Source organism: Mustela nivalis (genome assembly GCF_964662115.1).
Source record: "Mustela nivalis genome assembly, chromosome: 6".
NCBI classification, from domain to species: domain Eukaryota; kingdom Metazoa; phylum Chordata; class Mammalia; order Carnivora; family Mustelidae; genus Mustela; species Mustela nivalis.
Genome location: NC_139025.1, coordinates 58,140,729 through 58,212,817, shown reverse-complemented (window position 1 = coordinate 58,212,817; position 72,089 = coordinate 58,140,729). Strand labels below are relative to the sequence as shown.

General features: G+C 37.9%; 1 long non-coding RNA gene across 1 annotated transcript; it reads left to right on the top strand.

Moving 5' to 3' along the window:
- Positions 1–40,428: 40,428 nt before the first annotated feature.
- On the top strand, positions 40,429–62,814 carry LOC309868218. The gene is made up of 4 exons (XR_014313579.1): positions 40,429–40,588; positions 48,111–48,223; positions 59,362–59,503; positions 62,699–62,814. It is a non-coding gene; the product is annotated as an uncharacterized lncRNA (long non-coding RNA).
- The last annotated feature ends 9,275 nt before the right edge of the window (positions 62,815–72,089 follow it).

Here is a 72,089-nt window from a genome sequence, read left to right as displayed (position 1 = left end):
TTCTCTGGAACATCTGGATAGAGATGATCATTAAGCAGTTGATAAAGTAAGCATGAAGTTCAAGAAGGGATCCAGTTTGGAGATAATAGATTTTGGAGTCATTAAGGTGTAGATGTTTTTGGAGATTTGAATGTGAATAAGATTACTTGTGACCAAGTGTGTCAAATCAGAGGAGAGGACAAAGGTCAGCCTAGGGACTCCTACCACCTAAGGAGAGGAGTCAGTAGATAGAGCCGAGAAGGAGTTATGGGAGTAGTAAAACAAAATTTTGGAGGAAGTGTTATCAGGGGAAGAAGAGAGTTGATAATTCCAAGAAGAAGGTACTGGTTAACAGTGTCAAATGTTGTTGTTGAGTGACAAAGCTTGAAAATAACCCTGGGTTAGGCCATCATAAGAAAGAGCCAAACAAGAATAGTTTTATTGGAATGGTGAAAGGATAAGGTAACAGAGTTGAGGATTGAATAGGAAGTAAGGAAAATAAAGCCTTCAAAGGCTTATGATAATAACCTTCCTCTGAAGGCAAGAAAAAAGAAATATTTGTAGCTTGAGGGTGCTGAAGGGTCTCAGAACTATGCTTTTAAAAATAAGAGAAGAAAGTTGGGGTGCCTGGGTGGCTCAGTGGGTTAAACCTCTGCCTTCAGCTCAGTTCAAGATCTCAGGGTTCTGGGATCGAGCCCTGCATCTCAGGGTTCTGGGATTGAGCCCTGCATCGAGTCATGCATCGGGCTCTCTGCAGGGAGCCTAGCTTCCTGCCCCCCCCCCCCGCCTGCTTCTCTGCCTACTTGTGATCTCTCTCTCTGTTAAATAAATAAATAAAATCTTTAAAAAAAATAATAGAAGAAAGTAGCTAATGAACAAGGTTAAAAAGACACAGCTTTTTTGCTTCTATTTTGGATGTTAATATAAGGGTGTTTTAAAACTAGCTGTGACTTTGAAATGTCTAAACTTGCCTAGAAGTGCTTTGAGAAACACTTGAGACAAAGGACAGTTGAAGAAAGAATCCCCACTGCTGCTGCATGCAGTCTGGCTACATGACTTAAGATGATGAAGTTCAAATAATGGCAGAAAAAGCTGAGAATCTTTCAGCATCTTTGCTGACTCCAAGAAGCAAAAAACAACATGTCCTTTGGCAAACACGTTTTCCCTTCTGAAATTCTGTCAAATGAATTCAAAGGGACACGAACAAAATGGATATATATCTTGTAACATGTGCTGATCTGGTTGCACAGCCCTTATTTCGTAGATTGTACGTGATGAGTTTCAGCACTGCATCTGATTTCCCTGGCATGTATATTGTGTAGAGGAACTTGAGAGGTATAACTTTATATCCATTCTAGAGAACTTGAGAAGGCACTGCGCCAAAATGATACCAAAGGTACTATATAAGCAAGAAGAAATCTTCCCGTCAAAAGTCAAGACACTCCATAATAACATTCAAGGAAAACTGCATTCTTCGAGGCACTTTATACATTCATTCTTGCCGATGACAAGAAATGCAGCCTAGGTTTAGCATTTCCTTTGGGGTATCACAGGCTTAGCTGGCTTTGAATGGGCTGATTTTTCAAGAACTGAAATAGTAGCTCGTCATCTTTCCCAGCTTCTGAAATGATTGGTATTCCTCTCCTATCCAGCAGCTGTTAGAGGGTTTTTTATTTAACCCATAAAGAGTTCCAAAATAGAAGTGTTGTCCTGGATATATTTTAAAAACACACATTTCAGGCCTTTCCTTCTTAACTTGAAGTAGTAGATAAAAATCCCAAAGTGAAAATGACAAGATAACATTGTGACATTGGCTCACAAAGGCATAAGGAATCTATAGATGGCCTTGAGTGTCAGCTCCCAAGGCAAACACTGCAATTGTTGTACCTAACTTCCAAGAGCTAAGTAAATTCGATTAAAACCTTGATTCACTGCAGTGCTTATGGAATCAAGTGTTCTGGGTAACTAATTCTTTGGTTATTAGATTACTAAATAGAATACTCCTTTTAATTGAATTTTTGTTGCCACAGAGTTTTAGAAATGTGTTGCCATATTGTATTAATTTAGTGGTTTTCCTATTGGTATAAAAGCTGAGTTTGATTATGTATTCTATTTCTGTTGAAGGTGGGGAGGTAGTTGTTTTCTTGATATTTTCCTAGAGGTCTGTGCATAGGAGAGAGATTGTAGTTGGTAGTTGCTGGCTGTTTCCTATTCTAGATCTTGTGATTAGTCTGTTTTCCAAAAAATTTTAATTTTTTTTTTTTTTGAGAGAGAGAGAGAGAGTGAGGAGGGTGGGGTTGGAGAGAGAGAATCATAAGCTCATGGAACCTGATTCCGGGCTTGATCTCACAACCCTGAGATCATAACCTGAACCAAAATCAAGTGTCATTAGTTAACCAACTGAGCCACCCAGGGTGCCCCTAGTCTGTTTAACATGTTTTCAGACACCCTTCCTCCACACCCTGTCAAATTTATATGTTTTTTTAACTCGCAATCTGTTTTTTAATCCTCAGGTATTTGATATGGATTGAGTACTGAAACTGCTAAAATGATACAGAATTTCTAAGTGATTTATAACTTAATGAGAGAAAAAACATCTGTACTGCTTGAGAGCTACCTGCCTGGGTGAATCCTGGCTCTGCTGCTTGCTAGCTGTTGGACCTAAATGTGTTTGTATCTCTTATCCCATGTGAAAGGAAGATAACATTCATACCTACCTCATAGGGTTCCTCATCATATCCCTTCAGTGCTAGGCATGTGTTAGTTGTGATTGTTACTACCCTTTACTTTTCTTATTCATGGGTAGGCCCCAGAGTATACTTCTAAACCCTGTGTAGCCAAAAATGTCTTAATTTTGGCTGTTGTAACAGAATACCACAGACTAGCTGGCCTTAATAACAAATTTATTTCTCAAAATGGAGGATGGAAGCCCAAGATCAGGGTGTCAGCATGGTCTAGTAAAGATTCTCTTCTTGGTTTGGCACTTTCTTGCTATGTCCTCACATGGTGGAGAGAAAGAGAGGGTTCTAGACTCTTCTTTCTATTAGGACACAGATACCCATCATGGGGCTCTCGATGTGACCTCATCTAAACCTAATTACCTCCCAAGGACCAAAGCTTCTAACACTATCACGTGGGGGTTGGGTTTTTTGCATATGTTTGGGTTTATAGCAGGAAAGGATGGAGATTTCCCGTGGAGAGCATAATCCTCAGTCTTTAGAACTTGGAAAGAGCTATCGACTATAAATTATATAAATTATAATAAATTTGGTGCTGCGGAGCCTTTTATATATGAATATTCTTAGATTGGGTTTGTATGTTCTATTGTAAGGGATTGTGTGCAAGTAAATAAATAAAAGAAGAAAAAGAAAAAGAAAAGCCACAAAAGCATCCTGATACAGGTTGTAATGTTCTCATTTGCTTCTGTGTAGCCTTAACACTTAGAAAGTAATTTCTGGGTACTAATTTATAGTAAATTGAGGGTTTCAATGGATTAATCAAGGTTTTCTATAATATGCTTCAATAGGAGACAATGAATAATTATATGAATTACAAAACATAAAAGTAAACCAAAATATAATGAGAAAAGGCAATTTATCGGTGCTCTCCCCATGCTTCTGTGTATAGTTTGATGTATGCAGAGAATAGCAATCCGATTAGCTTTCCCCTCCTCCAGGGGTAGGCAGCAACTGGAGGATTCTTTTGATCATTTTATTCATTTTGTGTTAAAACTATAGCACTTCTAATTTATAGACATATTGTGAATGTCAAGGAAATGTCACCCAAATCATTGAAATACAGTGAAATTCATACATTATATTTAAGTAACAGGTTGCCCTAGGCTCCAAGGGATGCAAGCTTAAATAGAACTGGGATTTTTACCGTTCAATTTCAGCACTTTAAAGAGACAGAATAATCAAGGTGAATTTCTTAAAGGAAGCAACTCTGAGGATAGAAAGATAACTGTGAAGTATTTCTGGATAAGCCATTAAGTGGCAGATTGGCGTACTGCTACATTTCACATCCCGATTTGTTTGGTTTAATGTGAATCACTTTTCCCCCCTTTAAATTGAAGCTCAAATCCTATAATGGAGATACTTAAATGAACCCTCTGGGTCACTTAGGCATCTTTTTCAGCATCTGTCTGAGAAATTCAATAGTCTGTTATAAAAATTGAGTTTTATATGTTTCTGTCAATGCCTGAGGAAAAATTTGATTATCCTCCAGATTTTCCCCAATCCTTTAACTAAATTGGATTATTTGCTGATTTACCCTTTACTTCCCAGGGCCATGGATGTGTTTCAGTTGCAAACACTTTAGTATAAGCTGACAAGATTATAAGATGTTTATCTTCCTAGGGAAGCAATATGGTAAGCTTTGCCATTGGTCTTATGTGGATCCACATAGGAGTCCTACTTTCATTGCCTGTGAATCGGGTGATCTTAGGCAAATGACATGATTTCTGTTGATTTTAGTCCCTTTGTAAGTAGAGCAGGGATACTCAAGATAACCTTTCACGGAGTTTGGTCGAATGTGTAGCGGGAATGCATGTGAAAATACTGGGTTCTAAGTAGGTTCTCAGTAAATGTAAATCTTCTATCTCGCCATTCCCCAAACCATGTTTTATATACTGAGGAAACATACGACCAAGGCTGTGTTTAGGTCCAGGATCTTTTATGATGGGAGTCCAAAATAATGCATCCTAAGTCAATCTGTCTTGGTCAGAGTTCAACCAGAGATGTAGACCAGTAGGAGATATACATCAAAGAGATTTATCACAAGGAATTGGCTTGTGCAGTGTTTTAGCTGGCATAGCCAAATATGAAATTCACAGGATAGGCTGTCAAGAAAGGCAGGGGCTGAGGCTGCTGTCCATAAGTAAAATTTATTCTTCTTTAGGGAAGCCTCAGCTCTACTGTGAAGGCCTTTAAACTGATTCAGTCAGGTGCACTCAAATTATCTCAAATAATCTCCCTCACTTAAAGCCAACTGCTTATGAACTTTAATTACATATATTAATACTTTTGCAGAAACACCTACATTAGTGTTTTGTTGAATAACTGGAGACCATAGCCTAGTAGAACTGACATACCAAAAGTCCATCATACCATCCATCTGTCTTTTCTGGATTCTTTTGTTCATAGAAAGTAGGAGCTTTAGAAGAAATCACTTTTATTATAGTAAAGTATGAGGCTCAGTATTTTTTAAATCAAATGACAGAAGAATCCTAAGGAAAAATTTGTAGTTTCATTAGCTGAAGTCAAATGTGAAGATCTACTATAAGATAATAATTATTTCCTGTATACTATCAGAAATTTTCTAATTTTTTTCTTGTTTATGGATTTATATTTGGTCTCATCCACTAAGATATAAGCTCCGTGAGGACAGGGATTTGTTGTGTTCACTTCTAAGTCCCCAACATCTTGAATAGCACTTGGTCTAAGACAGATAGTCAATAAATGTTAATGGGGATAAGTGAATAAATGATTTCTTACAGAGAAGAGTTGAGTTATATTTCCTTGTCTGAATTAAGAGTTTTCTGTAATGTTTATTTGATTCACTTTTGGCTTCAGCTGTATACTGTACCAAGGCTTATGGCTAACAGTAGACCGAGGAATGAAATCCAATCTGCCCTTTGCTCACCAAGACAGGTGCAGTTTGGGCTGTGTCAGAAAGAAGAGGTGCTTTTTCTTCCAGTAAAGGGACCTTATGCACACATCCAGCTGTGTTCCTGGGGTGGAGGGTGAGGAGTGTGTTATCCTGTAGTTCTTGCATAGGTCCATGGTAACCCCAGCATTCTTTCATTAGAACTTCCTATTGCATATTGGAGATCTGTGAGAACAACAAGCAAAAGGACTAAAATGTCCCACCTGCTCTTCTTGGGAGGCAATTTCCTCCACAAGATCATGATCCTGCTTCTTCATAGGGAACAAACCCCAGTGTTAAGACAGTGGAAGATCAGAGTACCAATCTGTTTGTGACTTTAAGACTTAGTACTTAACTGCCTTATCACCAACATTTTCTGAGAAAAATACACATACTCTTCACAAATGTATGAATTATTTGAAACATAAAAAAGCATGTACGGGGGTGCCTGGGTGGTTCAGTGGATAGAGCCGCTGCCTTCAGCTCAGGTCATGATCTCAGTGTCCTGGGATTAAGCCCCGCATCGGGCTCTATGCTCAGCAGGGAGCCTGCTTCCCCTTCTCTCTCTGCCTGACTCTTTGCCTACTTGTGATCTCTCTCTCTCTCTCTGTCAAATAAATAAATAAAATCTTAAAAAAAAAAGCATGTACGACATGCTATAAGTTATGAAGTATAACCGTACAGACACGCATGAATCCACAAATAGGAAATAGAACATTACTAATACTGTTAAAAGTTCTGTTCTGTTCCACATCTTTCCTCATCACCCTGCCTCCCTCCAGAAATCACCAGTGCCCTGGATTTTGCATTTGTCATTTGGTATTCTTTACAGTTCTACCCTGTATGTATGAATCCCAAAACAACATGTTATTTCATTTGCTTTTTTTAAAAAAAATTTATATCAGTGGTATAATATATATAATTTTTCACTAATCTGCTTTCCCTATTTAATATAGTTTTAAGGGCTACCTATGTATGTATAACCATAATTCATAACTTTATTCCCATGGAATATTTCTGTGTATAAGTTATACCACAGTTTACTTATCCATCACTTAACACAGGAGTGTGAGCAGACATTTTCCACCCTTCTTTTTTCCTATATGAACAGTGTTACTATGACTATTCTTGTATATGTCTTCTGAAGCATATATATGAGAAAATGTATTCTAGAGGTTTTCTAGTTGAAACCCTTCATTTATGGACAAATAAACTGGGGTCAGAGACTCCAGGCAGTTGGCAATAAGATTACAGGTGAGATCCCTAACTTTCATGTTTTCTTCATTCTGTGCCACCTCCGTATGAATATGTTGGAACTAATTTTCAAGAAATAAGTTTGCCTTTATAATGGTTAGTATTTGGCTTAGGTAGTTACTAAGGTTTTTCTGTTTTTGTTTGTTTGTTTTTGGTAACTTCAAGAGGAAAGGAAGCAGACACGTCTCTTGCGCCTGTGAAAGGGAGGGAAGGGGTAATTAGGGAGCTGGTCCCCACTCTGGGACTCCTGGTAAGGCCAACCATCTCCCTTCCCCATTTATAAACTTAAAAAAAATTATTTATTTGAGAGAGAGGAAGAGCAAGAGAGAGAGAGAGAGAGAGAGCGCGAGTGCGGGAGCATGTGAGCATGAGCAGGGGGAGGGGGAGGAGCAGGGGGAGAGGGACAAGAGACTCCTTCCAGAGCAGGGAACCTGATGCAGGGCTTGGTCCCAGGACCCTGGATTCACCACCTGAGCCAAGGGCAGCTGCGTAACCGCCTGAGCCACCCAGGTGTTCCTTATAAACTTTTTCTTTAAGTATAACTTGCATGTATAGCTTGATGAATTTGTGCAAGGTGAACACACTCATGTAACCAGCACACAGGTCCAGGCCGAGAATATAATCAAGAATATAATCAACACCCCAGGAGCCCCCCACCCTATTTCCCTCTCAGTCACAGTGGCACTGCTCCTCTGCCTCTGCCCCCATTCTTTCTCTCTTCCCCTGGGGAAGGCCCTTTGTATATCCTGATATTTTGAAGTGATGATTCTGTGGTACTGTGGGTATAATATTGCTTGTGGAGGTGTAAGATCAGAGTTAAATCCTAGCTCTAATATTTCCTCACCGTATGGCTTTGGGTCCCTGTATCTCTCTGGTTCTCAAATGCTTTATCTATAACATGGAGATAATAAGGAATTTTTAGTTTGACAAGAAATTTAAATGAGCTAAGAGAATTGGAATGTTCTAATCAAGATCCTGGCAGAGTAGGCACTCAGTAAATGTTGGACCCTGAGAGCTGCGTGTCTCTTTGTGAGTTGGAGGTTATGAACTCATGGAATGTCATTTCTAGATTGTACAGTCTTTTTACACTGATCCATGAACGTGTTTTCTCAGCCATTTTCCTATTCCAGGGATAGGATTTCCCGAGGCATCCTTCATCCTGAATGAAGTGAAACTGGAGTTCCAATATGTTGTCTGTTCTTACCTTACAAGTCCTAGTTTCCTGGGCTCATTATTAGTTGGATATGAGCTTTGATAAAATTCTTATTATGGAGTTGAAGAAAGCAGCACTGTACATCGACGTCTTCTCTCATATTTATGGTCTAGACGTAAAGCTTGTTTTAAGTCACACTTGACATCTTTGGAATGCAATGCCACTCTCTGAATAACTGCAATTTTGGGCTCGGCTTTTCAGTACTGAATGAAGGTCATTATTTCTGTCTTTATTAAGTGCTAATGGTAGATACTCACTGGAGAATAAATATAATGTCCTTAACTTTTGGAATTGGATATAGGTAATAAAGTCTACGTATTTTATCATTTCCCTATTTAAAATAATGAACTATTCATTTTGTATACTCTTGTCATACAGTTTTTATCTTTTCCCTTATTTACTGAAATCATTAGAGTGGCTAGATGTGCACTAAATGTATATTTTATATATTTCTATTTTCTGGAGAAGAGGAGGAAACTTTTTTTCTACTGCCATGATTTTATTTTCTATGCAGTATAAGCACATTTTAATTGTATCATGAATTTCAGTGCCCATTAATTTGAAGCGATAGACCATATTTGTGATTTGAAATGAGACTGTGAAAATTTCATCAGTTTGCACAGCTTCACCTGTAAATAAAAATGAGGGCAGTAGTAATAAAGTATAAAAAATGTGCATGGAGAGGGAAAGGTAAAACTTGTATTTATTGTTTGTATGCTATGTATGTGTGTATTATTGTATATTTACCTACACTATCTCCTTTAATGTTACCATGACAAAGTAAGGATACAATAAAAATCAAACATCTATTTCATGGCATCAAGGTGATAATGGTGCCCTTCTATTAGGAATCTTTTTTTTTCAGAGTTTAAAACAAAAATTTAATATTTAGACCACAAGTTTACTATTATAATTTGAGTCAGTGCACTGAGTAGAAGTTCACAAAATGGTCCCCAGAGGAAGAGTTATCTGATGAAGAATATGCATTCTTTTTCTGTGTCTTAACCACCTTGGCTCTGGAGGAGATGCCCTCCCTCCCCAGAGCATACCAAGTCAGCTCAAAGGCAAAAGTCCTTTTTATCTAATATGGGAATTAGAAGACCCTTGTAACTGATGTTACAAGGTATTCCTTTGTTTCCTGGAAACTAGATCCACCTCATGTGGATATTACTCCTTTTAATATCCAATGAGTTCTGTGAGAGGTTAAAGTGAAGATGTCTAATGCTTCACCCTAAATATACTCTAGGGAGGAATCCAGACTGCTGGGTTATTGCTTGGTCGTCTTGTATCTCCGTGGCAGTCATCACTGGTTGCAGAGGAAGAGGTGAGTTTGACAATCAGTCTTGCAATCTGGCATTCTCCCCCAGCTACATTACTGATAGCTCTTATCTCTCTTTTTTATTCTTAATTTAAAACTAATTCCAGTATAGTTAAAATACAGTGTTATGTTAGTTTCAGGTGTACAATATAGTGATTCAACAATTAGTGTACATGACTCGGTGCTCATCATGATAAGTGCACTCTTTAATCCCCAACATCTATTTCACCCACCCCCCACCCACCTCCCCCTGGTAATCATCAGTTTTTTCTCTATTGTTTGGAGTCTTTTTCTCCATTTGTCTCACTCACTATTTCTTTTTTTTCCGTCACTCATGTGTTTCGTTTCTTAAATTCCACATATGAGTAAAATCATATGATACTTTTCTTTGTCTGACTTATTTTACTTGCATTATACCCTCTAGATCCATCTATATTGTTGCACATGGCAAGATTTCTCTCTCTCTTTTTTTAAAGATTTTATTTATTTATTTGACAGAGAGAAATCACAAGTAGGCAGAGAGGCAGGCAGAGAGAGAGGAGGAAGCAGGCTCCCTGCTGAGCAGAGAGCCCGATGCGGGACTCGATCCCAGGACTCTGAGATCATGACCTGAGCCGAAGGCAGCGGCTTAACCCACTGAGCCACCCAGGTGCCCCAATATTTCTCTTTTTATGGCTAAATAATATTCCATCTCTATTTATCTATATATCTATATCTATATCTGTGTTTTATATCTTCTTTATCCATTCATCAATTGATGAACGCTTGGGCTTCTTTCATATCTTAGCTACTGTAAATAATGCTGCAGTAGGAGCACCTGGGTGGCTCAGTGGGTTAAGCCGCTGCCTTCAGCTCAGGTCATGATCTCAGAGTCCTGGGATCGAGTCCCGCATCGGGCTCTCTGCTCAGCGGAGAGCCTGCTTCCCTCTCTCTCTCTCTCTGGCTGCCTCTCTGTCTACTTGTGATTTCTCTCTGTCAAATTAATAAATAAAAAATCTTTAAAAAAAATAATGCTGCAGTAAACATAGGGGTGCATGTATCCTTTTGAATTCGTGTTTTCATTCTTTGGGTAAATATCCCAGTAGTGCAATTACTGGATCATAGGGAAATTGACCATATAGTTGTAGGTTTATTTCCAGGCTTTCTATTCTGTTCCATTGATCTATGTCCCTATTTTTGTACTGGTATTATATTGTTTTGATGACTATAACTTTGTAATATAACTTGAAGTACAGAATTGTAATGCCTCCAGCTTTGCTTTTCAAGATTGCTTTGGCTATTCAGGGTCTTTTGGGGTTCCATACAAGTTTTAGGATTGTTTATTCTAGCTCTGTGAATAATGTTTTTGGTATTTCTATAGGGATGTTGCATTAAATGTGTAGACTGCTTTGGGTAGTATAGACATTTTAACAATATTTTTTCTTGCCATCCATGAGCGTGGAATATTTTTTCCATTTCTTTGTGTCTTCTTCGATTTCTTTCATCAGTGTTTTATAGTTTTCAGCATACAGGTTTTTACCTCTTTGATTAGGTTTGTTCCTAGGTATCTTATTATTTTTGGTGCGATTGTAAAATGGGATTTTCTTAACTTCTCTTTCTGCTGCTTCATTGTTGGTATATGGAAATGCAACGTAATTCTGTACATTGAATTTACATCTTGCAACTTTTTGTATTTGTTTATAAAATCTAGCAGTTTTCTTGATGGAGTCAGATTTTTTATATACAGTATCATTTCATCTGCAAATAGTGAAAGTTTTACTTCTTCTTTACTGATCTGGATGCCTTTTATTTCTTTGTGTTGAATGATTACTGCAGCTAGAACTTCCAGTACTATGTTAGATAACAGTAGTGAGAGTGGACATCCTTGTCTTGTTCCTAACCTTAGGAAAAAAGCTCTCATTTTTTCCCCATTAACAATGATGCTAGGAGTGCCTTTAGTGTCTGCCTCCTGCTCAGGTCATGATTCCAGGGTCCTGGGATGGAATCCCACTTCGGACTCCCCGTTCAGCAGGAGTCTGCTTCTCCCTCTACCCGTCCTCCGCGCTCATGATCTCTCTCACTCTGTCTCTCAAATAAATAAGAAATCTTAAAAAAAAAAAAAGATGGTATTAGGTGTGATTTGTCATAGATGACCTTATTATGATAAGGTATGTTCCCTCTAAACCTAGTTTGTTGAAGGTTTTTATCATGAATGGGTGTTGTACTTTGTCAAAGAAAATTTTTCTTGCATCTATTGAAATGATTATATGGTGCCTGTCTCTTTTTTTGACGTGATGTGTCATATTGATTGATTTATGAATACTGGGCCATCCTTGCATTCATAGATAAATCCCATTTGATTTTAGTGTAATTTCTTTATTGTTGGATTCCATATGCTAATATTTTATTGAGAATGTTTCCATCTATCTTCATCACAGATATTGGCCTCTCTTTTTTTGTGGAGTCTTTATCTGGTTTTGCTATCAGGGTAATGCTGGTTTCATAGAATGAATTAGGAAGTTTTTCTTCCTTTACTATTTTTTGGAATAGTTTGAGAAGAGTAGGTATCAACTCTTCTTTAAATATTTGGTAGAATTCACATGTGAATTCATCTGGCTGTGGACTTTTGTTTGCTGGAAGTTTTTAAAATTGCTGATTCAATTTAATTGCTGGTAATTGGTCTGTTCCAATCTTCTATTTTTTTCCTGATTCAGGTTTGGGAGGTTATATATTTCTGGGAATTCATCTGTTTCTTAAAGGTTGTCCACTTTGTTTGCATATAATTTTTGATAATATGCTCTTACAATCTTTTGTATTTCTGTGGTGTTGGTTGTTATCTCTCTCCTTTCTGATTTTATATTTGATCTTTTTTAAAAAGAATCTGGCTACAGTTATGTAGATCTTTTTGAACAACCAGCTCTTGGTTTCACTGATCTGTTCTATTGTTTTTTAGTTTCTATTTCATTTATTTTTGCTCTAATCTTAATTATTTCCTTCCTTCTACAGGGGTTTGGATTTTGATTATTGTTCTTTATCTAGTTCTTTATCTAGTTCTTCCTTTAGATGTGGTTAGGTTGTTTATTTGGTATTTTTCTTGGTTCTTGAACCATGTTGCCTTGCTATGAACTGCCCTTTTAAAACCACTTTTGCTGTGTCTCAAAGATTTTGGATCATTGTATTTTCATTTTCATTTGTCACCATGTATTTTTTAAATTTCCTCTTTGATTTTGTGCTTGGCCCACTCATTTTTTAGTAGGATGTTATTTAACTTCTATGTTTTTGTTTTTCTTGTGGTTTATTTCTAGTTTCATAGCACTGTGGTTGGGAAAGATGCATGGCATGATCTCAGTCTTTTTGAATTTGTTGAGACTTGTTTTGTGGCCCCATATGTGATCTATTCTGAAGCATGTTCTATGTGCACTTGGAAAGAATGTTTAGAATGGAATGTTCTGAATATATCTGTTCAGTCCATCTGTTCCAGTGTATCATTCAAAGCTCTTGTTTCCTTGTTGATTTTCTGTTTAGATGATATGTCCATTGATGTAAGTGGGGTGTTAAAGTATCCTACTATTTGTGTAATATTGATTAGTTTCTTTATGCTTCTTATTAAGTGCCTTATGTTTTCAGGTGTTTCCATTTTGGGAGCATAAATATTTACAATTATGATATCTTCTTGTTGGAGTGTGCCCTTTATGATTGTATAGTGTCCTTTCTTTGTCCCTTATTACAACCTTTGTTTTAAGGTCATTTCGTTTGATATGAGTATTGCTACCCTGGCTTTCTATCCACTTCCATTTGCATGGTAGGTATTTCTCCATCCTCTCCCTTTCTTTGTTTTTGTTTTCATCACTCTCTCTCTTTTTTTTTTTTCATAAACCTTTGTGTTGAGGGCTGACTTTCGACCAATCACAGCGAGAGAGCTGCCCTGCTATGTATGAAACCCTGACCCAGAACTACAAATGGTTTAGCACCAGGTTCCCCATGAATGTGAGTTGCATGATGGGCAAGGGGCAGCCCCCTTTCTGGCTGTGCCCCATTTTCCAGGAGGAGGGGCTCTCCCATCCTCTCACTTTCAATCTGCACCTTTTTTTAAAGATTTTTTTTAAAAATTTTTAAAGATTTTTATTTATTTATTTGACACACAGAGATCACAAGTAGGCAGAGAAGCAGGAAGGGAAGCCAGCTCCCTGCTGAGCAGAGAGCCTGATGTAGGGCTCGATCCCAGGACCCTGGGATCATGACCTGAGTTGAAGGCAGAGGCTTTAACCCACTGAGCCACCTGGGTGGCTGCATCTGTCTTTAGGTCTGAAATGAGCCTCCTGTAGGCAACATATAGATGACTCTTGTGTTTTTATCCATTCTGTCACCTGGCGTCTTTTGACTGGAGCACTTACTCCATTTACATTCAAAGAGATTATTGATTTGTTATTATTTGTTATTTGTCATTTTGTTACATGTGTTGTTGTTTTTGTATTTCCTCTCTGTTCTTTTCTAATGTTGTTCTCTTCTGCTTGGTTGGCCTTCTTTAGCAAAATACTTGGATTCCTTTCTCTTTATTTCTTGAATATCTGTCACTGTTTTCTTGATTTGTGATTATCATTTGCTTTATAATTGATGGTCTCTTAATTTTGAATCCATTCTTTACTCTTCTCCCCTCCACATTTCAGGTATTTGGTATCGTATTTTATATCCTTTTATTTTGTGCTTCTCTTGATTTTTACAGATATACTTTTTTTTTTTTTTTTTTTGCTTTTGTGCTTCCTGTATTTCTTATCTTACTTATGGTTTTTGCTTTCCACTCAGAGTCCTTCTTAACATTTCTTGTAGGGTAGATTTAGTGGCTGTGAATTTTCTTAACTTTTGTTTGTCTAGAAAATTTCTTATTTCTCCATCTGTCCTGAATTGTAGCCTTACTAGATGAGAGTATTCTTGGCTGCAGAGTTTTCCTTTCCAAACTGTGAATACATCATGCTACTCTCTTCTGTCCTATAGAGTTTCTGCTGGAATATCAGCTGATAGTATTATGGGGTTTCCTTCATATGTAACTGTCTGTCCCCTTTGCATTTGCAAACTTTAAGATTCTTTCTTTTTCACTATTTTTTTGCCATTGTAATTTTTAGGTGTCTTGGTGTGGATCTCCTTGAATTAAAATTTTTGGGGGCTCTCTGTGCCTCCTGAATCTGGATCTCTTGTTTCCCACCTCAGATTTGGAAAGCTTTGCTATTATTAAATGTATTCAAATACATTTTTGCCCCCCACCCCACTTCCTTCTGGGATCCCTGTAATACAAATGTTATTATGCTTGGTGTCACGGTGTTCTCTGTCTGTTCTCATTATGCAGTATTTGTTTTTGTCTCTCCTGTTCAGCTTGATTGCTTTCCATTATTCTGTTTTCCAGGTCAATGATGGATTCCTCTCATTCCTGTAGCCTAGTATTTATTTCATTTATTGTATTTTTAATTTATTGAGTTTTTCATCTCTGATATGGCATTTTTTATCTGTTAATGGTCTCATTGATGTTCTCCTAATGTTTTTTTTTTTTTAAGTCCAGTCAGTACCTTTATTTTTATTTTTTATTTTTGAGAAAGTGAGTGAGAGAAGGAGGGAGGGACAGAGAGAGAGAGAATCCCAAGCCGACTCCACGCCTAGTGTGGAGCCTGATCTGGGGTTCAGTTTCACAATCCTGAGGTCATGACCTGACTTGAAATGACCCCTGAAATCAAGAGTCAGATGCTTAAACTTCTGAGCCACCCAGGTGCCTCTTAAGTTCAGTATCTTTATGATCAGTAGTTTATATTTTCTATCAGGCATTTTACATATTTCTGTTTTATTTAGATCTCATGCTCTGATTTCTGTCCCGTTATTTCTTCTGTCTCCTCATTTTGCCTGCTTCTGTGTTTCTGTTTGTTAGGAAAGTCAGCTATGTCTTCTTTTGGAAGTAGTGGCTTTATGAAGAAAAGATACTCTGGTGCCCTGCAGTAGTGTCCTCTGTTCACCAAAACCTGTACTTCAGGGGAATGTCCTATGTGTGTTCCTTGTACCCCAGTGTTATGTCTGAGTCACTTTTCCTTCCAGTCCAGTCATCTGTCCCCTCTGTCTGTTGTAGGCTGTGCTTGCTTGTTGTGATGTTGGTGGGACTTTGGTCAGCTGGGAGGGGGCATGCCCTTAGGGGAACTCAGGGTCAGAGCAGTGGCATTAACAAAACTTGTACTAAGTCCAGGGTGATAGGCAGCTGGCTTGGAGTGGGCGAGTTCTTAGGAGAACTTGTGGGTAGGGTACAGTGTCAGGATGTTAGGTAGCAAGTATCTGTGGAGTGCCACCTCCTGCAGGTGGGCTTTTGTTTATTCTGGGCGGTAGGGGAGGAAAATGGCACCTGCCAGCTCCTTTGTTTCCAGAACTTCTCCAACATGTTCCAAAATCAGTATAAACAGATCTCCCAAATGTTTGCCCTAGGTGTTATGCAAACTTACATTTCTGTGTTGCCTCTTCATGAGCTGCTGTCTCTTTAAGGGTGGTGACCCAGCTCTCACTTGCCTGGCTGGCTAGACCCAGTGCTGAGTTAGCTGACTTTTAAAGCTGCAGGTTCCAAGTCCTGCTCGTTATACAAACTCATGGAACTCAGCTCCTCTGGTTTTCGAAGCCAAATGTTATGGGAATTCATCTTCCCCATGTGAACTCTCTGGTGCAAGGGACCGTTTCTCTCCCCTCTTAACACCTATAACTCCCTTTCTCCTGTGGGCGGCCTCCAGTTATGATTCTGCCCTTCCTGCCCTCTCAGATGTGGGTCCTTCTCTACATTTAGTTATGGAGTTTGTTCATCCAGTCTTTGGATTGCTCTCTGCTTTATTTATACAGATGTGAGTGATGTTTAGTTATAATCGTGGGATGGGGTGAGTTTAGGCTCCTCCTACCCTGCCATCTTCCAAAGTTCCCTCCTCTATTAGGAATCTTTAGAGTCTCCAGGCACTAAATTTAGGTCCCTCTAAGGGAACAACAGATTGATCAGCTACATGTCTTGAAAAACTCATGTTTAAGCTTCATTCCTTATTTCATTTTTTATTAAAGTTTTATAAGATATATATATATATTTATTTAAAGATTTTATTTATTTATTTGATAGACAGAGATCACAAGCAGATAGAGAGGCAGGCAGAGAGAGAGAGAGAAGGAAGCAGGTTCCTTGCTGAGCAGAGAGCCCAATGCGGGTCTCGATCCGAGGACCCTGGGATCATGACCTGAGCCGAAGGCAGAGACTTTAACCCAATGAGCCACCCAGGTGCCCTGATTTATATTTTATCACACTAAAAATGAGAAGTAAAAGAGAGAGGTTCAACTGACTTGTTTGAATTCATTGAGGACAGAATGTCCTTGGAGTCCTGCAGGAAGTCTGGGAAATGAGGTAATATGTTCTATTTCTTGATCTTCTGTAAGTGTGACTTAGAGCAATGCTTGTTAATTTAGTTACAAATATTTATTGAGTTTTTACTTTATGCCAGCCCCTGCTCTGTGTTGGAGTTAAAATGGTGAGGAATATATGATCTCTCTATGAAATTATAGCCTAAGTAGGAAGCCAGGCATACAAATACAATCACAGGCCAAAGAATATGCAGGGACACTGCTAAGTAAAGTAATATCTTAGTCATGGGAGTATATAACATCAGGACCCTAGTTTACTTTGTGGGGTAAGGGGTTTCAGGAGTCTTCCCAGTAGAAGAAGAATACAAGTAGAAGATGAATACAAGGTGGACAAGTGGAAGGGCATGACAAACTAGCAAGTACAGAGGAATAGTGTAACTCAGGCAAATGCAAGAAGTTGATGTCTCTGGTTTTCTTGCATAGAAATATAGGAGACTAAATGCTTTCATTCCTACCTACATGACATTGCTCATGTCTGTTTCTTCTACTAATTCCCTGTTACCAGTGTTTAGCTCATCATTTTCTACCTCTAAATCATCTTGCTGCCTTCAGTCTTGATCATCTTAGATTTATTGTCCATAGTGCTTCCAAAGTGATCTTTCTGTATTTAAATATGATTTTTCCCTGTGTTTAAAACCCTTCTAAATCTGCCTTTCCAATGGCAACAGGATAAACATAGACACTTATTGCATGTTATACAAAGCTCTCATGATCTGGTTCCTGTTTGATACGTTTTTAAAGTTTATATTTATCTTGAATGCAAATGTGAAATTTTGGAGACAGAGATAATTATTATTACTTACAGCAATGACATCATATTTCTCCACACTCAGTAATTGTGATATGTGATACAGTGAGAGCCAGATGTTATCCTGTATGTTGGGGAATGGGGGAGTCTACACTGCAGTAGGGGAACCCTGAAGTTATGAATCTGGGAGTTTTTATAGGCTATATGCTGCCCCATCATCTTTGGAAGGAGGAAGAGAAACATTTACTCTCTCATTTTTACAGTCCTCTGGAATGTAAAGGACTGGCTTCAAAACTCAGGATTTCATTCTCTGTAGGTAAGGAAACATAGAGAGAGAACTCTAAAATGTCTGGAGGTCTCTGGCTAGACAATCACTCTTTACCTTTTAACCTAGTTTCCAATTTTCTCTGGTCAGAATCATGGAGAGATTTTCACTCCAGTTTCACACTGTTCACCTTTCCAGGCTCATTACCTCTTCCTTCTTTGCTGAAGCACTGTGCTCCCTCACTGCTAAACTACTTGTGGTTTTCTGTACTTTGTGGTTTCAGCCCTTATGCCATTGTTTATTTGTTTTAATATTGCCCCATTAGCTTTTTGCTCATTGTTTCTATCAAGAAAAAAATTTACATACAGTGAAATGTACTGTTCTTAGGTTTATAATTTGTTAAGTTTTGATAAATGTTAGTACCTGTGTAACACCACCCCAATCAAAATAGAACACATTGCTCTCACAGCAGAAAGTTCCCTTTGTGCCCTCTTTCTGTTAATTACCCCCTCTTCTCATACTATTCTGATTGCTGTCGCTATTAGTGATTAGTTTTCCCTGCACTAGAACTTCAACTAAGTGAAAACATATATTATGTTGCTCATTTTTTCTGGCCTCTTTAGCTCGACATATGTTTTTGAAATTCATGTATGTTTGAGTGAATCAGCAGCTTATTCTTTATGTGGGGTAGTTTCCATTATATGAATATTGCTCAATACGTTTGTCTTATTCATATGTGATGGCATTGGGTTGTTTCCAGTTTTTGTCTATTATGAATAGAATTGCATAAACACTCTTATTCAGGGATTTTTTGTGGGCCCATTTTTTTTTTTCTCTTGGGTAAATACCCAAGCGAAGAATTGCTGGATTGTAGGTAGAATATATGCTTAACTATAAAGAAACTGCCAAATATTTTTCCAAAATGGTTGTACCTTCATATTCCATGTTTTCAGAACATGCAGTTTCCTCTGACTGGGGGGTTTCTCCTGACATCTTCTGCATAGTGAACTCTTTCTCGTCTTTCAATTCACAGCCTAAACATCACCTCCTTTGTGAAAATTTCGAGGGAGTTTATAATACTCATTTAGGCTGTCACTTTGTCTTATTGTTCCCTCTCCATTTTGGCCGCCCCACTCCCCCCCCCCCCCACCACTCTATGGAAATCAGGAGTAGTGTCATATGTATATTACATACTCAGCTGTATTAGGAAAAGCTACGAGTTTTTTTTACATTAGATGTCATTCCATAAACTTATACTGAGCAGTTACCTATTCACACAGAATAGGTAATAAGTTTACAAATAATGAAAATTTATCATTTAGATATCAGTTAGTTTTGTTCACTGATTGATGGAGGGATCTGATTGATGAAAGATGTTATGTTGGGGACAAGGAAGTTTTGGCTGTCAAAACAGCTCTCTAGTCCTCTTTTTGTTTATATAGTGAAAATCCAAGGAAAAGTAGCATGAAGTCACATAGTGTTGAAATAGTTACTGTTGCCTCAATAAGGCAAGAAGAAATAAAAAGAATGCATATGGATTACTTAAGATTACAAACATCATTATTCCATAATTCAAATAGTATAACAAACTATCTTATTACTACCATCTTCCCCTTCTCTTATGGTATTTTTATATTTTATCTACAACCTGTTAAAGATAATGGGTTTTTCCTGTCTCCTGTGAAGATGATCTAACCACAGAGCTTCTACTGACTAGATAGTGGATGTCGTGTGGGTTGTAGAGCAAGATGAGAAACAATATCCAAATGACATGTATGCCAAGCAACAGATAACAGAAAATGCATTTATTCTGAATTTTTCATGTGTTTTCTAAAAAAAGAGGGTACTTCACAACAAGAAGCTATTTTAATAGGTTGTTGGGTGAAATCTGTTGAGGTTTCCTCTCCTCCTCCACAATTCCCAGGTAGGGGATAAGAGTTATCATTACTTAATAGTCAGTAAGGTTGACATTTAATGAGAAAGCAGTTCTGAAAAGTGGATAGGTTTTAAAGATCTCAGCATGAATAAGTAGAAATATTAAAGGTAATAGCTGCCTATGAATGATTGTTGTTAGCTTCAATTTACATAGTAAAGAGCACAGAAAACTTCTAGGATTTTTCATTCTTAACATTTTAATGATCAAACTATAAGACAATGGAACACTTTAAGTTGGTGACTTTTAAGTTTTGTTTTTCTGGAATGCACTAAAGGCAGATGAGTAAGCTGATGTGCTACCAAAAACACCATAGGAAAATATTTATGCAGCACCATTCTTAGCTAATATGACAGTTTTTACTGGAATACACAGGTGCTATTTCTCTGAGTTTCACAGAGGTGACTTAAAGGGCTCATGCAACACTGTATGTTCATTCTTTAAATGAACTAGAGGAAAGTGATGACTTGGGACTTAGTTTACCAATACAGTATATATGGTATGTATTTATTTAGTGCTTTCTGTATTCAAAATGCTGTGGGGGAAAACATTGAAGATCTGCCCTTGTTCTGGCAAAATTTTAAATTTCATTTGCTTTGGAATAACCAAATGGCACATGTACATATCAACATAAATATTTTGAATGCATATTTCAACAAAGCAGGCTTTTGTGACTCCTGAAATAACTTGAAAGGAAGTTTTTAAGTGTGATTATATTCTGAGCTTAACCTACTTTAAAAATGAAACCTGTAAAAACTGAAAATGTTTTTCAGCTCTCAGATTTTTATTTTGGGTCACTGTTAAAGTGTAGATATATTTTTATTAAATTAAAAAATAGAGGATTTGGGGGAAGATGGCAGAGTAGGAGGATCCTAAGTTCACCTCATCCCACAACTAGCTAACACCTACATCAGTGCAAATAACCCAGAAAATAACTCAAAGACTGGCCAGATTCTTCACAGATAAATGTAGAGAAGAAGCCTCATTGAAAAGGGTAGGAAGAACAGAGATGAGGTTGGGTGGCAAATGGACCCATGGGACTGTCTATGGGTGGACACTGCATGCACAGAGAGGGGAGAGGACCAGACCCTCACACAAAGTACCCCACACCCTCGGGACCCACATGGGGAAGATGAAGGCCCATAAAATTTGGCTTTGAAAACTAGACGGGCTTAACAATCAGTGGGGCTTAACACCTGGAACTTTCAAAATCAGTGGGCTAGTCTCTGGGAGAGCCAGAGGGGCAGAGGCCCCACCGCAAAGGCACAGCACAACAAACAGCCCAAAGAGATATAGCAAAGAAGCAACAGTTTGAAAAACATCTGGGGTGTATATTGGAAGGAGGTTTATGTACTAATTCTCAGAGCATGTGCTGGAGGGCAGGGGTCTTTAGGGGGACTTCTCCAAGAACAAAAGAGCTGGTGAATGCCATTTTCCCTCCTGGCCACCCCCACCCCCCAGCCTAGATACATGGGTTCCTGTTGGAATCAGCAGAACATGAAGATTCTCTAACTAGCTTGTTAATAGCATCTCCTGTCGCCCTCCCCACCATGTTTTCCTCTAGACATGTCCACTCCAATATGTCTTTGGCCAGAGCTCATCCAAAGTGATGCCATAAACCTGGCAGTGTGCAAGCAGCTCTGACCGGGTCATCATAAATCTAAAGTGACCTCTGCTCTGGGGAGAGGGGAAGATAACTACACACACCAGTCAACTGTGGCCCCAGCAGTGGGCTGGGGTTAGACATCTGGTCTGTCAGTGTCACCCACCAATTAAAGCTTCTCAGGCGACAATAGAAGGAATGAACTGTGCAAGTTCCTGCAGCTATATCTTTGCCTGCTCTGACTTAGCTCAAGCCCAAGGATTCCCGAGACTGGCCCATTAACAACACAGATAGCAAACCCTGCCCACAACAGGCAAAGAGAGCCATTGCAGATGACTTGACTAAAGGCAAATATGGCTTAGGCACAATAGTAGGGCATGTGCAGCCCACATAGGAGACACCCCTGAAGTGCCAAGTTCTGGTGAACAGGGGACATGTCATAGCAGGACAATGGAACCTCTTCTTCATAAGGACACTACTTTCAAGAGCAGGAGACATAGTTGACTTTTCTAACACATAGAAACACATGCAGAGACAAAATGAGGAGACAGAGGACTATGTTCCAAATGAAAGAAAAGGATAAAAGTACAACAAGAGACCCAAGTGAAATGGCTATAAGTAATATGACTGATAGAGAATTTAAAGTAGTAATTATAAAGATACTCATTGGACTTGAGCAAAGAGTGGAGGGCCTCAGTAGAACCCTTAACAAGGAGATAGAAAATATGAAAAAAGAACCAATCAGAGATGAAGAACTCAATAACTGAAATTAAGAATATGCTAGATAGAATCAGTAGTAGACTAGAGGAAGAGTAATGGATCAGTGGCCTGGAGGGCACAGTAATGGAAAACAATCAGGCCTAGCTGGAGACAGAAAAAAATAATAAAAATTGAAAATAGTCTGAGGGAACTCAGTGACACCATCAAGTGTAATAACATTCACATTATAGAGACCCCAGAAGAGAGAGAAAAGGGGCAGAAAATGTATTTGAAGAAATAATAGCTGAAAACTTCCCAAATATGGGAATAGCAGTCCAGATCCGTGAAGCACAGAGAGCTCCCAACAAGATCACTCCAAGGAGGTTCACACCAAGACACATAGTACTTAAAATGGCAAGAAATTGTGATACAGAATTTTAAAAGTAGCAAAAGAAAACAGTTACATGCAAGAGGAACCCCATAAAGCTATCAGCTGATTTTTCATTAGAAATTTTGTAGGCCAGAGGAGTGTGGCATGATGTATTCAAAATACTGGAAACAAACAAACAAACAAACAAACCAAAAAACCAAAACCAAACGAAAGCAAACAAACAAAAAACAACCAACAACAACCCTGCAGCCAAGAATGCTGTACCCCACAAAGCTATCATTCAGAATATAAGGAGATAAGGGGAGACAAAGAGTTTCCTGGAAAGACAAAAATTAAAGCAATTCATGACTAACCTGGCCCAATAAGACGTGGTAGGGCAGACTCTGAGTGGAAAAGAAAGACAATAAATAGAAGTAAGAAGAGTAGGGAGTACAAGAGCAGCAAAATTATGTATATCTATAAAAATCACCCAAAGGATTTAAGAAATAGAAAGATATAATGTATGACAACATATGCCTAAACATGGTGGAGGGAGAGGAGTAAAGACTGGGTTCAAACTAAGTGACTGTCAACTTAATATAGATTGCTAAATGCATAAGATGTTAAATATAGACCTCATGATAACCAGAAATTAAAAAAAAAAAAACAGTAATAGATATACAAAAAATACAGAGCAAGGCTCCAAGCCTATCACTGAAGAAAGCCAGCAAACCATGAGAGAAGAGAGGAAGAGAAGAAAGGAAATGAGAGCTCCAAAACTACCATAGAACACATAACAAAATGGCAGTAAGTACATACCTATCAATAATTACTTTGAATCAAACAGACTAAATGCTCCAATCAAAATACACAGGTTGATAAACAATTTTTCTTATTTTTGTTTTCTCCCTCAATTAGGATGTAAGTTATATATTCTATTTCTATTATTTTAAGGTTACCCTTGAAATTTTATTATACACACTTAACAAATTCTAAAATTAATGTCTAAACCTTTCTTCTAAATGATACAAAGACTTTGAAACACTTTAATTTTGAGCACTCACCTTCCAAATAAGGTCATTGTTGTCCTGCATTTTAGTCAATCTTTTTAAATCTAAAAATTATTACTGTAATTATTTAGAGAGTTCTGGTCACCTCTTCAAAATTATATGCTATTTTATAGAGTTTCTAAATTTTTGCCTTTGAAAAGTTACTTTATACAGTCAGTGTGCTTTTAAAATTACCCAGTATTTCCCAATTTGTTTGTTCAGACCCTCATTCAGGGATTTTTGTTCTTCTTACATTTGTCCCTTTAACACGTTCCTTTAAACATTCCTTTTATAATGTTTCTTTTTAACATTTCTGATATCTAATACTGGATAGAAGAGAATGAATGTGTTGGCATAGTCAGTAGTGAGCAAAGGTCATGTATTTTGAAGACTGCATATTACTTCAATTTATTCAAAATTTCAGGGTGTTCTGAGAGTTCCTATATACTTGTATATTTTTCATTTAAAAATTATATTTTCTCTTCACTCAGAAATACATGTTCACAAAAATATTCATAAATTAATTTTCTCAAATCAATGACAATGAAGTATTTTATAGCTTTTGAAAAAACAGTATATTCATAGCTAAATTATTACTTAATATTAAAGCTTTGACTTTCATTCTTTTTTGTCAGCAAATAAAATGCTAAATTAAAAATTAATTTTATTAATATTAGTATAAAGTTCTATATTAATTTATTAGGTTATTTATTTTAAAAGCAATACAGTACTTGAAAAGGCTGGGCATTTCAAAACACTTTTCAATGATGTTTTATATTAAAAGTTGCTCTAATTATATTTAACTGCCGACAAAACTGTTGAAAAAAACTGACACTATATTAAATAGTTTTAATGCTTTTTCAGCTTTTTTTTTAATTTGGAGAGAGTTATTACAAAAGAGATCTGAAAATAATAGGTTGATACTGAGGCATTTAATAACCTTTTAGGATTCTTTTGTGGTCTGTGAGGTGGTTTCTGGTACAGTAAATTAACAGTGAACTCCATGCCAGGAAAGACTAGCACATACTTGCTTTCTTTTAAGCTATTTTAAAGAATGTGCTTATTGTTTACTTGACTTTTTGAAAATACACTTTATGGAATAAGGAATCCTTGAGGGATACTATATGAAGATATTCACTGATATTTTATGAAAGGTTTGAAAGTTTGGGTTTGATTCTATTTCCTCTTAAGCCTAGAGTTTAAAAGTAATTTAAGAACTAAATAAAAGCCTCTATAGGGACCTTTCAGCTTCTGGGCTTACCAATAACATTTTGAAAAATCCCATTACTATTAAGCACTGCAGTTTTTCATTAGATTTCAATAGCTTTTTCTCTTTTTTTCTGACACTTTGTAAGTAACAGATTTGTACAATTGGAACATAACACTTTACTGAGACTTAATATTAATTGTCTTTCTTAGTGTAGGCAAATAGCATTTAAGACAATGCTTTGAAGAATATTAACATGAAGAGCAGCCTTTTCAGTCATGCAGAGAAATGATTTTGAAGTGACATTAATTTTCACATTAAATTCTGTTGGGAAACCTTACAATGGCTCATTTTTTTTTTTCTTTTTTGGAAACAGACTTCCAAGCTATAATTTTTGACATTCTTTAGGGACACTCAGCTTTTAGTTTGCTCCACTTAAGTCAAATAGCTTGGTATTTTACAGCCTTAAAGTTTAATATTAATAGTTTTAAGTAATCCTCTTCCTGAAAACTGTGTTGAACATTTCTATTTCTTTTATCATTATCTGTCTTGTAGCAGTCTTTTAAAGACACTTTTATAAAGTCACAACTTTTCAAATCCATTTTAATCTCTTGCATCTGTGGATTTCATAATTGATTGTATTTTTAATTCAATTCAAATTAAATTTTATTTTAAAATGTCCTTTTTATTTTGAGAGAAGTTTGTTTTTTATAGTTACTTTTTTATATAGTTACTTTTCTTAAAGTAATTTTCAGTTGTCAAACTAACTGAGCCAAATAAGTTATTTTTTTCCTTTTTTTTATTGCATTATGTTAGTCACCACATAGTGCATCATTAGTTTTTGATGTAGTGTTCCATGATTCATTGTATAACACCGAGTGCTATATGCAATCCGTGCCCTCCTTAATATCAGTACCTATCACCAGGCTTACCCGTTCCCCAATCTCCTTCTAAACCCCTCCGTTTGTTTCCCAGAGTCCATAGTCTCTCATGGTTCATCTCCCACTTTGATCCCCCCCCCCCACTTTATTTTTCCCTTCTTTCTCCTAATGCCCTCCATGCTATTCCTTATGTTCCACAAGTAAGTGAAACCATATGATAATTGACTTTTTCTGCTTGACTTATTTCATTTAGCATAATCTCCTCCAGTCCCATCCATGTTGATGCAAAAGTTGGGTATTCACCCTTTCTGATGGCTGAGTAATATTCCATTGTGTATATGGGACATATCTTACTTATGCATTTGTCTGTTGAAAGGCATCTCACCTCTTTCCACAGTTTGGCTATTGTGGACATTGCTGCTATGAACGTTGGGGTGCATATGATCCTTCTTTTCACTGCAGCTGTATTTTTGGGGTAAATACTCAGAAGTGCAATTGCTGGGTCATAGGATAGCTCTATTTTTTATTCTTTGGGGAACCTCCACACTGTTTTCCAAAGTGGCTGTACCAATTTGCATTCCCACCAACAGTGTAAGAGGGTTCCCCTTTATCCACAACTTCTCTAACATTCGTTGTTTCTTGCCTTGTCGATAAACCAAATAGGTTATTGTGAGAAAAATTTTTCTCTGCATCTTTCCCTCTCTTCTGCATGTAGGTAGGACTCCAAAAGGTCAAAATATCAAACTATGTTTACCATTTTTTTAGGAATCTCATGTGGGTTTCTTTTTCTGGAACTTCTAGTCAACGTACAGATAGGTGGTACTCTCATCTCATCTTACCTTTTTAATGGTAGTATTTGCTTATGTTTCATTTATACTACTTGACAAAACAATGACTGTTTACTTCAGGGATGCCTGGATGCTTCTCTGTTCCATGTGATATTGGCTAGGGTTCTTTATTTGGGTTTGTTTACTTGCTGGATGGTCTAGCCTGCAAAGTCCAAGAAGGCCTCTATCACATGTCTGGGAACTCAGTATTGACTGTTGGTTGGGTAACTGTGTCACCTTGCATGTGGTCTCTCTGTCCAGGTAGTGTCTTTGAATTCTAAGTTTCTAACTGTAACAGCATCATTTCTGCCACATTCTTTTGGTCAAAGCAAGTCAGTAGGTGATGGAAATAGACATCTCTGGATAAGAGGAACAACAAGTGAAGTACTAGTGTAGTCTTGTTACAAGTCCCTCATCAGATCTATGATTTACAATTCTTTTGGGAGGAGGAGAGGACAATGGCTTCTTAGATATGACAGCAAAAGCACAAGCAACAAAAGAAAAACTTAGATATATTGGGTTTTATCAAGTTAAAAACTTTGATGCATCAAAGGACACTTTCAAGAGAATGAAAAGGCAGGATGGGAGAAAATATTTGCAAGTCATATATCTGATAAGGGACTTTTTTTTTCCAAAGATTATTTATTTATTTATTTGACAGACAGAGATCACAAGTAGGCAGAGAGGCAGGCAGAGAGAGAGGAAGGGAAGCAGGCTCTCTGCTGAGCAGAAAGCCCGATGCGGGGCTTGATCCCAGGACCCTGGGATCATGACCTAAGCTGAAGGCAGAGGCTTTAACCCACTGAGCCACCCAGGCACCCTTGATAAGGGACTTTTAAATCTAGGATATATGAAGAATTCTTTTTTTTCTTTTAAAGATTTTATTTATTTATTTGACACAGAGAGAGGGATCACAAGTAGGCAGAGAAGCAGGCAGACAGAGAGAGAGAGAGAGAGAGAAAGGATGCAGCAGTGTCCCTGCCAAGCAGAGAGCCCAATGCAGGGCTCGATCCCAGGACCCTGAGTCCATGACCTGAGCCAAAGGCAGAGGCTTAACCCTCTGAGCCACCCAGGTGGCCCTATATGAAGAATTCTTACAACTTAACATAAGACAAACAACCCAATTAGATAATGGGCAAAAGGACTTGGATAGACATTCTCCAAGGATAATACACAATGACCAATAGCCCATGAGACAATGCTCAAGATCATTAGTCATTAAGGAAAATACAGATGAAAAGTAAAATAAAATACCACTTCACACACCACATAACAGCTGTTGGTGAAGATATGAAAAATTGGGACCCTCATGTATTACTAGTACAAATGTAAAACAGTGCAGCTGCTATGGAAAGCAGTTTGATAGTTTCTCAAAGTGTTAAAAATAGAATTACTGTATGACCCAGCAATTCCACTTCCACTTATATGCCCAAAGGAATTGCAACCAGGTATAGAAACAAAAATTTATATGCAAATGTTCATAGTAGAAGTCTTTACAAAAGTCAAAAGGGGGAAATAACGGGAGTGTCCCTCAGCTGATTAATGGATAAACCAAAGGTGGTATATCCATATAATGGAATATTATTCAGCTCTAAATAATGGTAGTCTACAACGTGGATTAACGTTGAAAATATTAAGCTAAGTAAAAGAAACCAGATATAAAAGGTCACATGTTACATAATTTCATTTATATGAAATATCCAGAATATACAAAATGTAGACAGAAAACAGGTTAGTGATTGCCAGGAACTGAGGAGAAGGAGAAATGTGGAATGATTGCTTAATGGGTATTAGGTTTATTTGGGGAATGGGTGTAATGGGAATGTTCAGGAACTTGAAGTGGTAATGGTTGTCCAACATTGTACTATTAACTAAATTTAACTAGGTTGTACACTTTGAAATGGTTGCTGATGGTAAATTTTATGTTACATATATTTTACTATAATAAAAAGCAATTGTGCAATTGGATTTGCTTGCTCTTATGTCATATTCATATAAAACATGCTCAGGCTAGCCATAAATGGAATGGAATCAAGTCACCCCAGTTGTTTGAGACAAAGCAATCCTAAATCACTGGCAACCAACTAATTCTCAGCGTATGAGAACAATGCTAAGATTGCCAGAACCATCTTACCTACCCCTAGCTGACTCAGTGGGTCAGCAATAAATGCTTACAATTTTATACTTCTGAAATTTAAAAAATTTGTTTCAGAGTTATGACAAATTTGAGTTATGTATCTATTTGAGTTATGTACCTAATACTATTTCTCATTAAAAGAATTCAGGATTTCTTAGAGTAATGGCTGATTTGAAGACTTGGGACTACCCAACTAGAGACTAAATTTTCCAGTCTTCTTGTGGCTTACAATGACCTATCATTATATTGTGGTTAAAGAGGGTGAGAAAATGTTACATAAGAGATATTTCTATATTGTCTGAATGACTTGATTTGGGGTTTTTGTGAAGCCTCAGTTTAACCTGTTTTCTATTAAAACGCAAACCCTGTATGACATCCAGGCTATTGAAGCATGTTATGCATATATATCCCCAGATACAAGAAGAAAGAAATAATAAAGAGACAACATAGTAAAGAAGAGCTAAACGAAGATAATAATTTTTATTTAAGACATTTAAGACTTTAAAAAGCTAAAGGAACTATTTGCTAGAATATTTTCTTATTAGCATGAAAAGGAGATATACCAGTTTTTAAGGAAAGATATGATTTTTGTGACCCTGAACTCAGTGAAGAATATATTGAGGAGTTTTTTGGTCATTGTTTGGTCAAATGTCTATATAGAAAATATCTATATCAAAACTATATCTTTAATAATAATTTTACAGAAATGAACTTCGCATAAGGCATTTACTATATCAGTTTTTGATTGATAATATATTCTTGGTGTATAGCTTTCTGATGAACTGGCTTAATGCAGGGTAGCACAAGCTAAAATAACCACCAGGAAGAGGAAATATTTCTTAGATCAGAGTTTCCAACTGGTTTCTGTAGAATGGCAGGACAGAGGAGGGGCTCTACAAATGATTGATTTGAATTTGGTTTAACTATTTTAAAAAGTGTTCTGATGTCTGTTAAAAAATCAGTGTTATATGCAACATGGGGGCTTAAGTGGGTAGAAGAAGAATCAATGAAACAAGATGGAATTGGGAGGGAGACAAACCATAAGTGACTCTTAATCTCACAAAACAAACTGAGGGTTGCTGGGGGGAGGGGGGTTGGGAGAAGGGGGTGGGATTATGGACATTGGGGAGGGTATGTGCTTTGGTGAGTGCTGTGAAGTGTGTAAACCTGGTGATTCACAGACCTGTACCCCCTGGGGATAAAAATATATGTTTATAAAAAATAAAAAATTAAAAAAAATCAGTGTTATAAAAATTTTCCTGCTGTCTCTGTTTCAGTGAAGAGAATTCTGAGGGTGCAGAGTGAGCTATTATAAACCGCTACCATTTGAGATTTATTTCCTGTGTGATTTAAGATTGTCTCAATATTGTGCAACCAAAACAAAATACAGAAACAGATTGAATCCTGAGGCTGGTGTACCTACAACTGACAACTATAACCACCAACATAAAATCTTTCGGGTTCAACAAAACAACTTTGTTTTATATAAATTTGAACTACACTAAATTTATACACATAAAATTCTACTTTATAGAGTTGAATGCAGCATTTTATTTGACAGAGGGTTACATTGCTAAAATAATACTCGAAATCCACCTACTTAGATTTCCCCTGTAGAATATCAGTAGTTTCCACTAGGCTTTGGACAGAAACCACTGGACAGATAATTCCCCATTGAGATGGATAGTCAGTGTCTGACAGGAAGGCACTCTCTGCTGTTGACTGAAAGAAGATCAATATGTTCCGGATGCCAGGAGCATAGACAGTGAAGACGCTGATAGGAGCCTAATTTGTATTCCAAGGTTAGGTGAGTGCCATCCAACTTTGTCTGCACTTGGGCACTGGAGTCAGGACAAGAATCTTCTTGACATTAGCTCTGGATCTATACAATTGCTTAACAGAACCTTGATTAAGGCTGAGAGTTTTGTGCTGAAAAGATAGAGGAACATCCTTGCCTGGATACTTTTGAGGGCATAGATGATTAAACACATTTTTATCACCGCAAAACTTTAACACTGATCAATAAATAACCTTTTTTGTGTGTGGGATTGCATCTTGATTTTTCCTCTAAAAGTATGTCTATGCAGACCAGCAGTATTACCATTACCCAGGAGCTTATTAGAAATGCAGAATTTCAGACATAACCTCAGACCTATTGATCAGAATTTTTATTTTAAAAAGATTCCAGGTGGTTCATAAGCATATTAAAATTTGAGAATCGCTGCATTAGATGTTACCAAAGAAAGTCTGAGAGAATTTGTTGAGTTAATTGGTTGAATAGAAATTTCAAAAATATCTATTTGGATGACCTGATTCACAGTTTTGGTTTTATTATCAATATTTACATACTTTCCCATCAAGATCTGCCTAATAATATAAGCTGCTTTTATAAATGCATTACTATTCGAAAACAAATGCTGTGACTGTTGGAAGAAATAATCTTCAATTTTCCCAGGCTTCCATGAGTCTCATTCAGTGCTTAAAATTTCACTAAGTCTGGTCTATTAATTTGCTTTTAACTTTTGTTTTTCTATTTCTATTTTTTATTCATGTGTTAATTTACTTTTTCTTTAAAAATTTCCACAATTTTTATTTTTTATCTAGGTGCTAGTTTTCATAGAAACTATAAACTTTTACAATGTTTTAGGATGATCTCCTTGTGGCATGGAAAGGAAATAGAAATATGAAATGACTTTAGAAACATGCAGAAAATACTAAAACGTTTGACATTTATACTTTTGCCAGTATGCCAGATCGGCTCCAAAACCTTCATTAATTACAAGCCAAGATGACAAAGTTGAAGGAGGTGACAGTTTTCAAACTAGAGTTTTAAAAAACATTCCAACACATTTTTTTTTTTTTTTTTTGGTCTGTAGATTATAATTTACAAAATGAGGTTTTGACAAATCTTAGCTATGGTTGTAAGTTGCTTTTACCAGCTGATTTTAGAGGATGTAATTTCCAGAATCTTTACTTTTCTGTATCCAAGAACAAGTCAATTATAGAATTTGGTTCTTGGCGTTTTCAAAATTTCAGTCGGGTTTAGTGTGCCTTGTTCTGAATTGCATGTGGTATTGGAATGTCAGCCAGTATTCTTGCCAGTTGTATTAACTATTGTGACATATCCTCAATGATGTTCAGTTTGCCAGTAATTTTGAACCATCAGTCACTTACATGTCAGATCATTAAAACAGAAAGTTTTCAAACTACTTTTGTACATACTTTATTTAGTCTTTATTATAATTCTTTGTGGTAACTTTTAAAAAATTTATTTAAATTAAAAAAAAAAAGGTTTATGTATTTATTTTAGCAAGAGAGCGGGAGAGAGGATGAGCAAGAGGGGCAGAAAGAAAGCTAGAGAGAAAGAATCTCAAGCAGACTCCCTGCCGATCATGGAGCCCAACAATGTGGGGCAGGATCCCACAACCATGAGATCTTGAGCTTGAGATCACAACCTGAGCCAAAACTAAGCAATTGACTGACTGGGACACCCAGGCACCCCCTGTGTGGTAGCTTTTATTGTCTCCATTATAGGAATAAAGAATCCAACCGAGAATGATTAATTATACTGGTCACAGAGGATAAAGAACGGAGGCTTGAATCCAGGTTACCTTACTGCTGATTCAGTTCTTTCTCTACCACACAGTTTTTCTTTGCTTTCTGTTGATTTTGTTTATAACAGAATTTTCTTAAATACCATGCTATCCAGCATGTATGAATCAATTGTGTATAATTCAAAGAAATTGATCTTTTGCCATAAACTTTATCTATTCTTTTTCCCTAATGCTAACCAAGAAGAATGCTTTACTAAATTTAAAATTTTGTCTCCCAATTCAATTAGAATTTTTCCTTCAACTTAGTAATTGTAAGATCATAAAATAAGCAGAATGTGTAACCTAACCCTTTATGATTTTTTTAAATGGATTCCTAGTTGAAGAAGAATGAGGTAGCATTCGTTTCAGATTTATTACCATTTTAAAAGTCAAGTTTCTCCTTATTTACAGGGAAAGTCAGGAAAATAGATAATAAAAAATGACTATCTGTAGCACTTGAATAGCTTTATTAATAAGTGATGTCAAACCATCTAATGCTTTTTCTCAGAGTTATTATTCACCAACACTTCATAGATTTCTACTTGTTATATTTTTCCTAAAACATGGATAAGATTCTCATATTTAGGGAAATATTCTTTTCTTTGTTGAGTTTATTTGAAAGATAATCTAGTTTAGTTATCATTTTCATGTGAGACTTGAACTTTGAAATTTGTAGTTATCAAAAAATAATCATCTCCATGGTTTCTAGCTGCCCTGCTCATTTTTTTTCATTGCAGACTTACTTTTAATACTGATTAGTATCTAAGAAAATTGTTGATCATAAATTGATTTTGTTTCTTCTCAACTATGGTATTTAGTATTTGTGTGCAGTTCAAGATATATACATATATACAAGCTATCTTCTAAGGGTCTAAGGGTCTACTATTTTACTTCCCTTGGGATATTAACTAACACTTAAAATTTTTATTCATTCTAAAATAAATGGCCTCCATTTAGGATTATTTTCATCTTAGACTTTGCACCCTCTCTGCCTCCAGGATATCTCTGTTTAAATGTCCTACTCTCAACTGACATTTTGTAGGTTGAAAATAAAGAGTTCCTCTTCCTAACTAAATAGGTAACCATTCTAACTGCCCAGGATCAACTTTGGTGTGATTATATCCTGCTTTCCTTCTTTACTATCCTCCATTCAGTTAGTTATGGACTTCTGTGGACTGAATATTTGTGTTTTCCCAAAATTAATATATTGAAGCCCTAATCACCAGTGTGGTAGTATTTGGAGGTGGGGCCTTTGGGAGGTAATTAGGTCATGAGCATTGAGCCCTTGTGAATGGGATTAGTGCATTTATAAGAAGAGACACCAGAGAGAGAATTTCTCAGCTATGTGAGGATACAGCAAGAAAGAGGTCATGTATAAGCCCAGAAAGTGGGCTCTCACCAGAACCTGACCATGGACCCTGATCTTGGATGTCTAGCCAAGATTTGTTTGTTGTTTAAGCCACCTAACTCTGTGGTATTTTATTATAGCAGCCAGAACTGACTTAAACACCAAACCTTGGAGTATGGGCTAAATTGTATTCCCTTCCCAAATTCATATGTTGAAGTCCTAATCCTGCATACTGCAGAATGTGGTTAGATTTGAAGATATACTCCTTAAAAGGTAATTAAGGTTAGATGAGGTTATTAGGGTGGGCCTTAATCTAATATGTCTGGTGTCTTATAAGAAGAGGAAATTAGGACCCAGGCACATATAGAGAGACGTCTATGTGAAGACACAGGGAGAAGATGGCCATCTACAACCAAGGAGAGGCCCTCAGAAGAAGCGAACCCTGCTTACACCTTGATATTAGACTTCTAGCCTCCAGAACTGTCAGGAAATAAATTTTTGTTGTTTAAGCCACCTAGTCTGGTGCTCGCTTCAGCAGCACATATACTAAGCCACCCAGTCTGTGTACTTTGTTATGGCAGTCATAATAAACTAGTAAGTATACTTTGGCAAGTCTCTGCAGTGTCTCTTTAATTTTGGCCAGTTGAAGAGTACAGGTTGTTTCCTTATTGTCACTTTATTTATATATACTATTCTCTTTTTCTAAAATAGCATTACATTTTCCATACTTTGGCTGAATGTGAAGAGGTAGCAGTTATTTTGAAAAAAGAATTTCCACTTGTCCTTTATTTCTCGACTTAGAAGTAACTTCCTTAAGGAGGCATGACCTTATGCCCATATTTTGGTCTCCTCTGCACTTAGTGCACTTAGTGCTTGGCCCAACTACAGGACTTTTTCTTATATTGTGCAATGCCGGCTTTATTGTTATTTTTATTTTTTTGTTTCAAATTTTTACTTAAATTATAATTGGTTAACATATAATGTAATACTGGTTTCTGGAGCAAAAGATGAATATTGGTTTCAGGAGTAGAATTTAGTGATTCATCACTTACATATACACCCAGTGCTCATCACAAGTGCCCTCCTTAATACCCATCACCCATTGAGCCCACGCCCCTTTCACCTCCCCTCTAGTAACCCTCAGTTTTTTCTCTGTAGTTCTCTGTAGTCTCTTATGGATTGCCTCTGTCCCTCTCTCTCTTTTGCCCTGCTTCCACCTATGTTCATCTGTTTTGTTTCTTAAATTCCACATAGGAGTGAAATCATGTGGTATTTGTCTTTCTTTGACTGACTTATTTGGCTTAGCATAATACACTCTGGCTCCATCCATGTTGCAGCAAATGGCAAGATTTAATTCTTTTTTCTTTAAATATTATTTATTTAAGGGAGAGAGAGTGAGAGCAGAAGAAGCAGAGGGAGAGGGAGACAAGCAAACTTCCTGATGAGCAGGGAGTCTGATGACATGGGGCTTAATCCCAAGACCCTGATATCATGACCTAAGCTATTGTTTATAATGCTGTTATAAACATTGGGGTCCATCTGACCCTTCAAATCACCAACTACAACACTTTGTTTTACTATGTTATGGTTGTACATTTTACTCCTTTTTTCCCCCACCTGCTGGAATTTTAGATGCTTAAGGTCAGAAACTTATTCCTGAATGTTATTATATTTCTACCACCTGGCATAGTGTCTGGCTCAAAAAATGTGCTCAGTAAATATTTATGAATAAATTAGTTTGCATTTTGCTGCAGTAGCAAGGAATCCCCAAATATCAAGGTCTTAAAACAACAGAATGTCTCGCTTATAATACTTGTTCACTGTAGTTCTTCTCGAGGTTCTGCTCTGTGTCATCTTTATTCCTGGATACATGTTAATGGAGTAGCCACCATTTGGAGGATTGTCTGTCACTGTGGCAGAGGGGAGGGGAGAACTTGGTGATCTTGTAGTGGCGAATAAATCTTTACAGATAGAGCTTCTGCTCACATTTTGTTCACCAGAGCAAGTTCGGGACCACATGTGATGTCGGTGTGGGGAAGGAATTACAATCCTACCATGTGCCAGAAAGAGAAAAATCCAGAGATATTTGTGAATAGGAACAGTATATGGAAAAACTTCTAGATTGGCACATGCTTTATTGTTTTATTTATGATTTTGTCTTTTTACTTCAATATTTTTCTGCTATCTTTAGTGTGCATGGATCTTGCTAAAATATTAAATTTGAATGTACATTTTTATCATATTTAATCTGGATATTATCCATCAGAAATTGTTTCAGTTTTTCTTTTGTATTTTGAAACTTATTTTCTTGTAGGATTATATAACCTAGTTTTTATAGCATATGATGTTACTTTAGTTCCATATTTTGTGCACCATGACCATGAATAGAACATTATAACTTTTCTGCTTCTCAGTTTCCTTATCTGTAAAATGATACTCAATATCAAGTTCCTTCTAGCTCTTTAATTCACATGTATGTTAAGGATATATTACTAGTGACTATGTTGATGGATTTATTCTTTATTTGGTTGGTGTAGAATCCATGGTTGTTGCTTTATTAGTAGTAACTGCTCCATTACTTCAATGTAAACATTTTACAGGAGAGTCTTGAGATAATGATCTCAATTATAGACTGCTTTTTCTGTCAAAACATAGCTTCTCTCCATGTAGATGACTCTGATGTTACTGATCAGAAACACTTGAGCATATCTTGGGTTTTCTTTTCTTTTTTCTTAAAGATTTTTTTCCATTTATTTATTTATTTAAATTTTATTTTATTTTTTCAGTGTTCTAAGATTCATTGTTTATGCACCACACCCAGTGCTCCATGCAATACATGACCTCCTTAATGCCGACGACCAGGCCCAGCCACCCCCAACTCCCCTCCCGTCCAAAACCCTCAGTTTGTTTCTCAGAGTCCACAGTCTCTCATGGTTTGTCTCCCACTCCGATTTCCCCCAACTCCCTTCTCCTCTCCTTCTCACAATGTCCTCCATGTTATTCCTTATGCTCCACAAGTAAGTGAAACCATATGATAATTTACTCTCTGCTTGACTTATTTCACTCAGCAAAATCTCCTCCAGTTCCATCTATGTTCATACAAAAGTTAGGTATTCATCCTTCCTGATGGAGGTATATATACTCCATTGTATATATGGACCATATCAATTTATTTATTTATTTATTTAGAGAGCATGAGTAGGCATGAGTAAGGGGGAGGGGCAGAAGGAGAGGCAGAGAGAGGATCTCAAGCAGACTCCTTGCTGAGCATGGGGACTTTCACGGGGCTTGATCCCATGACCCTGAGATCATGACCTGAGCTGAAACCAAGAGTCCAGTGCCCAACCTACTGAGCCACCCAGGTGCCCTATATCCTGGATTTTCTAAGCAAGTCAAGGCAATTAATTAATTAATTAATTAATTATTAAGTAATTCTTATTAGAATCCATAGTGAAAAATGAATATGTTTGATTATTATTATTAATTATTAATTTAAAATTGTGGTAAAAATTAACATAAAATATTGAAATCAAATGACATTTGGGTAAAATATTTGTAACACATAAAAATATATAAAGAATTTATGTAACTATTATACAGAGTGATCCCATAAACTATTAAGAAATAAGAAAGTCTATACAGACACATACCCACACAGCCAAATGAACATATGAACAGACAGTGACATGCACCTAGGTGGCTCAGTAGGTTATGTGTCTGACTCTTGGTTTTGGCTCAGGTTTTGATCTCAGGATAGTGTGATCAAGTCCTGTGTCAGGCTCTGTGTCAATGTGGCATATAATTGAGATTTTCTCCCTTTCCCTCTCCCTTCCCCCTGTCACTTTTCCTGTGTATGCTCTCTATCTCAAATAAATAAGTAAATAAATAGAAAGAAAAAAGAAGATGCTGACAAGAATGGAGGAAATGGGTACTTCTATACACTGTTGGTGAAGTGTAGAATGGTACAATCTTTTTGGGTAAGATAACACAACCCTTTGTGGCATGTATTTTAAAAATTTTAAATGTTTATATACTTTAAGCCATCCACTCCAGTTCGTAAAATCTATCTTCTAGAAAGGATAGAGATGCTCACTGAAGCACTTTTACAAAAGCTAAAAAAATTGGAAACAATTTAAAAGTTTCTCAAGGGAAAGTATATCCATAAGATGGAATAGTATGCATATATTAGAAGAATAAGGGAATAGTAATAAAACAACAAAGATTTATTGAGTATTTAGTATGTCCTAGAAAAAATCCTTAAGTGCTCTTTTAAGGGTAGATTTATAAATATGAAGGGTTCTCATCACAAGTACACTCCTTAATCCCCATCATCCATTTCCAATTGCTCCACTCACCTCCCTTTTGGTAACCATCAGTTTGTTTTCTATAGTTAAGGGTCTATTTTTTGGTTTGCCTTTCTCTCTCCCTTTGTCCCTTCCTTGTTTGTTTTGTTTCTTATGAAACAAGATGGGATTGGGAGGGAGACAAACCATAAGTGACTCTTAATCTCACAAAACAGAGGGTTGCTGTGGGGAGGGGGGTGGGGAGAAGGGGGGTGGGGTTATGGACATTGGGGAGGGTATGTGCTTTGGTGAGTGCTGTGAAGTATGTAAACCTGGTGATTCACAGACCTGTACCCCTGGGGATAAAAATATATGTTTATAAAAAATAAAAAAAAATCCCATATGTGATTGAAATGAAATGTTATTTGTCTTCCTTGATTTAGCTCTAGCTCCATCCATGTCCTTGCAAATGGCAAGGTTTCATTCTTTTTTATGGCTAGGTAATATTCCACCATATTTATATATATGCATATGCATATATATACTACAACTTCTTCATCCATTCACCAGTCAGTGGACACTTGGGCTTTCCATAATTTGACTGTTGTTGAGAATGCTGCTATAAACATAGGGGGTGCATGTATCCCTTGTTTTTTTTTTTTTTTTTAAGATTTTATTTATTTATTTATTAAAAAAAAATTTTTTTTTTATAAACAAATATTTTTATCCCCAGGGGTACAGGTCTGTGAATCACCAGGTTTACACACTTCACAGCACTCACCAAAACACATACCCTCCCCAATGTCCATAATACCACCCCCTTCTCCCAAACCCCCTCCCCCCAGCAACCCTCATATGATCTCCCTGATATGAGGAAGTGGTATCCCTTGTTTTGAGGCATACCGTGGTGTTGTATGGAGTGTTGAATCCCTGTATTGTACACCTGAGACTAATACTGAACTGTATGTTAAGTACCTGGAATTTATTATTTATTTTTTTCTCACCATAGCACATACCCTCCCCAATGTCCATCACCCAATTACCCCATTCCTCCCACCCCTGTCCCCTCCAGCAACCCTTAATGTGTTTCCTGAGATTAAGAGTATCTTATGGTTTGTCTCCCTCTCTGGTTTCATCTTGTTTCATTTTTCCCTCCCTTCCCCTATGATTCTCTGTCTTGTATCTCAAATTCCTCATATTAGTGATATCATATGGTAATAGTCTTTCTCTGATTGACTTATTTCGCTTAGCATAATACCCTCTAGTTCCACCGACATCATTTTAATTGCAAGATTTTGTTTTGTTTTTGGTGTCTGCATAGTATTCCAGTGTGTGTGTGTGTGTGTGTGTGTGTGTATGTGTGTATATATATATATATATATACCAACAGAGGAATGGATAAAGCAGATGTGATTGTATATATATATATTGTATATATATACACACATCATATATATACACACATATCATATATATACACACATCATATATATCAATATATATCATACATCATATACATCATATATATCAATATCATATATATCAATCACATCTGCTTTATCCATTCCTCTGTTGGTGGACATCTAGGCTCTTTCCATAGTTTAACTATTGTGGACATTGCTGCTATATACGTTCAGGTGCATGTGCCCCTTTGGATCACTACCTTTATATCTATAGGGTAAAAACCCAGTAGTGCAATTGCTGGGTCATAAGTACCTAGAATTTATATAAAAACTTAAAAAAATAGGAAGGGTAATATATACAAGATATAGTGAATGAAAAAGTTTTCAGACCAATATGAAAATAAATGTGAGTAAATAAATGCAAGTATAAGTGTATTATTGTAAAAATCCGGGTACTTACATTTCTATATGTAGCTATATGTAGATATATAGTTGCAAACATATTTGTATGAATGTTGGAAAAGTTGAGAAGGCTACACTCCAAATTGTTAACAGTAGTTAACTTTAGGGATTGGATTAGATAAGGAATGCTTTTATTTCTTATATAATCATAAAATTATTAGATTGTGGGTAATTTTTGCTTTTTTTGTTCCTACTTTTCAAATAAAAGTTAAAATATGTTGGTGGTGATGGTACCAGAATAGTAGTGTTCTGCTTCATATTAAGTACAGCTGGATCTGTTAATATAGTTTTTGGTAGAAGATCTTGGGAGAAGAACACCACTAGTTTCATCGTTTGTCATAGAGAGCTAGATATTTCATTAAATGGGAACCTTAACGCTATCAATAATTTATAAGAACACGTCTTAAAAATAGAAAATAATTATTCCCTTTGTTTAGATCAGAAGCTGCCAGGGAATGGGAAATCTTGGTAGTTACAACTGGGGACGGGAAGGATGGAGAGGTACATTTTGAGAAAGTGGGTGTAGATGGGGTGGCAGTTTGGATTACTGTAGTGTCACATGAAGTCTTGATGCTTAAAAAATGGGATGAAGCAAGAGAGAGTAAAAGTTGTTTGATTACTTTGCATATTTACCTTTTGTTCTTCTGTTTGCTGTTTTGCCATGAAAATAACTTCCAAACTCTAGATTGACTGAGTTTAAGTGTTAGGTCTGCTCTGGAGAGAGCAAAACTTCATTATCAGTGGTTCTGCTGCCCTCACGCAGCAACTCTTTAATGATTCTCTCCTTTCCTTCCTTCTAGTATCATGGAGAAGAGAAGACAGAGCAGGCCCAGGAAAGGAGAAAAGGACCAAGACTATTTTTGAAGCATTTACTGCTGTAAAGTAGTTCATTAGAATTGGCTGCTTCCAGGAACCCCACATCTACCGCACCCCCGTTAGTTTTACATGGCTGCCCCATAGCTCGCAAGATTTCAGGTCAGATGTTCTGTGACTTTAGTTTTCTGTTGGGTTAAAAAAAGTCATTAATTTTCTGTCTGTCCAGCTTTCTTCTTTTGCAAATATGAGTGCTATAGTTTCAATCTGCCACTACAAGTGACAAGATTTAAGTAAGTGAATTACTGAAAGAATGCAGTAAACTGCAGTTAACATCATTCAGTAAACTGAATGATGATAAAAATTAAAGAAAACTGAGCAAGCTGAGACTGCTTCAGCTAGCCGGAGATCAGCTAGATAGCTTATCTAAAGATTGCAAACACCTGAAAATCCATCGGCAGACCGAAGAGAAGAAGAACAGCAATTCTGGAAACAGAAAAACAACCGCTTTCTGAAAGGTAGGACCGGCGGAGAAGTGAATCCAAAGCGACGGGAAGATAGACCCCGGGGGGAGGGGCCGGCTCCCGGCAAGCGGCGGAGCAACCGCGCACAAAATCAGGACTTTTAAAAGTCTGTTCCGCTGAGGGACATCGCTCCAGAGGCTAAACCGGGGCGAAGCCCACGCGGGGTCAGCGTGGCCTCAGGTCCCGCAGGGTCACAGAAGGATCGGGGGTGTCTGAGTGTCGCAGAGCTTGCGGGTATTGGAACGGGAAAGCCGGCTACAGAAACAGAGCCGACAGTAATCTCACAGCTCGGTGTTACCTTGAACCGATCGCAGGCTCGGTGAGCTCGGAGCGCGGCCGGAGGTCAGGCAGACGGGAATAACTGGGCGCTGTTCTCTGAGGGCGCACTGAGGAGTGGGGCCCAGGGCTCTCGGCTCCTCCGGGCCGGAGACCAGGAGGCCGCCATTTGTGTTCCCGTCCTCCGGAACTCTACGGAAAGCGCTCAGGGAACAAAAGCTCCTGAAAGCAAACCCGAGCGGATTACTCACCCCGGCCCCGGGTAAGGGCGGTGTAATTCCGCCTGGGGCAAAGACACTTGAGAATCACTACAACAGGCCCCTCCCCCAGAAGATCAACAAGAAATCCAGCCGAGACCAAGTTCACCTACCAAGGAGTGCGGTTTCAATACCAAGAAGAGCAGCAGAATTCCAGAGGAGGAGAAAGCCAAGCACGGAACTCATGGCTTTTTTCCTGTAATTTTTTTTTTAGTCTTGCAGTTAATTTAATTTTTTCTTTTCCATTTTTTTTTTTTTCTTTTTCTTCTCGCCTTCGGGTAAAAAAATTTTTTTTTTAACTGTTACCTTTTTCTTTTTTAACGATTTTTTACTAGTTTATCTAATATATATATTTTTTCTTTTTTACATTTTTCTCAGGTGTTTTCTTTTTTAAAAAAATTTTTTTTCTTTTCTTTTTTTTTTTTCTTTCTTTCTTTTTGAACCTCTTTTTATCCCCTTTCTCCCCACTCACGATTTTGGATCTCTTCTAATTTAGTTAAAGCATATTTTTCTGGGGTTGTTGCCACCCTTTTAGTATTTTACTTGCCCCTTCATTTACTCTTATCTGGCCAAAATGACAAGACGTAAAAATTCAACGCAAAAAAAAGAACAAGAGGCAGTACCGAAGGCTAGGGACCTAATCAATACAGACATCGGTAATATGTCAGATCTAGAGTTCAGAATGACAATTCTCAAGGTTCTAGCCGGGCTCGAAAAAGGCATGGAAGATATTAGAGAAACCCTCTCGAGAGATATAAAAGCCCTTTCTGGAGAAATAAAAGAACTAAAATCTAACCAAGTTGAAATCAAAAAAGCTATTAATGAGGTGCAATCAAAAATGGAGGCTCTAACTGCTAGGATAAATGAGGCAGAAGAAAGAATTAGTGATATAGAAGACCAAATGACAGAGAATAAAGAAGCTGAGCAAAAGAGGGACAAACAGCTACTGGACCACGAGGGGAGAATTCGAGAATTAAGTGACACCATAAGACGAAACAACATTAGAATAATTGGGATTCCAGAAGAAGAAGAAAGAGAGAGGGGAGCAGAAGGTATACTGGAGAGAATTATTGGGGAGAATTTCCCCAATATGGCAAAGGGAACGAGCATCAAAATTCAGGAGGTTCAGAGAACGCCCCTCAAAATCAATAAGAGTAGGCCCACACCCCGTCACCTAATAGTAAAATTTACAAGTCTCAGTGACAAAGAGAAAATCCTGAAAGCAGCCCGGGAAAAGAAGTCTGTAACATACAATGGTAAAAATATTAGATTGGCAGCTGACTTATCCACAGAGACCTGGCAGGCCAGAAAGAGCTGGCATAATATTTTTAGAGCACTAAACGAGAAAAACATGCAGCCCAGAATACTATATCCAGCTAGGCTATCATTGAAAATAGAAGGAGAGATTAAAAGCTTCCAGGACAAACAACAACTGAAAGAATTTGCAAATACCAAACCAGCTCTACAGGAAATATTGAAAGGGGTCCTCTAAGCAAAGAGAGAGCCTACAAGTGGTAGATAAGAAAGGAACAGAGACCATATACAATAACAGTCACCTTACAGGCAATACAATGGCACTAAATTCATATCTCTCAATAGTTACCCTGAATGTTAATGGGCTAAATGCCCCTGTCAAAAGACACAGGGTATCAGAATGGATAAAAAAACAAAACCCATCTATATGTTGCCTCCAAGAAACTCATTTTAAGTCCGAAGACACCTCCAGATTTAAAGTGAGGGGGTGGAAAAGAATTTACCATGCTAATGGACATCAGAAGAAAGCAGGAGTGGCAATCCTTATATCAGATCAATTAGATTTTAAGCCAAAGACTATAATAAGAGATGAGGAAGGACACTATATCATACTCAAAGGGTCTGTCCAACAAGAAGATTTAACAATTTTAAATATCTATGCCCCCAACGTGGGAGCAGCCAACTATATAAACCAATTAATAACAAAATCAAAGAAACACATCAACAACAATACAATAATAGTAGGGGACTTTAACACTCCCCTCACTGAAATGGACAGGTCATCCAAGCAAAAGATCAGCAAGGAAATAAAGGCCTTAAACGACACACTGGACCAGATGGACATCACAGATATATTCAGAACATTTCATCCCAAAGCAACAGAATACACATTCTTCTCTAGTGCACATGGAACATTCTCCAGAATAGATCACATCCTCGGTCCTACATCAGGACTCAACCGGTATCAAAAGATTGGGATCATTCCCTGCATATTTTCAGACCACAATGCTCTAAAGCTAGAACTCAACCACAATAGGAAGTTTGGAAAGAACCCAAATGCATGGAGACTAAACAGTATCCTTCTAAAGAATGAATGGGTCAACCGGGAAATTAAAGAAGAATTGAAAAAAATCATGGAAACAAATGATAATGAAAATACAACGGTTCAAAATCTGTGGGACACAATAAAGGCAGTCCTGAGAGGAAAATATATAGCGGTACAAGCCTTTCTCAAGAAACAAGAAAGGTCTCAGGTACACAACCTAACCCTACACCTAAAGGAGCTGGAGAAAGAACAAGAAAGAAACCCTAAGCCCAGCAGGAGAAGAGAAATCATAAAGATCAGAGCAGAAATCAATGAAATAGAAACCAAAAAAACAATAGAAAAAATCAACGAAACTAGGAGCTGGTTCTTTGAAAGAATTAATAAAATTGATAAACCCCTGGCCCGACTTATCAAAAAGAAAAGAGAAAGGACCCAAATAAATAAAATCATGAATGAAAGAGGAGAGATCACAACTAACACCAAAGAAATAAAAACTATTATAAGAACATACTATGAGCAACTCTATGGCAATAAATTTGACAATCTGGAAGAAATGGATGCATTCCTAGAAACATATAAACTACCACAACTGAACCAGGAAGAAATAGAAAGCCTGAACAGACCCATAACCAGTAAGGAGATTGAAACAGTCATTAAAAATCTCCAAACAAACAAAAGCCCAGGGCCAGATGGCTTCCCGGGGGAATTCTACCAAACATTTAAAGAAGAACTAATTCCTATTCTCCTGAAACTGTTCCAAAAAATAGAAATGGAAGGAAAACTTCCAAACTCATTTTATGAGGCCAGCATCACCTTGATCCCAAAACCAGACAAGGATCCCACCAAAAAAGAGAGCTATAGACCGATATCCTTGATGAACACAGATGCGAAAATACTCAACAAAATACTAGCCAATAGGATTCAACAGTACATTAAAAATATTATTCACCACGACCAAGTGGGATTTATTCCAGGGCTGCAAGGTTGGTTCAACATCCGCAAATCAGTCAATGTGATACAACACATCAATAAAAGAAAGAACAAGAACCATATGATACTTTCAATAGATGCTGAAAAAGCATTTGACAAAGTACAGCATCCCTTCCTGATCAAAACTCTTCAAAGTGTAGGGATAGAGGGCACATACCTCAATATCATCAAAGCCATCTATGAAAAACCCACCGCAAATATCATTCTCAATGGAGAAAAACTGAAAGCTTTTCCACTAAGGTCAGGAACACGGCAGGGATGTCCATTATCACCACTGCTATTCAACATAGTACTAGAGGTCCTAGCCTCAGCAATCAGACAACAAAAGGAAATTAAAGGCATCCAAATCGGCAAAGAAGAAGTCAAATTATCACTCTTCGCAGATGATATGATACTATATGTGGAAAACCCAAAAGACTCCACTCCAAAACTGCTAGAACTTATACAGGAATTCAGTAAAGTGTCAGGATATAAAATCAATGCACAGAAATCAGTTGCATTTCTCTACACCAACAGCAAGACAGAAGAAAGAGATATTAAGGAGTCAATCCCATTTACAATTGCATCCAAAACCATAAGATACCTAGGAATAAACCTAACCAAAGAGACACAGAATCTATACTCAGAAAACTATAAAGTACTCATGAAAGAAATTGAGGAAGACACAAAGAAATGGAAAAATGTTCCATGCTCCTGGATTGGAAGAATAAATATTGTGAAAATGTCTATGCTACCTAAAGCAATCTACACATTTAATGCAATTCCTATCAAAGTACCATCCATCTTTTTCAAAGAAATGGAACAAATAATGCTAAAATTTATATGGAACCAGAAAAGACCTCGAATAGCCAAAGGGATATTGAAAAAGAAAGCCAACGTTGGTGGCATCACAATTCCGGACTTCAAGCTCTATTACAAAGCTGTCATCATCAAGACAGCATGGTACTGGCACAAAAACAGACACATAGATCAATGGAACAGAATAGAGAGCCCAGAAATAGACCCTCAAATCTATGGTCAACTCATCTTCGACAAAGCAGGAAAGAATGTCCAATGGAAAAAAGACAGCCTCTTCAATAAATGGTGCTGGGAAAATTGGACAGCCACATGTAGAAAAATGAAATTGGACCATTTCCTTACACCACACACAAAAATAGACTCAAAATGGATGAAGGACCTCAATGTGCGAAAGGAATCCATCAAAATCCTTGAGGAGAACACAGGCAGCAACCTCTTCGACCTCTGCCGCAGCAACATCTTCCTAGGAACAACGCAAAAGGCAAGGGAAGCAAGGGAAAAAATGAACTATTGGGATTTCATCAAGATCAAAAGCTTTTGCACAGCAAAGGAAACAGTTAACAAAATCAAAAGACAACTGACAGAATGGGAGAAGATATTTGCAAACGACATATCAGATAAAGGACTAGTGTCCAGAATCTATAAAGAACTTAGCAAACTCAACACCCAAAGAACAAATAATCCAATCAAGAAATGGGCAGAGGACATGAACAGACATTTCTGCAAAGAAGACATCCAGATGGCCAACAGACACATGAAAAAGTGCTCCATATCACTCGGCATCAGGGAAATACAAATCAAAACCACAATGAGATATCACCTCACACCAGTCAGAATGGCTAAAATCAACAAGTCAGGAAATGACAGATGCTGGCGAGGATGTGGAGAAAGGGGAACCCTCCTACACTGTTGGTGGGAATGCAAGCTGGTGCAGCCACTCTGAAAAACAGCATGGAGGTTCCTCAGAATGTTGAAAATAGAACTGCCCTATGACCCAGCAATTGCACTATTGGGTATTTACCCTAAAGATACAAATGTAGTGATCCAAAGGGGCACATGCACCCGAATGTTTATAGCAGCAATGTCCACAATAGCCAAACTATGGAAAGAACCTAGATGTCCATCCACAGATGAATGGATCAAGAAGATGTGGTATATATACACAATGGAATACTATGCAGCCATCAAAAGAAATGAAATCTTGCCATTTGCGACAACATGGATGGAACTAGAGCGTATCATGCTTAGCGAAATAAGTCAAGCAGAGAAAGACAACTATCATATGATCTCCCTGATATGAGAAAGTGGTGATGCAACATGGAGGCTTAAGTGGGTAGGAGAAGAATAAATGAAACAAGATGGGATTGGGAGGGAGACAAACCATAAGTGACTCTTAATCTCACAAAACAAACTGAGGGTTGCTGGGGGGAGGGGGTTTGGGAGAAGGGGGTGGGATTATGGACATTGGGGAGGGTATGTGCTTTGGTGAGTGCTGTGAAGTGTGTAAACCTGGTGATTCACAGACCTGTACCCCTGGGGATAAAAATATATGTTTATAAAAAATAAAAAGTTAAAAAAAAAAAAATTAAAGAAAACTTGGCAGAAATCTAAAGGATATAAGTTCAGGAAGGGTGTATGAACAACATAATTAAGAAAATAACATCAGTAAAAAAACTTACCAGTTTAAAAAAATTTTTTTTAATTATTTGTAAATACTTATTGAGAATTTACAAAGTGTAATGTATGTCACTCAGGGCTTGCCTAACTTTTGAAATGCAATCTTTTCAGCACCACTCTTAGTTATGTTCTCTTATTATTCCCATTATGAGGAAACAGAGGCACACAGAGTTTAGTTGACTTGGTGAAGGTCATACAATTAATCAGTTTTGTAGCTGTGGCTCTAATTCAGGAAGTCTGAATCCCCAGTTTGTCTTCATATAATAAATAAAACGAGGCTACCACTTTTTCAGATATTAAAAGACACCAAATTGAACAAAGAAAGAACATGCTGTAACAAATAGTTCAATAGCGGAAGATACTATAACAGTAAATGAAAGGAGAAATATTCTCAGATTGAAAGGAAGGAAAGAAAAGGAAAGCTTGTGAGGCTTTTCAAGCATCCTGACCCAGGCAGCATGTCTGACCCACGCAGACAGTTCTAAGAGTTGCTTGGAACTGTATTTAAGGTCTATAGGAATAAAACTGTCCATCTTATCTTACTTTTCTTGTACATACCTTCAGACTCCTCTCTATTATTCAGTGACAACTCCAGCTCTTGAACTCTGAAAATTCCACTGGAAGTATTGAAAAAAAAAAAAAAGGTTCTTTTTTTATTTTAAATTGTGTCTTCCCACTGTTTGTAGGTATTATGTGCATTACATTTCTAAAGAATCAGTCTCTTTGCCTGAAGAATAAGACAGTTTAAAAATAACTTATGTTGTGATTAGAAAAGTCTTTGTATAAAGGATATCTGAAAGAAAGTGTATACAGGTACCTGTATAACATATGATGGGTAATAGCTTTCTTTTTTCTTTTTTCAGATTTCTTCCTGATAAAAAAAGAATCCACCCACCCCTCTGGTCATCACCCATCTGTTCTCTGTATCTATGAGTATGGGTTTTGATTTGTTTGATATGTTTTTTACATACTGCACGTAAGTAAAATCATGCAGTATTTGTCTTTCTCTGTCTGACTTATTTTCCCTACTGTTTTCTATAGTGGCTGCACCATTTATACTCCCACCAATAGTGCATGACGTTTCCATTTATCCTACATCCTCACCAATACTTGTTGTTTCCTGTGTTTTTTGTACTAGCCATTCTGACTTGTGTGAGGTGGTATCTCATTGTGGTTTTGATTTGTAATTCCCTGATGATTAGTGATGTTGCAAATATTTTTCTTGTTTATGTTGGCCATCTCTTTATCTTTTTTGGCAGGAAAAAATGTCTATTTGGATCTTCCCATTTAAAAAAAAAACTATTTAGGGATGCCTGGGTGGCTCAGTTGGTTAAGCAGCTGCCTTCAGCTCAGGTCATGATCCCAGCATCCTGGGATCGAGTCCCGCATCGGGCTCCTTGCTTGGCAGGGAGCCTGCTTCTCCCTCTGCCTCTGCCTGCCATTCTGTCCGCCTGTACTCGCTCTCTCTCCCTCTCTCTCTGACAAATAAATAAATAAAATCTTAAAAAAAAAAAACCTGACATTAAAAAAAAAAACAAACTATTTATTTATTTGAGAGAGAGCACGAGCAGGGAGGAGCAGAGGGAGAGAAGACTCTCAAGCAGACTCCTGGCCGGGTGCAGAGCCCAATGTAGGGCTCAATCACATGATCCTGAGGTCACGACTTGAGCCGAAATCAAGTCAGATGCTTAATGGATGGAGCCATCCAGGTGCTCCTTCTGCCCATTTTTAATTGGATTTTTTTTATTACCAAAATATGAATTCTTTTTATATTTTAGATATTAACCTCTTATCAGAGTCATGATTTGCAAATACCTTTTCTCATTCAGTAGGTTGTTTTTTTTTGTTGATTTTGTTGTTGATGTTATTGTGTGTTCAGAAGCTTTTTAGTTTGATATAATCTGGTTTGTTTTTGTTTTTGTTTTTGTTTCCCTAGCTTTGCTGAGACTTATGTTAAGGAGCTTACTAACTAGGTTTCTTCTAAGAGTTTTATGGTTTCAGGTCTTATGTTTAAATCTTTAATTTTTGTAGATTGTGAATATAGTGGTCTAGTTTCATTTTTCTTTTCTTTCTTCTTCTTCTTTTTTTTTGCATCTGGCTGTCCAGTTTTCCCAACACCATTTATTGAAGAGACTGTCCTTTCTCCACTGTATATTCTTGCTTCTTCTGTTGTAAAATAATTGACCATAGATGTATGATTTATTTCTGTGCTCTCTATTCTCTTCCATTGATTTCTATTTCTGTTTTTATCCATTTTTTAAGAAAATAGCATTGACCATTGCCCCTGTCTCTGGGGAGGGTTTCAGCTGTCCCCTGCAGCTTTGGCAGATGTTTTTAGATTAGCAAATAAATTGCCTTCACATATAATCTAAATACTTTTCAAATGCTGTTTTTTTAGCTGAGTCTCTGGGCAAGTGATACTGTACATGAGACTTTTAAAAGGGGAACCTCAGTTTCCTGCAGCACATTGGGTCACTTGGAGGTCTATTCTATTGTCTTTCTAAGCCAGACATTTTGGGGGGCTGATTTTCCCTTTTGCAGATCCTAGGGTTGGGTACCTGATGTGGGGCACCAACCCTTCCTTCCTCCAGCAGAAACACCAGACAAATGAGATTCCTCCCTGTTATATCAACATTCCAGGGATGGGGTTTTGGTGAGATCCTGTTTCTGCCTCCCTACTTGTCTTGGAGTATGTGTGTGTTAAAATCCTTTATCGTGGAGGACAGTTCATCTAATTGTAAGATCTTTTTCTGAGGGAAATTGGATTATATGTAATATACTTTGGTGAGTCTATGGAAGGAACTGGATTCAGGATTTTCCTAGACTGCATTTTGTGGAAGTCTCTTCCATGGGAGACCGTTTTTTAACAATGTTTGGGGGAAGCAATTTGCTTCATATAGAAACAAAGTGTATACAAGAAAAAAGGACTATGTTAATGTTAGATATATTTGTCATGTATTCAAGTATAACTATTGTTGACAATTTGGATAAAGCCCCTAAATATAAAATACATAAAATTTGGGGGATGCCGTTGACCATAGGTTCTCTTTCTTGACCTGTTAGTGGTAGTGATGGAGAGAGAACTAGGCAGACAGGCATGGAGATATAAGAAATATTATTTTCACTTGAAGAATTTTTTTTTTAATTAATTTTTATTTTTTATAAACATATATTTTTATCCCCAGGGGTACAGGTCAGTGAATCACCAGGTTTACACACTTCACAGCACTCACCAAAGCACATACCCTCCCCAATGTTTATAATCCCACCCCCTTCTCCCAACCCCCCTCTCCCCAGCAACCCTCAGTTTGTTTTGTGAGATTAAGAGTCACTTATGGTTTGTCTCCCTCCCAATTCCATTTTTTATTTCAAAGTCCAGCCTAGACTTTAAAAATTTTCAAGTATCATTGGATTGTAGCAAAGTAACATTTTGTTGAAAACAACCCTCACCCATCCAATATGAAATGCATTGAGACAGTCGTGTCAATCCAAGTCTGAAATGAAATCTGCCTCTCTAACCTTTTTAGTAGACAAGCAGTTCACATAGTCAGAAAATGTGAGATTGGAAAGTCTAGTTGGAAGTTTTGCCTTTAAAATTTGTCTTAATATGGAGAGAGAATGGGCTCTCCAGTGACTCTTCACCCTGGCAGCACAAAGAGGGGCTACACACTGGTGTCCCAGCTGGAAGGGCCAAGGGTTACCCAGTGCTTTTTATTTCAACATTAAAATACTATAGAGAAAAGGGTCTGACTTCCCACCTTTAATATTGCTCAATCATTTCTTTTTACTTCCTGCTTCAGTGAGCACAGTATGTGGTTTTCAGGGGAATTTATTAAAAAGAGAACCCTTTACTGTTTTATGGATGGATTTTAGAGAAATCTACAGTCAGTGCATGTTTCTAAATTCCTTCACAACTGCTGTGATGCACTAAATCTTGGTGAGGACATGGTCAAAAATTGACTCTTAATTACATTTTAATCAGTGACAGAATATTTTGACATTAGCAAATGAAGAGAAATGTTTTATATAATGTCAGTGACTGAGACCATGAGTGTGACTTTCTATTTTGGCCAATTGTACTGAGCAGATAATCATAATTAAATAGCAGGGCTGTTTGAAGCCCAGGACAATTTTTTTTGAAATTTTCTGGGTAATAAATCATTTGGCTCAGTGTTATTAGAGTGGTTATCTGCTTTCTGTGTTAAGAATGCCCCCTCCCCACTTTTCTTCCTCTTGCCCAAACTTACACAAATTTTTTTGCATATGTATTTATAATTTGGACTCTATAGTTATTTTTGGTTTTACGTTTTTGCTTTCCATTTCAGGGCCATTCTCAGCATTTCACCAACATTTTCTAAATTGTAGTGAGTAAAGGATGACAAGAAACAAGACAGAGAAAGGTTAGCACGTTAAGGAAAGATCCAGTGTGGAGACTGTTGTCTTACAGCATGGTAGAACCATGTTTTTGGTGACTGTATTCATCACTCACTTGGATTCTGCTTCATATAAATTCTGATTTAGGGCATATGGTATCATCTTTTAGCTGGCTTAAAAAAAGTTTATACCAAAGGTATTCTTCGATAAATCCTTAAAAATAAATTTATATTAATCCAGGTAATTCTCTAGATCAGAAATTTAAAATTCTGAAGGAGGTGTATGTAACAAACATCAATAAATGAAAAAGATCACATTTAGACCAATATTGCCTTTAAAATCACTGTATGAGGGGCGCCTGGGTGGCTCAGTGGTTTAATCCCTGCATTCAGCTCGGGTCATGATCTCAGGGTTCTGGGGTCAAGCTGAGCAGGGAGCCTGCTGCCCCCTCTCCCTTTGCCTGCCTCTCTGCCTACTTGTGATCTCTCCATCAAATAAATAAATAAAATATTAACAAAAAATAAAACCACTGTATGAGCATAAAATACACATACACAAATAAGGTAGCCCACTGGCTGCCAGGGTATGACTCTTGTTTCATATGCATTTTATTTTCTGGCAGTAATAATGCTTAACTGGATGTAGAGCTTTCTATTTCCCAGTCCCTGAGAAATCAACCTCTCAGCTGTAGGCCCCATTTTTAGCTAGGACAAATCTCATCTCATTTAACCAATCTTTCTATAACTTGAGGAAGTTATTGCTTTCTGTGGTCTCAGTTGCCTAGTAGAAAGTCGTGTAATTTAAGTCCTAGGACCGCTGTGAGAAAGTCCCAATTGGTTACTGTGCCTGTGGTCTAAATAAGGTGCTGACTAGCTGCCCCTCACAAGCAGAACCAGTTTTAAGATCTTTACCCACACCACCTTAGTTAAACTTGAAAATTTCCTGTTTGTTATGGCATGAAAGACAGTTCAATTCTGCTATTCCTAAATATTATTAGAAAATAATATCTGCCCTTCAATCCAATTTAATTCCTGAATAGGACTGTTGCTGGGAGAACTGACTGAATAAGTTATACATTGGCTTAAGCTTATATTGGGAAAACATGATTTATTTGCAAAGAAGTTCTGAAATCCTATGGTATTCATTAGGTATTGCTTCTTTTGTAAAAATTCAAACCCATAAAACTATCATTTTCAGAAATAAGGTTTGATATATAACTGCATGTTCAGCAAAATTAATTAATTGGAAGCTTCTCCAATTCAGGCATGGACAGTTGTCCAGGGACCTGCAAAGGCTTCATGTTGCAAAATAATATAAGCACATAAATAATTATACCTTTCACGTGTGTAGGACATTATGTAGATAACTCACTCTTAACAAGAATGTGTTAGGGAGACTGGGTGGTGCAATTGGTTAAGCTTCTGGCTCTGGTTGTGATCTCAGGGTCATGAGATCAAGTCCCACAATGGGCACCGTGCTCAGCGTGGAGTCTGCATGAAACTCTCTCTAACTCTCCCCCTTTATTTATTTATGACTCATCTCCAGTAACATTCAATTCTTTGTCATAACAGCAAAATGGAATCATATTTACACTTATAGTAAGAATATATATTCTTTAATGGCTTTAAAATAGGGCCAACCGGTTTTCTGGTACATTTAGAGTGACATCTTTTCCATCTTTCCTGAAATCAGGGTTCTGTGATTGCTTGACTAATAGAATGTAGTGAAAATCACTCTGTGCTGGTCTTTGGCCCAGGCTTTAAGGGTTGGTAGCTTCTGCTACCTGTTTCTTGGGATGCTTGCTCTTGGAAAACAGCCAGCATGCCATGAGGAAGCCTAAGCCGTTAGCGCAGCAATGTTGTGGAGCGCCCAGTGCACAGTACTAGCTGAAGTTCCGGGTAATAGCCAGCTCCATCTTGCCTGCCATGAGAGAACCATCCTGAAAGTGGATCCTCTAGTCCACAGATTAGCTATTTCTGTTGATCCCTGCCCAGATTACAAATTCGTAAACAAAATAAATGATTATAGGTGCTTTTAAGCCATTGATTTGGAAATGATTGTTTTTTTACCTGCTCTCAGGAAATGGCAACATTCCCCGGTCCCTGCTCTTCAGTGCAGCAAAAGCTAGGTGCTACTTTAAATCTCAACCTTTGATGCTATTGGCTGGCAAGGGAAGAAAGTGAACATATCAGAATTCTGGGGGAAGTTCCAAGTTTTCACTAAATATTGTTGGAATTGTAATTATTCTAGGATGATGCATTACAGCCCAGTTTAATTTTTCTGAGCATCTACTAAGTCCCAAGCACTGTTTTAATTTCAGTGGCAGCTTTGCTATTTCCAGTTCTGCTTGAGCTACCGATTCACTATGGGCCTTCGGCAGACTGTTCTGTACTAATAAATCTCATTTCCTCATCTGTAATATGAGAGGGCTTAGAGAAATGTTCTCTCAGCTTCTTTAGGTCTAATATAATATTGCTTCTGATTCTAAAACTTAAGCTGCTTCATTTGCAAATCCAAATGTTTATCCCCCCCCCTTCATCACTGGAATATTCTACACTTTGTAGAGAGTATTTCATTCCTTAGAAGGGTTGAACGTAGTTTATTTGGTCTGTACCTGATGTTCTCCAATTCATGACGGTTTCCAACCTAAATTCAAAACCACAAACAAAAAAGGACCCAGAGCGGAGAAAGGGAAGCTCTGATGGGCAAACGAAAATGGGGCCAATAATATTTACCTCAGAGGGGTTTTAGAAGAGGTAACTGATGTTAAAGCTTATAGTTCAGGGCCTGACACTTAGCGGACACCCACACGTTCCTTTTTTTCTGAGAAGCAACCCAGACTAATCAGTTTTTGAAAGGTAGAATTTTGGTCACGGAGTTACTTAAGATACTTTTCCTAACTCCACAACAGTTTCTGTAGTCCTAAATGCTCTACATGAGAAGGTTGTTATTTAATATATTGTACTTCTTCTGCCCACCTGCTTGTCTGATTTAAGAATGCAAGCCAAGATATGTGGGATGAATAATTTATTCTAAGAAAATGCCTAAAGAGATGAACTATGGCATGGCATTTTATAAAATTCATAAAAGGAGTTTGTAGTATCCTCTTATTGGACAAATCTTAATTAAGGATATATTGTTGTTGGGGCGCCTGGGTGACTCAGTTGGTTAAGCATCTGCCTTTGGCTCAGGTCATGATCTCAGGGTCCTGGGATTGAGCCCCACATAAGGCTCCCTGCTCAGCGGGGAGTCTGCTTCTTCCTCTGCCTCTGCCCCTCCCCACTGCTTGTACTGTGGTCTCATGAGATTGTAGACAAGATGTCAGCCAGTGCCGAAGTTGTCTGAAAGTTTGACTGCAGCTGGAGGATTTGCTCCATGTGAGCTCTATCTGCTCCACGTTCCACTAGTGTTAATGACATAGCACTGATCTAGAGAGTGCTGCAGGTTGGTGCTGACTATTAGGAGACATCCGTTCCTTGCCATGATGATTTCTCCATAGGGCTACTTCAGGATCCTTATGACATGACATTTGACTCTCTGGGAGAGCAAGGAGGAGCAATGTGTTTTATGAGCTAGACTTGCAACTCAAAATCTACCACTTGTACAGTATTTTATTAGTCACACAGGTCAGTCCTATTCATTTTGGGAGGTATCACCCAAGGGCTAGATCACTAGGAAATAAGAATGATTGTGGATCATCTTGGATGATGGTTACCATGTCAAAGTTTTAGCTTGGTCTCTTTCCTCTTATTTCTATGCATGTTGTCCATGGAAAAACCCATCCAACATACCATCACATACTTTACATAATCTTTAAGTCCATTACTTCCAAATATTTAAATAATCCTAGAATTCTCTTCTGTCTTTCAGGCTTTGGGGCATAATATCTACTGGGCATTCATTTTACCCAATTGATATTTACTGAGCAGTCAATAGAAATCAAGCCTTCAATTAGTCTGGGTAAATTAGATAGATCTCCTGCCCTCAGGGAGATTATAGTTTGGTGACGCAGGAGGAAAATAAACTGCAGTTTGTGGTTAATATCATCAAAGCAATATACTGCTGTGATCACGGTGAGAGTGTATGGTCGAAAAGGAGAGGAGGGGGTTAGCTGTTACAGAGGCAGTGGAAACAGGTGGACTCTTTGAACCAGTGACATTTAAGCGGAGACTGGAGGGAGAAGATGTGACGAGAAGATGTGTGGGGTAGAAACAGCTCCAGGCACTGAGAGCAGCGAGTGCAAAGGCCCCAAGGCAAGGAAGAGCATAGTGTGATGTAGGGAATGTTAGAACTATTGTGGCTGGAGCACGACGAGTGAGAGAGAGTGGCAAGTGATGAAACTGGTGACGTAGGCAGGGACTAGATGACTTAGGTCCTTCTAATGTAGAGCCAGGCATGTCATAGGTTTTGAGTATAATGGGAAGAGACAGGGTTTTTTTTTTTTTTTTTTAAGACTTTATTCATTTACTTGACAGACAGAGATCACAAGCAGGCAGAGAGGCAGGCAGAGATAGAGGGGGAAGCAGGCTCCCCGCCGAGCAGAGAGCCCGATGCGGGGTTCGATCCCAGGACCCTGAGACCACGACCCGAGCTGAAGGCAGAGGCCCAACCCACTGAGCCACCCAGGCACCCCCGAGACAGGGGTTTTAAGCAGGGTCCAGTCATTTAGGATATATATAGTAGCAAGTCCGTATGTAAAGTTGTTTTTCTCTTGTCTGCTGTGAATTGCTAGTCCTTAATGCTCCTTGAATCACTGAATAAATAGCAGCACCATCTACCATTTAGGAGTGTGGGCTCTGGTGTTAGGCAGACCTTGAATCCTGGCTCTGCAGCTTACTAGCAAGGAGATACTGGAAGCGTTATTTATTTTGTCTCATCTCTAATTTGCTCACCTTTAAAGTGGGAATTGTGGTGAGAACTGAATTGCCTGGCACTTGGTCATATTTGACACATGGTAGTTAGGATGATTACTTTCTTTAAGCAATGAAACCGGGCCCTCTGAAGTATTTCCAACTTGTGTTCCTTATTTTACTTATAAAATAACTATCCCAATCCTATTTTCATGGCCTGCAATTTAGAATACAGAATCTGGTACAGTGTAAGGTTTTTACTACATGGCAAAATAATTCACTATATAAGTCATGTGCTAAAACAAGGCTTAAAATGTTAGAAAAGTTTTTGAGATTAGCCTTACCATCCTTTCTCCCCAGATTGCCTTGAGACTCCTGTTTCTAGTCTGTGGATTAATTAGGTTCATTATGACAAGGATTTGAGCACAAGCCCATGTTGTAGGTCCAAACTTTCACTCACCATCAGATACTTAGCTCAGTATTTCTTGCTACGAAGTTCAGTATTTTTTTTTAATTAACATATAATGTATTATTAACCGCAGGGATACAGGTCTGTGAATTGCCAGTTTTACACACTTCACAGCACTCACCATAGCACATACCTCCCCCAGTGCAGTATTTGTTTTTTATTGTATGTTCTTAAAAGTAATAGTTCCTAAAGATTTCTGTAAAAAACTGATTTAGGGGCGCCTGGGTGGCTCAGTGGGTTAAGCCGCTGCCTTCGGCTCAGGTCATGATCTCAGGGTCCTGGGATCGAGTCCCACATCGGGCTCTCTGCTCAGCAGGGAGCCTGTTTCCTCCTCTCTCTCTCTCTCTCTCTGCCTGCCTCTCTGCCTACTTGTGATCTCTCTCTGTCAAATAAATAAATAAAATCTTAAAAAAAAAAAAAAAAAAAAAAACTGATTTATTAGGAACACTGCCTATGATTTCCCTCTCCTGGAGATTTAAAAGATTGTGACGGACAGCTAAGACTCTGGAAATCTGTTTAATGGTGTTCAACTCAGTACTGTCAAATATATTTGACTATAGGACTCTTTTTTTTTCACCCATGAAATACATATTAAGCCCTGCCCCTATTTTGGGAAACTCCTTCAGGCTGATTTCTCATTCTCCTAATTTGCATATCCCTAAGTCTTTATGCTGCTTGCTCTCAGTCCTGGTCAGGTTGCATCAATTTTTCCATCCTAACTTTTCTTAATCCTCCTGAATTATCTTATTCCCATGTGGCCTGTTTACCTGTTCTTCCTTACCACTTCTAGTCACGTCTTACCTTTGATCATGTCTTTTCTGGCCTCTAGTTTTACTGGTAACATTAAATTTTTTAATTTTTATAGTCATTCTCCAAAAAACCCTTTGTTTTCTAGGTTATTATAACAATGTCTTATAAATTCTCTTTTTTAGTGGCCACGGAGATGAGAGGTTTTTAGCATTATTTAGTTTCAATTGTTGGTAGAAATTCCTTCCACATCTCTTAATCAGATATCCTTGCCATATTACCCTTAACTGAATATTTAAGTATTTTAAGAAGTTAAGTACTTTAAGTACTAGTCTGTGGATTAATTAGGTTCATTATGACAAGGATTTGAGCACAAGCCCATGTTGCAGGTCCAAACTTTCACTCACCATCAGATACTTAGCTCACTATTTCTTGCTACGAAGAAAGGGCAGCCTTCTTTATTTTGGACAGCTCCAATTTTTAGGAAATTTTTTTTTATACTAAAACCAAATGTTCCTCCTTATCATTGGTGGACCTACTTTAGTTCTTGTATTAAGTTGTTGTCATGTCCCTTCTGTATCATCTCTTTTTTGGAACAGCTCTGCATGTGGTATTTCCTGGTTCTTGAATATTCTATTTACCCATTTTTAATTAGTAAATACAATGAGGAGGCTTTTTTTTTTTTTTTTCTTTAAGAAATGGGTTCCGGTAGCACTTACACCCACAACTTAAATCCTCTTTCCACCAAAATAGTATTACATTTGGTTTGGCCTGTGGCTGGTTACACTTCTATGAGCAGAGGCTGGATCATGCAATCGAAGGCAGCCAGTCATTGCAACTCTAGGAAAATCTTGAAATAAGTGAAGCTTGTTTAATGTACCAAGCTTGCTTTTTCTCAACTCCTTTCTCCATTGTATGGATTCCCTTACTGTTTTTGTTTTGTTTTGTTTCGTTTTTAAATTGATGAGCCCAGAACTTGCTTGCTCTTTTCCTCAGTTAAAACATGTTTTCAGGGAAAGATTTGGTTTTAATTACTTGTATATTTGTTGAGACTGTAATGTGCTGTCATTCTCAAATTTATATCTGCTTTAAGAATTATCACCAACCATGGGTTGAAAGGCATTGCTCTCTTGTGTGGAAGGAAGTTTAAGTGTCAAAAACCAGATGAGAGAAATTTTGGAGGGCTGGGCAAGAGATTTATATTGACTTGCTGGAAATCATACAACTATTTTGGTTGCCTGTTTTCTTGCATTTAAGCCTATCCTATAAATTCCTCTAAACCTTGCGTTTTCTTTAAATAAATTCTATGGTGCATCCTGCCCAAAGATTCTCCCCTACAGTGTTTCTTATACTTTAAATCAATGTGCTCTTGATAATAAAGGAGAGTGAATGTGTAAAGCCCTGGGATCTGGAGGTGTGGTTTTGTGAAGATTAGTGCTCAGATGAAACTGATTCCCCTTGGAAAGTTTGTCTTCTCTTGTACACTAAAAATTAATGTAATTTAATTTAATTCAAAAGATAGATGAAAATGGAAAATCACTGTGAAAGTCTTACCCATACAGGGCAGTGACATAGCACTAATCTAGAGAATAACGAATCCCTTTTGATGAATGACACCTAAATAAATGCATTCCAAACAGACCTTTTATGCATGTCTATCTCTTATTGTTTCAGGGTCATTTCAATACTGAAGCATTTTATTATAAATGAAGCTGTCCTGTACAATATAGACTCTCAGAGAGAGAGAGAGAGACACTAATTCTAAATTCATCACTGAAATCCACCCAAGAGAATATCCTTCTTAACTTGGCATTTTGTGAGTATACAACTTAATATTTCATTGTGATATACAGTTAAGGATTCTGAACAAAGATGAATATAATTTGTTCAAAGTCACCTTCATGCAAATGGCAATTTGGGGTGAAAGTAGAAATGCCTATTTCTTAATCATAGTTTCTTCATTTTTCCTCATAGTTTTAGGAATTCTGACACAGGTGCTGGTGGTAAAAATTAATATTGCATGGTAAATTTTTTTAAAGATTTTATTTATTTATTTGACAGAGAGAGATCATAATTAGGCAGAGAGGCAGGCAGAGCGAGAGGGGAAATAGGCTCCCTGCTGAGCAGAGAGCCCAATGCCGGGCTTGATCCCAGGACCGGGAGGTCATGACCTGAGTCGAAGGCAGAGGCTTAACCCACTGAGCCACCCAGGCGCCCTGATAAATATATTCATATGAGATATCCTTTCATTCTGCAGTTACTATTTGAGATTTTTTTTTAATAATTGGGACCACCACAGAACTACCCCTAAAATTATTTCAGCCTGCATTGTCTATGCATGTAGGTTGATACTACAGTATTTCCTGGCACCCAACTAAGTCATGACACTTGTTATTTCAGACACTTTAACTTTGTTACTAAAGCACATCTTAATATAGTTGAGAAGCCATTACTGGAGATGATAGTGCTTTCAGCCTTTTACTAAAACTTATGTATTAAGAATCAGCATTGGATAGCACACAGTACCTAAAGTGTTAGAAATCATTTAACATGAAACCTTAAAGACAATACAGTTTAAAATCCATGTGATTAAAATACGTGATCAGGCATCCAAAAAAATTGTTCACATTTGCAGACTAAAACATGTATTATTATTTATACAACTTGTATGATGATAATTTTTAGTCAACTATTTTATGGATCAACAATTAATTAGTAAATACCTATAACCTGTGAACCTGGGAATCCAGACTTACAGAGGTAAGGGGTTAGAATCAATATTTAGGACACACTGATTTTATTAGGACACACTGATTTTATCTGATGTTTTATTTGCTCTGGAAATTGGTTTATCTTTCCTATTTACTGCTTCTTGATAGGTGGCATATTCTTCCTTATTAATTTTGGGTTTGGTTACATGACTTGTTTTGGTGATTGGAATATGGGTAAAAATGGAAGCATTCAGTATGCTGAGGTTTTAAGAGGTTTCAAGGGTTTCATGGGTATGCAGCTGCCCCCTTACTCCTGTTCCTGAACTAAGTACTGGGTTCGAGAATAACACAGAGCTCCAGCTCAGTGAAGAAAGCAAGAAATAAATATTTGTCCTTGAAAGTCTTTGAAATGTTGATGTTGTCTGATGCAATATAACCATAAGAAAATTTTATATATATATATATATATATATATATATACATACTTCACAGCAATGTATGAATTGCCTGTAGTATTTTCATTTCACAGATGAGGAAATTAGCATGTCAAAGGGGTTTAACCTCTTTTCCATGACCACATTGCTGGGATGTGGCAGATCTAACCTGGAGGTTCAAACACTCACACTGCACCCTGCTTTTTAGGGTAGAAGTATGGAACAGGGCAACAGCTCTGCCTGAAAGTCAGAAGGCACAGATTCTAGTCTTAGAGAAGTCACTGAGTGTTCTACTCTGGGAAAAGCATTTAAACTGAAGTCTCCGCTGGGTCATAATTCCCCTTCAGGGCTCCCGTTTTCTCTGATTAGTAGACTGTGCATATGGTTGACATTTACTGAGGATTACTCTGAGTAAGATTGTCCACAGTAAATATTAACCATAGGCCTCTAATTTTTTTCAGAGACAATGCTATTACTTTCTAATATAATGGAAATGAGAAGAAAGCATTGGCTCTCACTTCTCAAAAGGTTTATATAATTTGTGAGTTGTAGACTATCAGATGTTCAGAAACCCTTAAAGAAACTCCAAGGATAATGTCTGCTTCTACTCTGTGGTGGTAGTTAACGTGCTTGCCCCGCAGAGGGGCCTCACAGTCAGTGTCTTATCTGAGTAATTCAGGCCAGAATTGTGGGTTTTTAAAAAATGTGCTTGAATTTCATGGATATTTGTGCTAACTCCCATTACACAGGAAACTTACAGAAACATCCTATAGTCATGGATTAATTTCGATTAACTTAAGCTTTTAGAAGAATGACTTCATTCATATAAATGAGTCTATGGTTTAGATGAAGTTTACTTTGGGTCATGATTCAACTTTTCTGTCTTCCTCTTTCCACAAATATCATTTTTCTCTTATGAATCATCATATACTCACAGCAGTGAAGGTGTTACAAAATCCCTAGTGCTGTTAAGTCTTACTCTTGGTATCCTACAATCAGGCAGTTTTGTGGGCCTCAGGTTCACTTATTATTTCCCACAGAGACAAGTAACAGGTTTTCTCATATATATCTCTCTTTTACATAAGAATAAAAAGATGTGGGACGCCTGGTTGGCTCAGTTGGTTAAGCAGCTGCCTTTGGCTCGGGTCATGATCCCAGCGTCCTGGGATCGAGTCCCACATCGGGCTCCTTGCTCCGCAGGGAGCCTGCTTCTCCCTCTGACTCTGCCTTCCACTCTGTCTGCCTGTGCTCACTTTAAAAAAAAAAAAAAAAAAAGAATAAAAAGATGTTTCTAAGTTATCAAGAAATCCCCATTAGAATTGCCTCTGAAAACAACTTTCTTTGGCTTCCTTTACTTTTTGTTCTGTTGATCAGAAAACTTTCTTCCTTAGCTGAAAGCTTTTAAAGTTTCTCACAGGCAAAATTGCAAAATTGGTTTTCTAAAACACTGGCAAAAGAGTTACCATGCAAAGTTTTTCCAGAAAACATCTTACCTGTGCAACAGGACACCTAAAAATTTGACTTTTCTACTTACCTGTCACCCCACTAGAAATTATGTTTTTAAAGTATGGTATCTCTAAACATTTTCTTTCATTGTATGATTAAGGAAGTAGTAGCTCATTAAATTCCCATTAGTTATTAACACCCATTGGGAATTAGCTTATCAGATGATTTTCAACCATGCTGTTATCAACCTTTTGCTATAAGAGAATCCTCATTCCAAAATAGGAAGAGTCACTTAACCTTGCATGCATTGTAATCCAGGGGCTGTGGTAGGTGATTTAAATATATTACCACTTCTAAACTACATAGCAGTTTTAGATGTTAGCACTGGCTGACATGTATTTTATTTTTCCATGTTTACAGGGGGTCGGGATTCATATCTCCATTGCCCGACTTCAAACCCATGCTCAAACGGCTGTATCACATTTCTAGGAGTTGTTCTAAAGGAAAGTGCAGTATTTCTGGGCTTAGTCCGTCCTGAGAGGGTGCGTATGGTGAGCTGCCTGAGGAATTGAGGACTGAGAAGTGGGGGTGGTAGTGGAAAACCAAGGGAAAGATGACATGCGGATGGGGGACAAATGGAGAAGGGGGAGAGGAGAATGCCATGATGGGTTTTTTTCTCTGTGTACCATAATCGCATGCAGAATAAGCCCTCACTATAAGAGTATTGTTTTTAATAGCAACTTCAAGCTTCATAATATGTTTGTTCATATGGTAAAATTTCTCCTGCATGATTTCAAGTTTCATTTTTGAGGATACACTCTTATAAAACCCATCATCATAGGGGTTCCCGGGTGGCTGGTTGATTAAGCATCTGACTCTTGATTTCAGCTCAGGTCATGATCTCAGGGCTGTGAGATTGAGCCCGCATCAGGCTCCACACTAGGCCTGGAGCCTGCTCAATGTTCTCTGTGTCTCCCTCTGCCTCTTCCCCCACTTGCATGCTTTCTCTCTTTCTCTTTCTCAAAAAAAAAAAAAAAAAAAAAAAAAAGGTCATCATTGAGACATTGAGATCTTAAGACAAAATAACTCAGCATGATAAAATAGTCTTTATGTTCCATAGATCTGTGGAGTCTCCCCTCTCCTTGCACTGGCAATCTCCATTTCTACTTTCTAAGAAAATTTACCATCTCTGTTGAATATCTACTGTTATGCCTGAGTTTTTGCGTCTGAGAGACCACCAAGGAGCCAAGCACCGATGCAATCACATAAGGGTTTATTTGACAAGCTTAAGCTTGGGCCCAAGTATACCCGACACAGCGGAGTAAGGACTCAGACCCCGAGCCAGATTACAGTCAGAGTTTTTAAAGGCAGAGTAGGGGTGGACTCAGCGGTGGGTGAGGACAAAGGGGATTAGGGATGGCATAAGTCTCTAAGGACTTTTGGAAACAAGGTCTCCAGGACCTTGAGGGGCTAGCTATTGTTGGGAGAGAGGTTATTTATTACCAATAATAAAAATCTTCTCGTGAGACCCTTTAGATGTATATCAGTGGGACATATACTTGGGAATGATTCTCCACACGATCTTGGAGGTTTAGAGATAAAGTTTCCTAAAAGAATTGTTAAAGTAGACTTACAGGATTCTGGTCAGACCTGTCGGGGTAGGGGTTGGTCAGGCTAGGATTGTTCTTAGCAAAACCTCAAGGTGAGGGCAGTTAAGTTCCCAGGGGAGAGCCACTCTGTCTGTTTCAAGGGCTTGTCAGTAGGTGGGGAATTATAATGATTTTCTTCTGCCTCTGTTTCCCACATCAGCTAAACTTGAGGTGGGATGGCCTTAATTTTCTCGGCCTCCACATTTCCCCTGAACAATTTTGACCCTTAAATCTTTAAGGTTGTTGAAGGTGGAAAGTCTCATCTTCTGTAACTTCTTCCTGCTGAGTAGGGGCGTAGAGTTGTCCCTACCTACTTGGGTCAACATTGATCAGTTAAGGAATGTGTAGTGGAGTTATAAAAGATAGAGGCAGCTGAATCCAGGGGTTAAAAATCAATCATTAAAGGAGAGAGAGACTGTTTAAAGTGCTAACCTGAGTAGGTCAGAACCCAAGAAATATTTTGTGATAATCTGAAACATCAAGATGGCTGCACTTATGTCAGGGCTAGACTCGAGGTGGGTACAGCTTTGTTTTTCTTGGCCTCCTCATCTACCATGAAGGAAGCATTCTTATCCTTGACCCCTTGACTTGCCCTCTACCTGGCTCTCCTCTCTCTGGATAGGTCTCTGGAGTCCTGGCCTTTCCACTTCACGACTCTCCATCCAGATTTCTCAGTTCAATATTCTATCTCCTTAAGGACCTAAAGAAATCCATACTCATACTCCGTTTGTGTTAATAGTTAAGTGTTTATCTGTGTGGATAAGATAGGTATCCTTGGCCAGGGGTCTTCTTGGTAAGATGTCTTTAAGCTTAATGAAAATAACCTATGACCTAGTGGAGCATTTGAAAGTTAGCATTTGAAAGCTAAAGCAAACTTAGAATTGTCTGATAGAATTCCATCATTTTTTCAAATAGCAAAATGGGGTCGAGGGAAATTCCTAGAATTTGGTTCTTAAATCACACTTTCAGGATAGTGAGATGGCGACTACTACTTCAGAAACGAATAAAGAGTGGTAAAGAAAGAAATGATTCAACTGAAGCTACCCAGAGGGTCAAAAGCCCGACGGGAGTGGTTTTCCTTTCACCTGCCTTTCTTCAGATTTTACTTCATCTTGATCATAAAACTTGGCCTCTATCTTTTGAGACCCTTTTTGGTTGAGATTTTATGGATGTCTGAACCCTGGAAGTAGAAGTAACTGGGCTGGAGGGTGAGTATAATTAGGGAGAATTCGCCCTTAGTTTTTAATTGCTTTTACTTTAAAAGTTGCTCTTAACTTTTTAAAGCAGTATACTGATAATGATGTGGCTTGACTAAAATGAAAAATTAAGAATGAACTGTGGTCACTGTTACACTAGTCAACTTCTGTAAACAGAACAGCTTTCTGATCAGGAGTTTGATAGGCCATTAGGATTTTATAGTGTTCTTAAGCAAAAATAAATACTAAACGCTGTAAACCAATCACTTCTAAGTTAGCTATAATACTAAAATATGCTGCTTGTAACATTCACTTTCCATTTTTAAGCAGGATGAAATTATTAAACATATCTTTTGTCTTTGCTTTTTCTACAGTGAATAAGAATTTTGAGTTCTAAAAGACTTGGTGATAAATTTATAACTAATAAGTAAAGAAATTGGTGCGAGCAGTGATATGATAGAGGTTAGATTAGGAATTCATCATTTATTCTCGCAAAAGTACAGATTCTTATTATTATGAAAAAAGTTAGGGAGGTCAAATGACTTCAGTTGATTGCCTTTCTTTTCTTCTACTCCAGTCTTAATGATATCTTCCAACAGTTGTTATAGGATAAGATTTTGTCTTTTGACTTCAAGTGGTATTCAAAACCTACTTTTTTTTTCTTTCTTTCTTTTTCTTTTTCTTTTTTTTCCCATAAAATTCCAGACTAAAGACATAATTGTTTTATGATGTATGATATAAAAGTTGTAGCTCTGTCTTGGGAGTTTCTTATATTTGTGGGTTTCCAAGTTAAAGATTCACTAACTCACTATGTTTCTCTTGTAAACTAAAAATGGTGAATATAGAACATTTACTATTTGCCAAAGCTCTCCATGCATTGTCTACTTAATTTTCATACGAAACAGCAAGGTAGATACAATCATCATTCTCATTTTAAAGATAAGGAAACTTCTCTTTAATGAGGAAACCTTAATTTCACATGTGGAATTTAAGGAACAAAACAAATGAACAAAGAAAAAAAAGAGACAAACAAAAAACCCAGACTCTTAACTACAGAGAACAAACTAGTGGTTGCCAGAGGGGAGATGGGGGGGGGGGGTTAATAGGTAAAGGGGATTAAGAGCACACGTATATGATGAGCACTGAATAATGTATAGAATTGTTGAATCCTTATATTGTACACCTGAAGCTAATATAACAGCATGTGTTAATTATACCGGAATTTAAAATAAAATAAATAAGTAAATAAATAAGTACATTTTCATAAAAAATAGAAGATACTGAGATTTGGAAGGTTAGGTAACTTGCCTGTGGCCCCAGTTATGAGGGAAGGGCTGAAACACAGTCTAGGGTTGCCTGATTTCAGAGCCTGTGCTCTCATCTATTGTGTTTCACTGGTTGACGGATAAGAAAAATGAGGAAGAGACAAGGTGAGGACTAATACATTAAATCTGGGCAGAGAGGAAATCTGAAATCACATCTAATTCTCATTCTTACTACCAGTCCTAACTCAAGATAGCAGACTCTGCTCTGTTAAAAGTATTCTTACTTGAAGAGCAGATAAACTTGTGGCTGATAGGAAGTAAAATGGAAGATTTTCTTTCACCACTGATATTCAGTCCAAATTCTATGGAATCTTCTAAACTTTTCTGAAATCCTTTTATCCCCCTGCATCCTCACTCCCACTGACTCTTTGGGTTTCCTCTAGTACCCTCTCGCTAATCTTTCCACCTGCCCACTATGTCTGTTCTATGATATTCCTTCAGTATTAAAAGTAAAATCAGACCCAGCTTGCCAGCAAGCTACTTATGGACTTGTGTGAGAGACAACATATAAATAAGGAATCATACAACAATGCGCTGAATCCTTGATGTATAAGGAGCAAGTATGCTATGTGGGAGTATAGCGAAGTCAGAATTTCAGGGGGAGAGCCAAGGTAAAAGGTGGCATTTAATGGAAGAGCTAGTTACTAGTATTGGAAATAAAAATAGGACATTCTACTGATAGTTTCATGGGTCACAGTTATTGAGCTTTTTCTTTGTGCCAGGGATACTTTCAAGTCCTTTACATACACCATCTCATTTAATCCCAGCCATATTCTGTAGTCGGTACAATTACTATCCCAGCTTTACACATGAGGAAATCAAGTATTAGAGGATTTGAGTAACCTGCCCAGGTCCTCAGAACTAGTAAAGGTGAAGCAAGGAATCTAACTAAAGCAGTCAGAATTCATCACTAATATTACTTAGGGGGAAAGCAGGGGTGAGTTTTTATACGTGTTGCGTTGGAGGAGTAGAGCTGTTCCCAAGGCAGTGGGTGTGTGCATCTCAGGTTTAGGAGACGTGGAGTTGGAAGTCATCAGCCTACAGAAGTGACTTGGTGCTAAAAATGTTCGTGAATACTCCCAGGAGAGCGTGAGTTAGAAAAGAAGAGGCACAAAGAGAGAAACTTGGGGAAAAAGAGAGGTAGAAGAGTCACTAGAAATATGTTAAAAGATTACCACAGAGGATTGTTACTCGCAGGTAGACAACCAGGTATGGTTGGTACATAGGGGTTAAAAGAGATCCTTGATTGTGCTGAAGACCCTGCCTTCGCTTTCTCTTTGCCCAAAGAAACTTACTTCTGTATTTAAGACTGCCTCAGGGGCATCTGGGTGGCTCAGTGGGTTAAAGCCTCTGCCTTCAGCTCAGGTCATGATCCCAGGGTTCTGGGATCGAGCCCCTGCATCGAGCCCCTGCATTGAGCCTCCGCATCGAGCTCTGCTTTGTGGGGAGCCTGCTTCCTCCTCTCTCTCTACCTACTTGTGATCTCTGTTTGTCAAGTAAATAAAAAAAAATCTTAAAAAAAAAAAAAGATGTATCACAGTTACTGGCTTCGAGCCCTCGGTGACTCAGCTTTTGTAACTCTCTAAGAGCAGGGAGGGGTCAGCAGCCTTTACTGTAAAGGGACGGATAGTAAATACTGTTGGCTTTGTAGATCACGTAATCTCTGTTGTGATCTATTGTGATCAGAACTGTTGAATTCTGTCATCTGTTGTAGTGCAAAAGCAGACACAGACAATATGTAAACAAGTAGATGTAGCTGTGTTACAATAATGCTTTATTTGCAAAAACAAAAAATGGGTTGGATTTGGAAAATGGGCTGTGGCTTGTTAGCTCTTGATCTCCTCTTGGTTTGGTTTCCTTTCAAAGATTCTTTCTCAGCTCTGGTCTTTCTTCATTAAAAACAAAGAGTTGTCTGGGTGGCTCAGTTGGTTCAGCATCTGCCTTCAGTTCAGGTCATGATCCTAGGGTCCTGGGATTGAGTCCAGTATAGGGGGTCTCTGCTTAGCAGAAGTCTGCTTCTCTCTCTGCCTCTCCCCACCTTGGCTTGTGCTCTCTCTTGTTCACTTTCTCTCTCTTTCAAATAGATAAATAAAATCTTTAAAAAAATAGACACTGACCTCCACACAGTTGGATGTTTTTGTACATCTTCTTTATTCTCTCTCTAATCTCCTTTTTCTGGTACATTCCCTAGTAAACTTATCTGGTGAAGAAACATTTTTATTAGTTAATTGTGAGAATGGCTCCATAGGAAGGCTAAGATGAAAACTGGTAGTTAACCAAACTATGTTAATGTGAAATGTGTAGTGTTTTGATGATCTGCTCCTACTCTAGTTTCTGTTACTACTTCTCTAGTTTCTTAAACTAGTAACTTATGTTACTACTACTGTAATTTCTTAAACCCTCCCCACCCCACCCCACCATAAAAGAAATTCAAAATGACTTATTACAAAGTGAACTTGGTCTGTATTTTAGACTGTGGTGGTGGTGTACTTAATACAACAAAGTAGGTTTTATTTGTTAAGCAAGAAGTGATTTTGATTCCAGTGCAGTAAAATTCTTTTGGTGTGTCTTGCTCCTTTGAGAGTCTGGTAATTTTGTGAAATAAAGGGTGTCTAGCATTTCTGAGAGGGAATCTCCATGGAAGGACACATATAGCAATTGCAAGATTACCCTGCGAATTGAGGAAATTCAACTCACCACTGAACATTTTAACTAGAAAATGAAAGCATCCAATGCATCTCCGTAGAACTGAAAATTGGAAAACAAGTACTAAAACAGTTTGCTTCCTGGTATAGCAACATTTAGAAAATATTGATAATCTGCTAAAGCATCAGTTTCCTCCATAGTCCTTATCTTTTGGGTTCTTGCTATTGATTATGAAGTGTATTCAAATCTTTTCTTAAATTGAAAATCCGTATTTATATACATTGATCTTTACACCAAGGAGGCTGATAGACTAAGCCTGACTTTCCAATCTTCCTGATCTTAATTGTTTATATAGCATTTCAAGCTTGTTATCAGTTAAGCATACACTCTGTGATGTGTGAGTTGAGAAGTGAAATAAAGTGATTTTTGTGTCAACTCCATTTGTGATAAGAAATCAATGTATGAACAGCAGAGCCAGGAAAACATTGGAATCGTTTTATGGTGGACGTTACTTTCTATGGCAGATGGGGTAGACTTGTGCTGCGCTGTTCACCTTCAAGGAAGGTCTTGCTGCCCAGCTCTGGGGAAGCAGACAACAGACAGTCCTTCAGGGTTGGACTCCACTGAGGTCCTACCCTTTCAGAACAGCTCATTACTAGTCGTTTCCTGAGATGTGGGATGGGGGGTGGGGTTTATAAAGACCAAACCATTGCTGCTTGACAGGGGGCATTCTTTTAGACAGTAGTTGCTCCAGAGCTCTCTGCTGGCTTTTGCAATTTAACTTCTACTTCTGCCCAATCTTGGTTCTACTCCTTCCATTCACGGGGTTAATTCCTCACAAGCATCTTGCACCCCAAACTCCATTTTAGCAGCTGCTTGCTGAGAGCTTGAGCTGCGGTAGCAGCTAATTGATCATTAACCATCCAGCTTCCCCATAAAATGGATGGAGTTATCAGGAGGATTTGTAGTGTTGGTCCCTACTGGTGATATGTTCTCCTGTCATTCATGATCTCTCAGTGGGTTCTCCCAGGAAGAGAGTAATGACTTGAGGGATACAAGACCAGTGCTCTAACCCCTGAGCTATAGGGCCTCGTTGACTTGAGGGATAAACCAAAGGTGGGTAATCTAGAAGCACTGTCTTTTGATCAGACAGTAGAAACTGCTAGAAATCTGAATGGTTTGCTGTCTTTGCCCCCCCCCCCCCAAAGGCTTAGTAGAAAATTGATTTCCTCCATTTTTACGTGAGGGGTCCTTTATGTCCACCCTCTTTCTCATTTCTTTTGTTCCTTCTGTACAACTCTTCCAGTTGCCACAGCTTCTCTGGGCCCGGTTATCTGCTTAGGCTTCTCTGGCACAGGCTGGATATAGGGAGTAGAAGAGGAAGAACAAGTGCCAGGAGAACTCATGTAATTTGTCCCCAACAGAGGGGACAATGGTTCCAATTAAAGACCCCAAGGAGTTTGCCAGTTTGAATTCAGTCCAGCTCCTTCAATCCTCCTCCTGTTGATATGTGGAAAGGGCTCATGTTTACCAAAGACCTATATGTCCTAGGCTGTTTATACATGTTATAGCTGAAGGCAGTCCTAGTTGATGTAAATGTTAACCCCTTTTGGCAGGATAAGTCATTTCCTCCTTGGAATAGGAAGAAATGGGTCTTCATTGCACACATATTTGAATATAATATGCTCATTTTTTTAATAACACCATTAAACTCCACATCTCCCTTCTAGCAGTAGTACATAGAAAGTAGCTCAGGGACTTTCTGTTTAACAAATTCATTCCCCATACTTTTGTGTGACATAAGCAAACATGCCATATTTTTTTTTAGGTTTTTTATTTAAATTCCAGTTAGTTGGGGCACCTGAGTCACTTAGTCAGTTAAGCATCTGATTCTTTTTTTTTTTTTTAAGATTTTATTTATTTATTTGACAGAGAAAGAGAGAGAGAGATCACAACTAGGCAGAGAGGCAGGCAGAGAAAGAGAGAGGGGAGCAGGTACCCCACTAAGCAGAGAACCTGATGTGGGGCTCAATCCCAGGACCCTGGGATCATGACCTGAGCCAAAGGCAGAGGCTTAACCTACTGAGCCACCAGGCGCCCAAGCATCTGATTCTTGATTTTGCCTCAGGTCATGATCTTGGGGTTGTGAAATTGAGCCCCACATTGGGAGGGTCTGAGCTCAGCAGAGAGTCTGCTTCAGATTCTCTCCCTCTGACCCTCTCCCAGCTCTTTCTCTCTCAAATACATAAATAAAATCTTAAATAAATAAATTTCAGTTAGTTAAGATACAGTGTCATGTTAGGTTCAGATGTACTGTGTGGTGGTTTAGTACTTCCATACAATGCCCGGTGCTCATCACAAGTGCAGGCCTTAATTCCCATCAACTATTTCACTCATCCTTCCACCTACCTCCCCTCTGGTAACCATAAGTTTGTTTTCTGTAGTTAAGAGTCTGTTTCTTGGTTTTCCTCCTGCTCTCTCTTTTTTTTCCCCCATGATCATTTGTTTTGTTTCTTGAACTCCGCATGTGAGTAAAATCATATCGTATTTGTCTTTCTCTGACTGATGTATTTTGCTTAACATAATACTCTCTAGTTCTATCCTTATTGTTGCAAGTGGCAAGATTTCCTTCTTCTTGATGGTTGAGTAATATTCCCTTGTGTATATACCACATCGTCTTTATCTGTTGACCAGTGATGCACTTTTGGACTGTTCCCATATTTTGGCTATTATAGATGATGCTGCTATAAAGCCAGGGTGCATGTATCCCTTTGAATTAGTACTATTTTCCCCCCCTTTGGGTAAATACAGAGTAGTGCAATTGCTGGATTGTAGGGTAGTTTTATTTTTAACATTTTGAGGAAACTCCACACTGTTTTCCAGAGTGGATGCACAAGTTGTTATTCCCATCAATAGTACAAGTGGGTTCCTGTTTCTCCACATCCTTGCCAGCACCTGTTGTTTCTTGTATTATTGATTTTAACCATTCTGACAG